The 65,660-nt window shown below is 42.6% G+C and overlaps 2 protein-coding genes across 6 annotated transcripts; both read right to left on the reverse strand.

Moving 5' to 3' along the window:
• Positions 1-812: 812 nt before the first annotated feature.
• LOC311137342 (dipeptidyl peptidase 9) lies at positions 813-30,240 on the reverse strand (the record flags this gene model as incomplete). Of its 3 annotated transcripts, none has more annotated exons than XM_084171789.1 (21): positions 30,095-30,240; positions 24,440-24,533; positions 23,994-24,232; positions 23,513-23,625; positions 22,886-23,059; positions 22,336-22,504; positions 14,338-14,448; positions 13,882-14,010; positions 13,587-13,648; positions 9,655-9,755; positions 7,856-8,033; positions 7,381-7,540; positions 6,997-7,076; positions 6,642-6,794; positions 6,303-6,438; positions 4,229-4,374; positions 3,931-4,077; positions 3,411-3,563; positions 2,496-2,638; positions 2,026-2,137; positions 813-1,695 (listed from the first exon to the last, which is right to left on the reverse strand). In XM_084171789.1, exons 2-21 carry the CDS (start codon positions 24,496-24,498, stop codon positions 1,603-1,605), a joined length of 2,658 nt encoding a protein of 885 aa, XP_084027915.1. In that variant the 5' UTR covers positions 24,499-24,533; positions 30,095-30,240. The 3 variants fall into 3 exon arrangements, with proteins under 3 accessions (XP_084027915.1, XP_084027914.1, XP_084027916.1); XM_084171788.1 differs by having other exon boundaries at positions 22,336-22,507; positions 30,095-30,221; XM_084171790.1 differs by lacking the exons at positions 813-1,695; positions 2,026-2,137; positions 2,496-2,638; ... (6 more) ...; positions 7,381-7,540; positions 7,856-8,033 and having other exon boundaries at positions 9,654-9,755; positions 30,095-30,221.
• Positions 30,241-40,871: 10,631 nt separating this feature from the next.
• On the reverse strand, positions 40,872-59,086 carry dazap1 (DAZ associated protein 1). 3 transcript variants are annotated; one of them, XM_084171795.1, is made up of 13 exons: positions 58,981-59,075; positions 57,653-57,693; positions 56,894-57,060; positions 56,277-56,342; positions 55,702-55,806; positions 55,342-55,390; positions 52,049-52,131; positions 47,276-47,423; positions 46,982-47,011; positions 46,259-46,411; positions 45,531-45,698; positions 43,219-43,311; positions 40,872-41,731 (listed from the first exon to the last, which is right to left on the reverse strand). In XM_084171795.1, exons 1-13 carry the CDS (start codon positions 59,010-59,012, stop codon positions 41,559-41,561), a joined length of 1,308 nt encoding a protein of 435 aa, XP_084027921.1. In that variant the 5' UTR covers positions 59,013-59,075; the 3' UTR covers positions 40,872-41,558. The 3 variants fall into 3 exon arrangements, with proteins under 3 accessions (XP_084027921.1, XP_084027920.1, XP_084027922.1); XM_084171794.1 differs by having other exon boundaries at positions 55,702-55,809; XM_084171796.1 differs by lacking the exon at positions 43,219-43,311 and having other exon boundaries at positions 55,702-55,809; positions 58,981-59,086.
• Positions 59,087-65,660: the final 6,574 nt, after the last annotated feature.

The following is a 65,660-nucleotide window of genomic DNA, read 5'->3' on the forward strand; positions in this document are numbered from 1 at the left end:
AAACCAAGGACCTTCTCCCCCGATTGCTCAGTTTGGCCGGGCAGCCAGCTCTAGGAAGAGTCTTGGTGGTTCCAAACTTCTTCCATGTAAGAATGATAGAGGCCACTGTGTTATTGGGGACCTTCAATACTGCAGAAATGTTTTGGTACCCTTCCCCAGATCTGTGCCTTGCCACAATCCAGTCTCGGAGCTCTACGGACAATTCCTTCGACCTCATGGCTTGGTTTTTGCTGACATGCACTGTCAACTGTGGGACCTTATATAGACAGGTGTGTGCCTTTCCAAATCATGTCCAATCAATTGAATTTACCACAAGTGGACTCCAATCAAGTTGTAGAAACATCTCAAGGATGGTCAATGGAAACAGGATGCACCTGAGCTCAATTTCGAGTCTCATAGCAAAGGGTCTGAATACTATTGTAAATAAGGTATTTTCAGTTTTTTTATTTTGAATACATTTGCAAACATTTCTAAAACCCTGTTTTCGCTTTGTCATGATGGGGTATTGTGTGTAGATTGATGAGGGAAAACATTTTTTAAATCCATTTTAGAATAAGGCTGTAATGTAACATAATGTGGAAAACGGGAAGGGGTCTGAATACTGAATGCATGTGACCCTATTAATAAATTTAACATTGCGATTGAGATGAAAGTCAGTGAAAGGTTTCAAAAGCTAAAAGAAGCCTGCGTCATCTAAGGCGACAAGCTCAGCAAAGACTATTGATCACTAGAGTGAAATGGCCGAGGAGGAGATAGTAGTCTTTTAAGAACTTGCTACATTTGACACTCGTTATAAAAGAAGAATTCCTAAAAACACTTTTTTCTTTTAATACACACTTAAAATACCAGTTGCAGGTAATAGTGTGTGGTTTCCGTCCGAACCGGCCACGCCATTTGGCTCACCACACAACACCGTGTAATCCACCATGACTAACAGCACAGTCCAAAGTATTAACAAACAAAACATTTACATTTATGTCATTTGCAGTCACTCTTATCCAGAGCGACTTACAGTATTGAGTCCATACATTTTCATACTCATACTGGTCCCCCTTGCTAACAGGGTGTGGCACAAAAATCCCAGATAAAAACAGAGAATCACTCCAAGATGCTAATGAGCTCTTTTTCTCAAAATGCTCAGTGTTCATTCTATATTTTTACTCTTTTCCTTCTTTGCAGTCATTGTCCAGTTAAAAACTGACAGGTGACAACCCTCTGCTCTCGGCGTGGGAAGGGGTTGGTAGCATGGGAGAGCTGCTCTAAAAAATCCCAGTTTTTAAGAGTGCTGTGAGGGATCGGACGCAAATGGCAGATGGTGGTGGGGCACATAAAGTGTGTTTGTCACAGGTGGTTGGTGGCACCTTAATTGGGGAGGACGGGCTAATAGTAATGGATGGAACGGAATAAATGGAATGGTTTCAAATACATCAGACATGTTTGATACCATTCCATTCACTCCATTCCAGCTATTATTATGACCAGTCCTCCCCTCACCAGCCTCCTGTGGTGTATGTGAAGGGGCATGGTGACATTGGGCAATGGGGGGGGGGGGGAGAGAGAGGAGGAAGAGTGGGTAGGGCTCTGTCTGTTCAACTGCAGCCCTCAGAGGTACTGCTGGAGGAAGTGCAGCAGCATAATCTCATAGTGCTCTCCAGACTCTGGGCAGCGGATGCTGTGTCTCTCGTTGGGGTAGATCTGAAGAGACGGAGACAAAGGATCAGATATGGAGGAAAGAGAAAGCCCCCGGCAAGGAAGCACCATTTATAAGATGTTGCTTTTTATGTGCTCTGAAAAGAGGCTTTGAAAAATAAATGAGTCCCACACTTTTCTTCTTTGTAGTGAGTGCGTGTTTGTTTGTTTTCACCAACATGTCAGCTAAAGCCTGGGAAAAGGTTCCACTGCACATATACAATTCTCTCATCGTCACTCTCCAATTTCTACAATGAAGTTGAATGAACACAGTGTGTGTTGTGCCCCATCTTACACGGACTTAAATGTACACAACTAAACCTACTGCCCTCCTACCTGTAGCTGATATGGCTTCCCCGCACGGATCAGTTGAGACACCAGGAAGTTGGTGTGGAAAAAGTGCACATTCTCGTCAAGGAATCCATGTAATATAAGTAACCGGTTAGGCCTGGGTAGGAAAACAAAATATAAAAGATTATCTCTAGGAAAGTTAAAAACTAATCTAATTTCCCCTCGCATCGAAACTTATCCTGGTCCCAGATCTGTTCGTGCTGTATAGCCAATTCCTATGGTAATTGTCATAAGAGTTGGCTATAGAGAACAAACAGATCTGGGACCAGGCTAATTGAGACATAAATTGCAAGCAAGTCTGTCCCATCAGGACAATACCAAAAACAAGTGATAAACAGTGCTGCAGGACAGTTCTGCACAGCTGCACTTTGGAGTCTCTTTACTGCTGCATTTACGTATTGCCTGTGAAGCACCCTGAGGTTGACAGTAAACGGTAATGAATGGTGATGACTCACTCGCTGGGCAGCTTGTCTACGTGCAAGGCGACGGAGCCGGCTTCGTATCCCTGCTGGTTGTTCTCAGGCAGGTCCATGTAGCGCTCCGTGTAGCCTGTGTCGTAGGCCATCCACACCGTCACAGGGGCGCCCGCTATGGCCACCTGGACCAAACAAGGACAGCTCAAATCAACCGGGCTTTTAAATGAATGCTAAAATGACTTGAGATTGTAATTCTACAATGTTAACTGATTAAGAGTGAAGAGTAACCATATGTACACCCAGTCAAGTGTTACATTCAGTTTTAGAGTCAATATTTTGAGCTTGTTGACTTAACCAGGGCTGGGCCACATTACTACCCCTTCATGGTTCAAGGCCATAGAGCTACACAGCATTCCATCACAAATATTTTTTTTACACAGAACGCATGTGATGTGAAGTTATGACCTAGTCCAAAGAATAATCCCCTAAAGTTTTTCAGTGGAGACTTTGAACTTTCCCCTCACCTTGAAGACATTGGGCCTGCGGACGAGTGAACTTTCCCCTCACCTTGAAGACATTGGGCCTGCGGACGAGTGAACTTTCCCCTCACCTTGAAGACATTGGGCCTGCGGACGAGTGAACTTTCACCTCACCTTGAAGACATTGGGCCTGCGGACGAGTGAACTTTCCCCTCACCTTGAAGACATTGGGCCTGCGGACGAGTGAACTTTCACCTCACCTTGAAGACATTGGGCCTGCGGACGAGTGAACTTTCCCCTCACCTTGAAGACATTGGGCCTGCGGACGAGTGAACTTTCCCCTCACCTTGAAGATGATGGGCCTGCGGACAAGTGAACTTTCCCCTCACCTTGAAGACGTTGGGCCTGCGGACGACTGAACTTTCCCCTCACCTTGAAGACGTTGGGCCTGCGGACGACTGAACTTTCCCCTCACCTTGAAGACGTTGGGCCTGTGGACGAGGCCCATGAGGGAGAGGAAGCCACCGTAAGACCAGCCGTGGATGGCCACGCGACTCAGGTCCACAAAAGTGAACTTTTCGGCCACGTACTGCAGGCCCTCTACCTGGTCCTCGATCTCCACCTGGCCCTGAGAACCACAGACGGGGAAAGGAATGTCACGACTGGCATGAAGGCACCAAACAGGAGAACACTTTTTTTTTTACGTAGTGAAACGGGGACGTACTATCTGGGCTGGTCCAATAAGAATGCCCTTTTTGATGTTGCTACATTGTCCCTTACTGAACACAACTCTGGTAATACAGAGTGATCAAACTGGCAATGCAGAAATCTAATTTTTTCAATACCTCAGTGTTTCCCCTATATTAATTTAGCAGTGGTGCACCGCACTGCAATTGTTTTTTACTGCTGCTAATAAAAAAAAACCTAGGGAAAAGACTGACACCTACAACACCAGTGTATGGTTAGTAGAGATGTGAAGTTGTGTTACTGTTTACCATTTTGTTTTTCAGAGCCCCCTCAAACTTGAGGCCTCTCTGACAGGAGCCTCTCCCATCGATGACCACGACGGCGTAGCCTAGTGACGCTAGCGTGTTCAGCCTCAGGTACTTCACTCCTTTGTATGTGTTATTTACTAACTGCACCTGGAGCACACAAACCCCCCCACCCCCTCAACATTAAAAACATACGAGATAAAACCTTTAACATATATCTATATTTTTATAACTAGCCTTGAAATCCCAACTGTCACAAACAGACTATATTACAGAAGAAAATTATTTTGATTGAACAAACCTGGGGGCCTCCATACACAAAGAGGATTGTGGGGTGCTTCCTGCCAGGTACAAAGTTGTGTGGTTTGTACAACATGCCGTAGAGGTGGAACCCTGACTTCCCTGGGAAATTAAAGATCTCTGGTGGAATGTAATCTCCTGGGCGCCCTGAGAAATAACATTAACACCAACATTAATATGAAGTCAAATGCATATCACTATCGAGGTCAACTGCAGATAACATTTTGTTACGTTACAGCCTTATTCTAAAATGGATTAAATTGTTTGTTTTTTCAATAAATCTACAGACACAATACCCCATAATGACAAAGCAAAAACAAGTTTAGAAATTTTTGCAGACGTATAATAAAATAAAAAAACAGAAATATGACATTTACATAAGTATTCAGACCCTTTACTCAGTACTTTGTTGAAGCACCTTTGGCAGCGATTACAGCCTCAAGTCTTCTTGGGTATGACGCTACAAGCTTGGCACACCTGTATTTGGGGAGTTGCTCCCATTCTTCTATGCAGATCCTCTCAAGCTCTGTCAGGTTGGATGGGGAGAGTCGCTGCACAGCTATTGTCAGGTCTCATGTTCGATCAGGTTCAAGTCCAGGCTCTGGCTGGGCCACTCAAGAACATTCAGACCTCCTGTGGTGTCTTGGCTGTGTGCTTAGGGTCGTTGACCTGTTGGTAGGTAAACCTTCGCCCCAGTCTGAGGTCCTGAGCGCTCTGGAGCAGGTTTTTATCAAGGATTTCTGTACTTTGCTCCGTTCATCTTTCCCTCAATCCTGACTAGTCTCCCAGTCCCTGCTGCTGACAAACATCCCCACAGCATGATGCTGCCACCACTATGCTTATTTGCTTGACAATCACCACTGACGAAATTTCGCCACAGCCCTAGCCACCACGCTTGACCGTAGGGGTGGTGCCAGGTTTCCTCCAGAAATGACACTTGGCATTCAGGCCAAAAAGAGTTCAATCTTGGTTTCATCAGACCAGAGAATCTTGTTTCTCATGGTCTGAGTACTTCAGGTGCCTTTTGGCAAACTCCAAGCGGGCTGTCATGTGCCTTTTACTGAGGAGTGGCTTCCGTCTGGCCACTCCACCATAAAGGCCTGATTGGTGGAGTGCTGCAGAGAAGGTTGTCCTTCACTAAGGTTCTCCCATCTCCACAGAGGAACTCTGGAGCTCTGTCAAGAGTGACCTTCAGGTTCTTGGTCACCACCCTGACCAAGGACCTTCTCCCCCGATTGCTCAGTTTGGCCCGGCGGCCAGCTCTAGGAAGAGTCTTGGTGGTTCCAAACTTCTTCTATTTAAGAATGATGGAGGCCACTGTGTTCTTAGGTACCTTCAATGCTGCAGACATTTTTTGTGCCTCGACACAATCCTTTCCAAATCATGTCCAATCAATTGAATTTACCACAGGTGGACTCCAATCAAGTTATAGAAACATCTCAAGGATGATCAATGGAAACAGGATGCATCTGAGCTCAATTTCGAGTCTCATAGCAAAGGGTCTGAATACTTATGTAAATAAGATATTTCTGTTTTTTATTTTTAATAAATGAGCAAAAACGTCTAAAAACCTGTTTTCACTTTGTCATTATGGGGTATTGTGTGTAGATTGATGAGGATTTTAAAAAATCAATTTTAGAATAAGGCTGTAACGCAACAAAATGTGGAAAAAGTCAATGGGTCTGAACACTTTCCGAATGCACATATGTATGTATGTATGTATTTTTTTTGCTAGGTAGTATTAGCTAGCGCTAGTTGGCTGTACCTGCGCCAAAACTCTGGTATTTTTCATCCTATAGCTTGTTTTCCATCATCTTTTTAAATAGTGAGCCAACATGTTTTCAGCACTTTTATTTCCATAACTGATCAAAACTAATTTTCTCATGCTCTCTCGTCTCTCTGCAGCAGACATATAGTGAGGAATATGTTTGGAACATCAAATCACAATAAAATTGCATATCGAATCGCAATACATATCGTATCGGCACCCAAGTATCGATATATCGTATCGTGAGGTCCCTGGCAATCCCCAGCCCTAACTGACCCCCCCCCCCCATAGTTCCCTTCTTACTCACCTGTGGCCTCCATCATGCTGGCCCAGAACTCTGGCTCTTTGTGCAGTGGGTCACTCTCTGGGCCTATCAGCTTGTAGATGTGGACGCAGGGAGGCGTGCTGACGTTGCTGTAATGGCTGACAAACATGTCAAAATTCTACAGAGAGAGAGAGCAGAAACATAACAGCAGGTGAGGTCAACTGAATCCTCAAAAAGCTAAAAAGCCCAAAACTCCATGCTTCATTTCAAGGAAAAAATAAGATGCCTGAGCTTGCCACTTAGGTAATGTGGTTTGTATGGTATGGGAAACATGGAGACTGAAGGATGTGTGAGAGCAGGTCTGGTCCAGACAGCACCTACCTGGCTTACGGAGCAGCTGTGGGAGAAGCCTTGCTTGGTCAGCCTGACCATGTCCCCCGGGGAGTCGTAGCTCACAGTGTATAGGTGATGCTCCAGGGGCGTGTCCCGCGTGCCCTGGAAGTACACCAGCTGGGTGGCCTCGTTCACCCAGATCTGAGGGGGGAGAGAGGGAAGACAACAACTCTTATGACTGGGATGTTTTGCTTATGCATATCATCACCTTTCTACTGTGATAGCTGATGAGCGGTGACAGAGGGCTGTGGCCCAAAATGGGGTGATTTCCGTGCTCCCCACCTTAAAATGGCAAAACCCTTCAGGCTTTCATTTAGATAAGAGGTGTGTGTCTAGGGCTTACCTTGGAGCCATGTCTGGCCAACACCTCCCACTCCCCACTGGTTAACGTCACCTCCTCCTTAATCGGGCACTTAAAGTCCTCTGAAGGGAACAACGAGTAGACTAAATGAGTTGACCACATGTGGCTGGTGGCACCTTAACTGTGGAGGACATGCTCATAATAATGGCTGGAACGGAATAAATGGAATGGTATCAAACATGTGGTTTCCATGTATTTGATACCCATTCCAGCCATTATTATCAGTCGTCCTCCCCTCAGCAGCCTCCTGTGGAGTTGACCTACCAAAACATTATCAGAAATAGATTTGGAAGGTACACCTCTATTCAAGTCTTTACCAGTAATACATAAATCTAACAGAGTATAAAGAAAAGTGTATTCTGCTACCCTCTGTCTGCGTGTAGCCTCTGGTCCACTGGTAGCAGCCTTGTTGTAACAGTGTGGTGACCTTGTACAAATGGCAGAAGCCAGTTTTGGACTCGTTCGCCCAGAGGAAGGTGATCTCATCATCGTTTGTTTGAACGAAAGGATAAAAGATGTCATGGACCTGAAACAAAGAAAAAGCCTTGACATAATATGAGCCCTAAAAGAAAGAGCATTTGCTGGTTTCAAAAGGTTAACACTAAATATTTTCATTTCAAATTGCATCATTGGAAGAGAATTGTAACTTAACATTCATGTGACTACTAACTAACCAATAAAAAATTGCAAGTACAAGTAACAGCCATATCCGACACAGGCATGTAACTTCAACTTTGTGCAAATCAGGGCACTGCAAGCAGTAAGGATGATTTCTATGACATATTGAGTTCCAAGTCAGAATCTAGGCCTTAGAGCCAAAGCCAGAGTTATTTTAACTCACGTTGATCCAGATGTCGGTGATCTCCTCATAGATGATGAAGGGGTGGACCCCCTCTGGCACAGCCTCCACGCTCTCCTCTCGTTGGGCCTGGTCCTGGGTTACAGGGATGAACAGGGCCGGGGGAAGCAGGACCAACTGGAGCCTCTGTTGACTCCTGTCCAGCAGCACTGCCCATGCACTGCACAGAGAAGCAGTGGGTTATGTTACAAGACAGGATCAAATAATTAGCTGGCTAACGTTCCTAAATAGCCTTATAAATTCCATATTTCGTAGTTCATGTAGAGAAAGATGGGCTTGAAATTGAAAGGGTATATGTACTATTTTAATTAAAATCCTCGTAAAACTGACTATCCTACCGATCCTTGACTTCGGCGATGTCATTTACAAAATAGCCTCCAACACTCTACTCAGCAAATTGGATGTTGTCTATCACAGTGCCATCCGTTTTGTCTCCAAAGCCCCATATAATACCCACCACTGTGACCTGTACGCTCTTGTTGGCTGGTCCTCACTACATATTCGTCGCCAAACCCACTGGCTCCAGGCCATCTATAAATCACTGCTAGGCAAATCCCCGCCTTATCTTAGCTCATTGGTCACCATAGCAACACCCACCCGTAGTCTGCGCTCCAGCGGGTATATCTCACTGGTCATCCCCAAAGCCAACACCTCCTTTGGCCGCAATTCCTTCCAGTTCTCTGCTGCCAATGACTGGAACAAATTGCAAAAATCTCTGAAGCTGGAGACACTTATCTCCCTCACTAACTTTAAGCATCAGTTGTCAGAGCACCTTACCGATCACTGCACCTGTACACAGCCCATCTGAAATTAGCCCGCCCAACTACCTCATCCCTATATTGTTATTTATTTTGCTCATTTGTACCCCAGTATCTCTATTTGCACATCATCTCTTGCACATCTATCATTCCAGTGTTAATACTAATTGTAATTATTTTGCACTATAGCCTATTTTATTGCCTTACCTCTCCATAACTTGCTAAATTTGCACACTGTATATTATATGTATTTCTGTTGTATTTTTGACTTTGTTTTGTTTATCCCATGTGTAACTCTGTGTTGTTGTTTTTATCGCACTGCTTTGCTTTATCTTGGCCAGGTCGCAGTTGTAAATGAGAACTTGTTCTCAACTGGTTTACCTGGTTAAATAAAGGTGAAATAAAATAAAAAATAAATAAAATGGAAAATAATTTGTTACAGTATATCTGAATTTCAAATCAAAGTTACAGTAGCTGGCTAACTTTTTGGTCATGCTCTGTGATATACCCCTCTGGAAAGAAGAGATGGGTGCGGTTCAACAGATAACCGACCCGCATTAAACCAGGAGCATGATGGAATATAATGTGTAGAGGAGATTGATTGGCTATTGGTTTCTGGTTGCGGTGACGTTTGCCTTGGTGGAGACCTCAAGACAACTGTCGCCCACCAGGAGTGGGTAACTTGCCATTTCAGCCCAGCCGGTAGCACAATGGTGTGAGGACTAGTCCAGATTGCTGGTGAGTGTGGAATGGAATAGAACTTCAGGTGGTGTTGACCTACGTAACATGATCGGGCTGTCATTGTAAATATACATTTATTCTTAACTGACTCACCTGGTAAAAAAAAAAAAATATATATATATATATCTATGAGATGAAACCACAAGGCTTGGTGCCGTTTTCATCTTTATAAGGACTTTACTCAATGATAAGAACAATTATACTTTTACATCACAGATATATTCCATTCCGTGGCATAGATAGCGTCGCTTAGTTGTGTCTGTTCCAGTCTTTTGAACTCACTATTTGCCGTCTTTTGTCCAGCCGGCGCGGGCGATGTACTCTACCCCAGGGAACAGAGTGGTAAAAGGCAGGACCAGCTCCTTGTCCTGGGTGCTCACAATCTAATGATGAATAACAAGGAATCAGAAGAATAGGCAGATAGGCATTGAGTGACATACAGAACACAGAGGACCACAACAAAGGAACAGAAAGCAACATACAGAACACAGAGGACCACAACACAGGAACAGAAAGCAACATACAGAACACAGAGGACCACAACACAGGAACAGAAAGCAACATACAGAACACAGAGGACCACAACACAGGAACAGAAAGCAACATACAGAACACAGAGGACCACAACACAGGAACAGAAAGCAACATACAGAACACACAGAGGACCACAACACAGGAACAGAAAGCAACATACAGAACACAGAGGACCACAACACAGGAACAGAAAGCAACATACAGAACACATAGAGGACCACCAAACAGGAACAGAAAGCAACATACAGAACACAGAGGACCACAACACAGGAACAGAAAGCAACATACAGAACACATAGAGGACCACCAAACAGGAACAGAAAGCAACATACAGAACACAGAGGACCACAACACAGGAACAGAAAGCAACATACAGAACACAGAGGACCACAACACAGGAACAGAAAGCAACATACAGAACACAGAGGACCACAACACAGGAACAGAAAGCAACATACAGAACACAGAGGACCACAACACAGGAACAGAAAGCAACATACAGAACACAGAGGACCACAACACAGGAACAGAAAGCAACATACAGAACACATAGAGGACCACCAAACAGGAACAGAAAGCAACATACAGAACACAGAGGACCACAACACAGGAACAGAAAGCAACATACAGAACACAGAGGACCACAACACAGGAACAGAAAGCAACATACAGAACACAGAGGACCACAACACAGGAACAGAAAGCAACATACAGAACACATAGAGGACCACAACACAGGAACAGAAAGCAACATACAGAACACAGAGGACCACAACACAGGAACAGAAAGCAACATACAGAACACAGAGGACCACAACACAGGAACAGAAAGCAACATACAGAACACAGAGGACCACAACACAGGAACAGAAAGCAACATACAGAACACATAGAGGACCACCAAACAGGAACAGAAAGCAACATACAGAACACAGAGGACCACAACACAGGAACAGAAAGCAACATACAGAACACATAGAGGACCACCAAACAGGAACAGAAAGCAACATACAGGTAGACATACAGAACACAGAGGACCACAACACAGGAACAGAAAGCAACATACAGAACACAGAGGACCACAACACAGGAACAGAAAGCAACATACAGAACACACAGAGGACCACAACACAGGAACAGAAGCAACATACAGAACACAGAGGACCACAACACAGGAACAGAAAGCAACATACAGAACACAGAGGACCACAACACAGGAACAGAAAGCAACATACAGAACACATAGAGGACCACCAAACAGGAACAGAAAGCAACATACAGAACACAGAGGACCACAACACAGGAACAGAAAGCAACATACAGAACACATAGAGGACCACCAAACAGGAACAGAAAGCAACATACAGGTAGACATACAGAACACATAGAGGACCACCAAACAGGAACAGAAAGCAACATACAGGTAGACATACAGAACACAGAGGACCACAACACAGGAACAGAAAGCAACATACAGAACACATAGAGGACCACCAAACAGGAACAGAAAGCAACATACAGGTAGACATACAGAACACAGAGGACCACAACACAGGAACAGAAAGCAACATACAGAACACAGAGGACCACAACACAGGAACAGAAAGCAACATACAGAACACATAGAGGACCACCAAACAGGAACAGAAAGCAACATACAGAACACAGAGGACCACAACACAGGAACAGAAAGCAACATACAGAACACATAGAGGACCACCAAACAGGAACAGAAAGCAACATACAGGTAGACATACAGAACACAGAGGACCACAACACAGGAACAGAAAGCAACATACAGAACACATAGAGGACCACCAAACAGGAACAGAAAGCAACATACAGGTAGACATACAGAACACATAGAGGACCACCAAACAGGAACAGAAAGCAACATACAGGTAGACATACAGAACACAGAGGACCACAACACAGGAACAGAAAGCAACATACAGAACACATAGAGGACCACCAAACAGGAACAGAAAGCAACATACAGGTAGACATACAGAACACAGAGGACCACAACACAGGAACAGAAAGCAACATACAGAACACAGAGGACCACAACACAGGAACAGAAAGCAACATACAGAACACACAGAGGACCACAACACAGGAACAGAAGCAACATACAGAACACAGAGGACCACAACACAGGAACAGAAAGCAACATACAGAACACAGAGGACCACAACACAGGAACAGAAAGCAACATACAGAACACATAGAGGACCACCAAACAGGAACAGAAAGCAACATACAGAACACAGAGGACCACAACACAGGAACAGAAAGCAACATACAGAACACATAGAGGACCACCAAACAGGAACAGAAAGCAACATACAGGTAGACATACAGAACACATAGAGGACCACCAAACAGGAACAGAAAGCAACATACAGGTAGACATACAGAACACAGAGGACCACAACACAGGAACAGAAAGCAACATACAGAACACATAGAGGACCACCAAACAGGAACAGAAAGCAACATACAGGTAGACATACAGAACACAGAGGACCACAACACAGGAACAGAAAGCAACATACAGAACACAGAGGACCACAACACAGGAACAGAAAGCAACATACAGAACACATAGAGGACCACCAAACAGGAACAGAAAGCAACATACAGAACACAGAGGACCACAACACAGGAACAGAAAGCAACATACAGAACACATAGAGGACCACCAAACAGGAACAGAAAGCAACATACAGGTAGACATACAGAACACAGAGGACCACAACACAGGAACAGAAAGCAACATACAGAACACATAGAGGACCACCAAACAGGAACAGAAAGCAACATACAGGTAGACATACAGAACACATAGAGGACCACCAAACAGGAACAGAAAGCAACATACAGGTAGACATACAGAACACAGAGGACCACAACACAGGAACAGAAAGCAACATACAGAACACATAGAGGACCACCAAACAGGAACAGAAAGCAACATACAGGTAGACATACAGAACACAGAGGACCACAACACAGGAACAGAAAGCAACATACAGAACACATAGAGGACCACCAAACAGGAACAGAAAGCAACATACAGGTAGACATACAGAACACATAGAGGACCACCAAACAGGAACAGAAAGCAACATACAGGTAGACATACAGAACACAGAGGACCACAACACAGGAACAGAAAGCAACATACAGAACACAGAGGACCACAACACAGGAACAGAAAGCAACATACAGAACACATAGAGGACCACCAAACAGGAACAGAAAGCAACATACAGGTAGACATACAGAACACATAGAGGACCACCAAACAGGAACAGAAAGCAACATACAGGTAGACATACAGAACACAGAGGACCACCAAACAGGAACATAAAGCAACATACAGGTAGACATACAGAACACATAGAGGACCACAAAACAGGAACAGAAAGCAACATACAGGTAGACATACAGAACACATAGAGGACCACAAAACAGGAACAGAAAGCAACATACAGGTAGACATACAGAACACATAGAGGACCACAAAACAGGAACAGAAAGCAACATACAGGTAGACATACAGAACACATAGAGGACCACAAAACAGGAACAGAAAGCAACATACAGGTAGACATACAGAATACGAAGACAGACCAACAGTTCAAAACCATGAGAACTTTTGAAGATGAGCTTACTCTGCCAAGGTGGTCGGTTCTGATTTCTGCCAGTTTGAAAGTAATTTGAGGATTCTTACTCCCTGAAAATAAACATTTTTAGAGGAGGGCGATATAAGGTACCCGTCTTCGATATCATGTCTTGTCTGGTACTCCTGTTCAATAGCTCAAGTTACTGAAATACATTCCAACTCTGCCTAGCCACAATAGTCCACATGAAAATGTAGATAGTAGCCAATACAGTTTGTTAAAAAGTTATGAATCAGTACTATTAATACTTTAAAAAAGGCAATTTGGGGTGGGGGTGAGAGCAGACCTGTGCGGGGGTATCTGTAAACATCAGCCTTGCGCTCCTCCAGGGCTGGGGAGGGAACGTGAATTAACTCCACCTCTGACTCATCCACCTCCTCATACAGTAACTGGAGGGTCTTCCCCCCATCTGGGTCTGAAAGAGAAAGAGAGAAACGTATTGAGTTAGCCGTTTTATTCAACAGCAAGTATGTGCCCAAAGGCAATGTGCTTTGTGTTAGTGGATTGAAGAGTCTAACCTAGTGGAATTTGTCTTCAATAATCCAGTAAGATTTTGAACTAACCTTATTTTTTTACTAAACTTTTTACTAATGCATTTTAAATAAGATAAAGATACATTAATTTCAAATTTTCGGAAGACCAGAAATATCAGGAGTTCCTGTTCAGTCAAAAGCTACATCTCTGGTAGAGGGAAAGGAAACATAAGGACAAGCATCACAAAAACCGTCCATAAAGACGTCACCTTCAGGAGCAGCTGGCGACCACCAGTAGCCCGTGAAGCGGTCAAACTCCTCCTGGATTACAAAGGTGGCAATGCCTGCAGACTTGGGGTCCTCCTTCACGTTATTCAGCCCTAAGAAATGTAGAAAAGGATGCACTGTCAGAAGACTGCCCTCTGCTTTCCACTTTACGTTAAAAGATGATGATGCCTTTTCATTTGGCCTTTCATGAACAAACTTAATTTAGCATACTTTTTTAAAGAAAACTCTTGCTAGTACATTCGCACAGCATTATATGATGAAAATGTAATGCAAATTAAATACAGGCCTGTGTGTATCTTTGGTATTAACCCAAAAGAGCACCCTTTCAGATACGTTGAAGAGCTTGCATTCAACAGAAATCTATTAAATTGAGAAATAACACAACTCTGAAAACTGATCAGCATCAGTTTCATAGTTTGCTGGGTTAGTAGTGTGCCAACCTTTATGGCTGTATGAGAGTCTCCTCTCCTCCTTATATGTTACTGTCCCCACTACAACAAAAATACTGTAGAATTCCATTCATTCCTATGGAGGACTTCTCCTTCTGGGGAGTGCCAAGATGGCCGACCAGTAGCATCAAAGCCTCTCTTTACATCAGTGGTCACCAACCAGTCGATTGCGATCAACTGGTCGCTCTCCAAGGCATTCCTAGTCGATCACCAAACCTTTCTGTAAAAAACCCAACGATAAAGCCTTGCGTTCCTATTTTCTTATTAGTTTCACGCTGTTGTAGGTGGTTGCACTTGATTCAGCAGCCCTAGCGCTGGGAAGGCAGTGTTCCCATTTTGAACCATTTCATGTCTGAAGGTAGAACTAACAAATCAAGCGCACCTACAGGCTTACTGCCGGCCAATCAGATAGCTCAGATCACTGTGTCTGCGCAGTGTCCTCGAGCCATAGACTGTAAAAATAAACCTCAAAAGCAAAGATCATACTGTGAGCAGGGCCGGCTTAATGCAGGGGCTTTCCGGGGCTGAAGCCCATGGGGGGCCAAAGAGGCAGCAAAAAAAAGAAGAAGTCAAAAGTAAAATAAATCTAATATACAGTGGGGAAAAAAGTATTTAGTCAGCCACCAATTGTGCAAGTTCTCCCACTTAAAAAGATGAGAGAGGCCTGTAATTTTCATCATAGGTACACGTCAACGATGACAGACAAATTGAGATTTTTTTCCCCAGAAAATCACAGTAGGATTTTAAATGAATTTATTTGCAAATTATTTTCCACCATAAGTATTTGGTCACCTACAAACAAGCAAGATTTCTGGCTCTCACAGACCTGTAACTTCTTCTTTAAGAGGCTCCTCTGTCCTCCACGCGTTACCTGTATTAATGGCACCTGTTTGAACTTGTTATCAGTATAAAAGACACCTGTCCACAACCTCAAACAGTCACACTCCAAACTCCACTATGGCCAAGACCAAAGAGCTGTCAAAGGACACCAGAAACAAAATTGTAGACCTGCACCAGGCTGGGAAGACTAAATCTGCAATAGGTAAGCAGCTTGGTTTGAAGAAATCAACTGTGGGAGCAATTATTAGGAAATGGAAGACATACAAGACCACTGATAATCTCCCTTGATCTGGGGCTCCACGCAAGATCTCACCCCGTGGGGTCAAAATGATCCAAAGAACGGTGAGAAAAATCCCAGAACCACACGGGAGGACCTAGTGAATGACCTGCAGAGCTGGGACCAAAGTAACAAAGCCTACCATCAGTAACACACTACGCCGCCAGGTACTCAAATTCTGCAGTGCCAGACGTGTCCCCCTGCTTAAGCCAGTACATGTCCAGGCCCGTCTGAAGTTTGCTAAAGTGCATTTGGATGATCCAGAAGAGGATTGGGAGAATGTCATATGGTCAGATGAAACCAAAATATAACTTTTTGGTAAAAACTCAACTCGTCGTGTTTGGAGGACAAAGAATGCTGAGTTGCATCCAAAGAACACCATACCTACTGTGAAGCATGGGGGTGGAAACATCATGCTTTGGGGCTGTTTTTCTGCAAAGGGACCAGGACGACTGATCCGTGTAAAGGAAAGAATGAATGGGGCCATGTATCGTGAGATTTTGAGTGAAAACCTCCTTCCATCAGCAAGGGCATTGAAGATGAAACGTGGCTGGGTCTTTCAGCATGACAATGATCCCAAACACACCGCCCGGGCAACGAAGGAGTGGCTTCGTAAGAAGCATTTCAAGGTCCTGGAGTGGCCTAGCCAGTCTCCAGATCTCAACCCCATAGAAAATCCTTGGAGGGAGTTGAAAGTCCGTGTTGCCCAGCGACAGCCCCAAAACATCACTGCTCTAGAGGAGATCTGCATGGAGGAATGGGCCAAAATACCAGCAACAGTGTGTGAAAACCTTGTGAAGACTTACAGAAAACGTTTGACCTGTGTCATTGCCAACAAAGGGTATATAACAAAGTATTGAGAAACTTTTGTTATTGACCAAATACTTATTTTCCACCATAATTTGCAAATAAATTCATAAAAAATCCTACAATGTGATTTTCTGGATTTTTTTTCTTCTCATTTTGTCTGTCATAGTTGACGTGTACCTATGATGAAAATTACAGGCCTCTCATCTTTTTAAGTGGGAGAACTTGCACAATTGGTGGCTGACTAAATACTTTTTTTCCCCACTGTATGTAGTATATACAGCTGTGGAAAAAATTAAGAGACCACTGCACATTTTTCTTAAAATCAGCATCTCTACATGTATGAAAGCCATTCCATTCCAGTGTCTGTTGAATTCCAACCCAGGCACACCTCATTCTACTGAATTAGGTGATCACCTGAACCAAATCTTATTTAACGAGGAAAAGTATAAAAACCACTGCTGTGGTCATCACTATCCTCTTGCAATAGGCCCAGCTGGATGGCAAAAACAGTGCTAATAGTACCTCAAAAGTAATATTAATCAAAAAATAACTACTGACCATGCCAAAAGAGTTGAAAAGGAAAGTTTTGAGTGAGGAAAAGAAGGGTTCAATTCTGGCTTTACTGGCAGAGGGGTACAGTGAGCGTCAGGTTGTTTGCATCCTTAAAATTTCAAAGACGGCGGTTCATAAGAACAAGGTCAAGCAGCAGACATTGGGGACAACAAAGCTACAGACCGGCAGAGGGCGAAAACGACTCTCTACTGACCGGGATGACCGCCAACTCATTCGAATGTCACTCAACAACCGTAGGATGACATCAAGTGACCTACAAAAAGAATGGCAAACGGCAGCTGGGGTGAAATGCAAGGCGAGGATGGTTCGAAACAGGTTCCATGGGGCAGCCCTTCATCAATGAGAAGCAAAGAAGAGCCAGGCTTAGGTTTGCAAAAGACCATAAGGATTGGACCGTAGAGGACTGGAGTAAGGTAATCTTCTCTGATGAGTCCAATTTTCAGCTTTGCCCAACACCTGGTCGTCTAATGGTTAGACGGAGACCTGGAGAGGCCTACAAGCCAGTGTCTCGCACCCACTGTGAAATTTGGTGGAGGATCGGTGATGATCTGGGGGTGCTTCAGCAAGGCTGGAATCGGGCAGATTTGTCTTTGTGAAGGACGCATGAATCAAGCCACGTACAAGGTTGTTCTGGAAGAAAACTTGCTTCCTTTTGCTCTGACATTGTTCCCCAACTCTGAGGATTGGTTTTTCCAGCAGGACAATGCGCCATGCCACACAGCCAGGTCAATCAAGGTGTGGATGGAGGACCACCAGATCAAGACCCTGTCATGGCCAGCCCAATCTCCAGACCTGAACCCCATTGAAAACTTCTGGAATGTGATCAAGAGGAAGATAGATGGTCACAAGCAATCAAACAAAGCCGAGCTGCTTGAATTTTTGCACCAGGAGTGGCATAAAGTCACCCAACATCAATGTGAAAGACTGGTGGAGAGCATGCCAAGATGCATAAAAGCTGTGATTGAAAATCAGGGTTATTCCACCAAATACTGATTTCTGAACTCTTCCTTAGTTAAAACATTAGTATTGTGTTGTTTAAAAATGAACATTAACTTATTTTCTTTGCATTATTCGAGGTCTGACAACACTGCATCTTTTTTGTTATTTTGACCAGTTGTCATTTTCTGTAAATAAAATCTCTAAATGACAATACTATTATTTGGAATTTGGGAGAAATGTTGTCAGTAGTTTATAGAATAAAACAAAAATGTTATTTTTACCCAAACCCATACCTATAAATAGTAAAACCAGAGAAACTGATAATTTTGCAGTGGTCTCTTAATTTTTCCCACAGCTGTATATATATCATTTTTTTACTGCAACCACCAACTACAGGAGGACTCAGCAGTCCGCTCTCAATTAGTGTAGACAGCCTGCTGTTGCCTGCTGCCGCTCCGCTAATCATCAGATGGGGGAGGAGAGGAGGTAGGGGGTCCACGTGGATAACTGGGGGGGCTCTGCCTTGATTGGGTAACTGATGAATAAAAAATTAAAATAAATCAACTGCATAATAAATAAATGCAACTGGTCAATTGTGTGAGTCATGTGTTACCATATATGGCATGAGTCATGTGTTACCATATATGGCATGACATGTATGCGATGTAACGTGGTTACAAAATCTTGCTAGCTAGCCTGCCTACTGAAAATGGTGGGAAAAAGTGAGTGGCCTGTGTGGGGCCCCGAAAAGAAGACTACAGATAAGAAAACAGCAGGACCAAGAACTTAAAACCAAAAATACCCAAACTGACTGGTTCTTTTTCTGTACAACACTAAGACACAAAAGGACTCCCGAGTGGCGCAGCGGTATAAGGCACTGCATCTCAGTGCTTGAGGCGTCACTACAGACCCCCTGGTTCGATTCCAGGCTGTATCACAACCGGCCGTGATTGGGAGTCCCATAGGGCGGCGCACAATTGGCCCAGCGTCGTCCGGGTTTGGCCGGTGTAGGCGTCATTGTAAATATGAATTTGTTCTTAACTGACTTGCCTAGTTAAATAAAGGTAATAAAAAAATTAACAAAGCCCTGCAATCAAGCATACGAGAGATCAACCAATTGGCAGAGTGGGTGCCTTGCGCTGCTCATACTCTGAATTTGGTTGGGGTAAATACTGTGAACTGCTGCCTTGAGACATTCGTTTTTCACGTTTGTGCAGTCAATATTTAACTTTTGCTCCAAATCCACTTGGTGGTGGCAGATTGTAATATCAGGTTTACAAAAAAATGAAAACAGTCGAATTGAAACCCTCTAATCTCTTTCCGGTACGAGGTGGTCTGCCCATGCACAATCGACAAAAGCATTATGCCTCAATTATGCCAATGTTAGTCAGTCTCTTCTAGAAGTATCTGAGGAAAATCAAACTCTGGCCATGCGTAACAAAGCTCTAACGCTCTATACCCAAATGGACAAACTTGAGATTGCTTTTCTCTGTAACTTGTGGAACACAATACTCCAACGTTTTCAGAATACAAGCACTGCACTTAAGGTAGTCCAACTGGACCTGTCTAACTCTATTCATTTGATGGCCTCCTTCAGAGATTGTGGCTGGGCTCCGAGATCAGTTCGATAGCATTGAGGCAAAAGGAAAGGACATGTCACCAAGTGTTTTAACGCTTTACTAACCTAACACGACTGAGAAGACGGCAAAAACACCTGATAATTCGTCAGAGGCAGAGCCTGACTGTCATTCATCAATGACAGGTCAGCAGAAATGTGCTGTTGGTGTGTTCACCGTTGTGATTGACACACTTATTGCCGAGTTGGATAGGAGGTATGAGTCATACAAAGAGCTAAACAACTGCTTTGGATTTTTCAACAATATACCTTCACTTTCCTCATAAGACCTACACTCATCTACACTCAACCGTCAAAGTAAATATCAATCTGACTTGCAACATGATTTTCCAGATGAAATCGTCCAGTTTAAAGAATGTATCAAAAGTGGGAGAATTGCTTCACATGTTGAGACAGAGGAATCTACAAGCAGTCTTTCCCAATGTTGATATTGCCTTGCGAATATTCTTGACTTTACTCGTTACCAATGCATCAGGGGAGCGGTCCTTTTCAAAGCTGGCTATTGTCAAAAACAGACAGATCAACGATGGGACAGGAAAGACAACCATTTGAATCTTACGGCTCTTGAGAATGATCTACTCAGGACACTTGATTTCAAGGACATAGTAGCAGATTTTGCTGCTTGGAAAATGAGGAAGAAATCATTAAGGTAAGCTATGATGATACTTTTTGTAATAAATTCATGCACGGCATAAGGCCTTATGCTCGTTCGCTGGAGACTGCTGGAGAGGCTGTCCAGCCAGCTGGTGGTGCTGAAATGGCGGAGGTCGCACAGGCCCGCGCTCTTGTTTTCTTTGCGAAGTAATTACAGCAACTGTAATAATATGCTGTGTGGACTTTACCGGATAGATGTTGCTCTCCGATTTTAACTGTGATAATTATGAAACACAAAACATATAAATGTTCTGCTTGACTGTGCTCCATTGTAGCCTAGGCCCAATTTCATTTGTTTATTTAGAGGAGAGACACACGTCTATAATCCCGTGCATAAGCAGCGCGTCCATCAGGCTAGGGGAAGCTAAGCTTTCTCTAAATAAATTGAATTGCCAAAATTATAATCGCTCAATTAGCCTACTCCTGTCTTTACAGAAATAAATAAAATCATTAAAAATAGACTACTAAAGCATGATTTGGCCACAGAGGATCATTAGCTTCTTTAAAAAAACAAAGTTGTGGATTGTTTTACATCGCATTGTCTACAGTCAGAAGGAAAGGCAGCACGCACAATATGGGCAGATGATTGTTGAGTTGCGACGGTCAGTGAAAAGTAGAGGCACAGCCAAGCATATCGCAATATTTCAAAATACAATCACGGGAATACATAGTTTTGCAAAGCAAATGGCTATTGCTGTAAAGAGAAGGCATTGAAAAGACTAATGTCTTTTAGTTATCAAAATTCTCAACTTAATTGAGGGAACAACAGTATAGCCTCATATTGGTACCAGTGGAGAGCATCGGCCATATCCCCGATGAGTATGCACTGCGCATATTCAGTCTATCATTGTTGGGTCAGTGCCACTAAAAGTTTGTTTTTGGACAATAATTTCCTACTCCAGTTTAGCTGGACCTTATATTCTATTTGTGTCTCCCCTTATGTAGGCCTATTTATATGGACGTAATTTTTATTGAAATGTTTGTCAGTGTCAGCAAAGTAGGCTACTCGTAATTTGTCGTATTAAAAAAGATTCTGCCAATGCCTCCAGTCATATAAAGTGTAGTAGAATTGCAGGAAATTTGTTTATAAAAAGCCCCCAAAAAATCTGTACAAAGAAAGGTAGGTAGGCTATCTGATATAGCTTAGGCCTACTCTACGCTATACGTGCTTAGCCATGCATTGAAAGGTATTTTTTGCAAACAGTGATTATTAGCCCAAAAAAACATTTGTTTTATTTTAGAGTGAAAAAACAACAACTTTTTTTGCAGGCAATCTAATAATTTGGCCAGCTAAAAATGTATTTTAACACGCATTTCACTTTCTGGCCCCCTGGCTCTAGGTCGATTTTTAAGCATTTTGAATGAAGAGTCGTTTGGGAGGCAAATGAGCCGGCTCACCAAAAAGACTCGGAATGCCCATCACTAGCCTCCCTCCCCTCAGACTGGCCATCAGATGTAGGCCATCAGTCCAGTAAAAAGTGTTTTAAAGATTATTATTATGCTCACAAGTAATACAACAAATTATCTATTATCAGTGTGATCATATACATAAAATGTTTTAATATCATTTCTAAATGGTCTGAGAAGAACAACATTGGCAGGCCAATTCAAGTGTAATGTGATAATGTATTGGGTCTATAGTCTACTGCACAATCCTCATTGCCACAGAACGGTTTTACGTTTTTTAAAGTCATGTTTAAAGAAAAATATGAGACGTAGATCTCGGCTTGAATTTTGACTCAGAAAGGGATCTTGATTCAGAAAAGGTTGGTGACCACTGCTATACATCATTTGTGCCAACCTTTATGGCAGTAGGTGAGTCTCCGCTCCTCCCCAGTCTCGATGCTGGCCACCCACAGGTCGTTGCTGTTGATGAAGGACATGAAGGTGGGGTCGCCTGGGGAGATCTTGGGGTCCATTCGAGTGCCTGAGCATTGGGTCTTAATCTCTACAGGCTTCATGGGGGACGCCTGCTAAACATCACACAGACTTTTAGGGATGAGAACTTAACATGCTACAGACAGGTTGGTTACCAGAGTGCCTACATGTCAAAGCATTTTCTATCACAAACACTTGTAGGTGACCACTTGGTACACTTCTTAACTTTAGAAGTGTATAGGGCACTTCGCATACTTCACCTTAGCAATGTACAGAGCACTTAGAACAATTCTTTCCTTTAAAAATCCACAGAGCACTTTGTACAGTTCTGACTACCCTACATATATTTGAAGGACTTTGCTAGCATGACCACCTAAATAACCAAGATGCCAACATAACTGTATTGGGCTAACAGCAGTATGATCCTAACCTTAACAGGAAGGCCTGGGCTGTGTCCTGTAAATAATACTCACAATGAAGCCATTATAGCCTCCGTCCCGGCAGTAGAACAGGCTGTTGCTGGCCTGGAAGAGGAAAAGGCCGCTCTCGGCGTGATAATCATACGATGTGATCCCAAAGACCCCCAGACGCTTCCTCTCCCTCAGCAGCTCCTCCTCCCGGGAGTACACCCCATGATGTGGGGTGGCCTGACAGTCAGGAAAGATGCGTAGCAGACAGTGAGACAGCGATAGCTTAGCATGCACACCAGCGTGTTTTGGCTTTAGCCAACATGCTGTTTTCTGGGCAACGATAGTGGTACCTTCGTTTTGCCACTCGTGTTTAAAGGGGACGTTAATTATCAAAATGTATTTTGGGGGGGCATAGTATTGATGGCTATGTCATCTACAGAGCATAGACAAACAGAGGCGCTCCCAAAGGGTGGAAGTACAGGAGTATTCCATTGGGTGCCAACTGAGCTGACCCATGTATGTTCTCCTCTACATATTACACATCAGTGCTGTGGATGAGGACATGCACGCAGAAATGCCTTGTGAATGTGTGAAGAATTTCCTGCGGTGAACAGCATTTATGTTTAGATTTCCCAGAAATTCAACAAGTGGCAAAAGGGAGCCCAGAGGAAGGGGCTGAGGGGCCTTTACCTGAAAGTGATCTAGCATCTGTTTCCACGACAACACCAGAAGGGCCTCTTTCCGAATTTTCTTGGGAATCTCTGAGTAAAGTAATGAGTTTTCCCTACTTCCATAGGGCATTCCTAAATGAACATGGAGCAGAAGAAACAGGTTGAGTTAAACAGACTTAGCAATGCAAATATATTATTTATCTGCGTAACCACAAAGTTCAAGGATATTGTCACAGATTGGTTGTTCTGAGGTTGTTCCTAAGGGGTTTCTTTCCAATGTAACGTTCCCTATAGCCTACCTTCTAATGTTAATGGTGCAGAGGGAATCAAACACAAGTGAAGAGATCAAATATACATCAGATTCCTCCATTTCCCACCCCTATTCACATGAGTTAATTATTATACACTGTACTGTCACCATTGCGGTGCTGTTTGTTGACAGAAATTGTGACGACTCCGCAAAATACATAATGGAATTTCCAGTGAGGGTGTGACCTCACCGAGGTAGTAGAGTCGATGGGAGTATGGTCCTGACTCGTCCTGCCTCGGGACAAACTGGAAGTCATGCGGGGCCTTGTTGATGACCATGCCCGAGTACTTGCGGCTGCTATGGATGATGTTCCGCAGGCCATCCCACGAGTGCTTCTCCACAAAGAACTGGGAGGGCACGTCCTCCATCTCCACCACCTCCGTACTGTCCGAGAGCTCATCTACCGCGGTCATTCTGACAGCTGTATAACTGACCCATAACAATAGAAAAGTCACCAACAATATTTGTTACAAAGCTGAATGTAAGTACATACATGTAACATTGAGCATTGAATACATGTAAACAATGAGAACAGACAGACCAGCTAGTTGTATAGGTTTAAAAAATTGTCAAACATGTCACATTAAGCCACATTTTACCAAATGAGCACAGTAGAATGCAAGATTAGTTACGCACCTTCTTTTCCAACTACCTTCTGTTTCGTCTTCAAGTTTCACCCTCTTAACTCTATGCATTAACCGGCCAACAAGTCTGAGCCAGATTTGGCAACCTAAAACAGAGACAAATAAATTTCTTGGATACAGTCACGATAATACAAGTCCATCATCTTAAAGCACATTACAGTGTGAAACAAAAGCAAAAACCCTACCATGACATATTGAAAAATAATCATATTAAAAAGGCACAAAATAGAATATGTAGGAGACTATGACACCAGACTGAAAATTCCCTGCATGAAAGAGGATGATCCGACAAGGACAAGCCAGAGAAACAGCACAGAATTTACCATAATAAACATCCTGGACAAGGACAAGCCAGAGAAACAGCACAGAATCTACCATAATAAACATCCTGGACAAGGACAAGCCAGGGAAACAGCACAGAATCTACCATAATAAACATCCTGGACAAGGACAAGCCAGGGAAACAGCACAGAATCTACCATAATAAACATCCTGGACAAGGACAAGCCAGAGAAACAGCACAGAATCTACCATAATAAACATCCTGGACAAGGACAAGCCAGGGAAACAGCACAGAATCTACCATAATAAACATCCTGGACAAGGACAAGCCAGGGAAACAGCACAGAATCTACCATAATAAACATCCTGGACAAGGACAAGCCAGGGAAACAGCACAGAATCTACCATAATAAACATCCTGGACAAGGACAAGCCAGGGAAACAGCACAGAATCTACCATAATAAACATCCTGGACAAGGACAAGCCAGGGAAACAGCACAGAATCTACCATAATAAACATCCTGGACAAGGACAAGCCAGAGAAACAGCACAGAATCTACCATAATAAACATCCTGGACAAGGACAAGCCAGGGAAACAGCACAGAATCTACCATAATAAACATCCTGGACAAGGACAAGCCAGAGAAACAGCACAGAATCTACCATAATAAACATCCTGGACAAGGACAAGCCAGGGAAACAGCACAGAATCTACCATAATAAACATCCTGGACAAGGACAAGCCAGAGAAACAGCACAGAATCTACCATAATAAACATCCTGGACAAGGACAAGCCAGAGAAACAGCACAGAATCTACCATAATAAACATCCTGGACAAGGACAAGCCAGAGAAACAGCACAGAATCTACCATAATAAACATCCTGGACAAGGACAAGCCAGAGAAACAGCACAGAATCTACCATAATAAACATCCCGGATGTACAAGACTTTGCAAAAATAAATCCCATAAAGTTGCTATACCGAAGAAATCTCCACGCCATTGTTCTTTGACCTGCTTCATTGAGGCACAGCTCAGCGACTCACTTGGGAAAAACCTTCTCCTGCGATGGTCCAACTATGTGTGCTAGAGCGTGCAACATGCCTCTAATGTCTCAACACGAATATATCACCAGATTGAGGAATGTTTGGCTATTACTCTACAATTCAGAGGTTAGTCAGGCTTGTTGATCTGACCTCATTGTTTAGGCCTAAATGAGGTCATTCACATAGCCTACAATACATTAACATATCCATCCACTTAATATTGAAAGGAAGAATACGTATGCTTTTATCCTCATTGAGCTACACAATCCCCTTTGAAAGCTGAACATGTAGGCATAGCCAACACTGAAAAGGCAGCAGGTTAGTAGGTTAACAGCTTAGTATGTAGCTCTGCCTAAACCCCTCATGGTGGTGTTTTCAAAGGTGACCGTGGCGTGAACTAAACTATTTTCATGAAAATTTGATTATCTGGACAAATGTGAATATCTCAATAGAGAGACTGAAACAGCCAGAAGGAAGTACCCCAACTCACAACAACACACACAGAAGAGCTTCAATGACCGTAAGTAAACAATGATGGGGTTGTGGTGGTACTAAAGGGGCTTTTATTTTATTTTTATTTACACACACTAGCGTTGCTTTCAGTTGTTTTGGGTTGCACAAAAAAAGTTTAAATTGCAATACAGTTAAACTTACTGAAGTTTGTTTTTTTGTTAGTTTTTTACCCCTTTATTCTCCCCAATTTCGATCTTGTCTCATCGCTGCAACTCCCCAACGGGCTCGGGAGGCAAATGTCGAGTCATGCGTCCTCCGAAACATGACCCGTTTAACCGCGCTTCTTAACACCCGCCCGCTTAACCCGGAAGCCAGCCGCACCAATGTGTCGGAGGAAACACTGTTCAACTGACAACCGAGGTCAGCCTGCAGGCGCCCGGTCCGCCACAAGGAGACGCTAGAGCGCGATGCGCCAAGTAAAGCCCCCCCGGCCAAACCCTCCCCTAACTCGGATGACGCTCGGACAGTTGTGCGCCGCCCTATGGGACTCCCGATCACAGCCGGTTGTGATACAGCCCGGGATCGAACCCGCGTCTGTAGTGATGCCTCTAGCAGTGACACCTGACCATTGTAGTGACGCCTGACCATTGCTACTCCCCCTTCCGGGACGGCTCCAAGACCCTCCCCCACCCTCCCTTCGACAAATCAGATCACGCCTTCATTCTGCTCCTCAGTCCTATTGGCAGAAACTTAAACAGGAAGTACCCGTGGTAAGGACTGTTGAACGTTGGTCTGACCAATCAGAATCTATGCTTCAAGATTGTTTTGATCATGCGGACTGGGATATATTCCAGGTTGCCTCAGAATAACATTGACATATACACTGACTCGTTGACTGAGTTCATCAGGATGTGCATAGAGGATGTTGTGCCCACCCACTAGAACTTATCCAAACCAAAAACGTGGATAGCTGGAAGCATTCGCGCAAAACTGAAAGCACGAACCACCGCATTTAACCACGGTAAGGTGACTGGGAACATGGACGAGTACAAACAGTCCAGCTATGCCTTCTGTAAGGCAATCAAACAGGCAAAACCGCAGTACAGAGAAAGTGGAGTCGCAATTCAACTGCTCAGACACGAGATGTATGTGGCATGGACTTCAGACAATCATGGATTATAGAGGGAAAACCAGCCACGTCGCAGACACCGACACCTTGCTCCAAGACAAGCTAAACACCTTCTTTGCCCGCTTCGAGGAAAACACAGTGCCACTGACGCGGGCCACCGCCTCTCACAAGGACTGTGAGCTCTAGTTATCCATGGTCGACGTGAGTAAGACATTTAAGCGTGTTAACCCTTGCAAGGCTGCCGGCCCAGATGGCATCCCTAGCCTGACAACTAAATGACTATCGCGTCGTAGCACTCACTTATGTCATCATGAAGTGCTTTGAGAGGCTAGTTAAGGATCATATCACCTCCACCTTACCCAACACCCTAGACCCACTACAATTTGCATTCCGCCCCAATAAATCCACGGATGATGCAATCGCCATTGCACTGCACACTGCCCTATCCCATCTGGACAAGAGGAATACCCATGTAAGAGTGCTGTTCATCAACTACAGCTCAGCCTTCAACACCATAGTGTCCTCCAAGCTCACCACTAAGCTCCGGGCCCTAGGTCTGAACCACGCCCTGTGCAACTGGGTCCTGGACTTCCTGACGGGCCAACCCCAGGTGGTGAAGGTAGGCAACCTCCGCTACCCTGATCCTCAACACTTGGGCCCCACAAGGGTGCGTGCTCAGCCCCCTCCTGAATTCCTGTTCTACCCATGACTGCTTGGCCACGCATGTCTCCAACTCAACCATCAAGTTTGCAGAAGACACAACATCGACAAGACAGCCTACAGGGAGGTGGTGAGGGCCCTTAAACAGACTTTCCAAATGTGGGTCTGATGTAGACCCACTTCTTCTCTGCTTACCTCATGTCAAAATAAAAGTCCTGCATGTGCGCCATATGTGGACAAAAAAGGAATAACTTGTTTTTGACACGAGGTAAGCAAAGAGGAAGTGGGTCTACAACAGACTCACATTTGGAAAGTCTGTTTAATAATAAAATCCTATTTTGTCTCAAATTCCCCCGTCATAATGACCAACCGTCCTGCCTACCTGCACAGTAAGTTGAAATGGAATTGTATTTAACTTCTGGCTTCCCACTGACTGTTTTTGTGCAACCCAATACAATAGAAAACAACGCTAGTGCGTTGCTAAAAAGCACCTATAGTGGTACATGGCTAGTTGTGGGTTATTGGTTTTTTAGGAGCATCTACCCACGTGGGTGATTGAAAGATGAACTGAGGTCTATGCTCCAGTCCAGTTGGTTGTGGTAATGCACTATAAAGTTGGTTGCCAACCGCCATATAAAGTCCAAAGAAGAAGCATGAAGGAGGAGACTACTAGAAAACAAACTTTTACTGTTTTATCTGTGGATTAATTGTCGGAGTAGAGGACCTTCTACATTTCAGGTAAAATAACAACCCAATGTTTATATCCCAGGACAAATTAGCAACAACCGCAAGCTAACTAGCTAAATTGCCATAAATGTTTAATGCTTTTCGACCTGTCCCGAAATTAATATAATTGGTTCAGAGTTTTGATATTTCAACCTGGGTGTCCTGATCGCGTCTGGTGTGGGGGGGACAAAATCAGCTTGCTCGCGCGAGTCATTGGACAAAAGCATCTACTGTAAGGGAGGGATTTGTTAAGAGCTGCAACGGCCTGAACATTAACAAGCATCGCTTGCAGTACGGTTTTGGAAGTATAAGGACCTTATCTTTCATATCAGCGATACACACCTTTATATGGTTAGTGTTCCCACAAGGCCATATCCATGTTACAGCGCGTGTTTACGGAAGAAAGACGGAAGACAAAGGGACCATCTGTGCTAATTAGCTATCTAGCATGCTCCGAACACCTGTGTTTAACCGAAGAAGGCCGCCAGAAACGTGTTGTCACTGAAAAATACTGTCGGCTGCAACTGTGATATAGCCGGTTAAAACGGTGTATATTTTTGCATTTGTGAAATTATTTTGATGTGATATAAAAGTAAAGGGCTTTATGTTTCTAGAACCGTATCACAATTGAGAATCGATTCACGTTTAGATTGAGTATTTGGCTGTTTCGGCTGCCAGAGCCAGTCTACCTCTGAAAATAACAAGGTTCTTGGACCTTAAAGAGTAACGATAGGCTCCTTAAGAGTACATATTGGGCCAGCTGTGGGTGTGCTTTAAGATAGGCCAGTGTTCCTCAGGCCTATTTGATCTTCTGCAGTAGTCCCCCTGATTCGACTGCTCAACCGATTCATCAAGCCCTTGATTTGTTGAACCAGGTTCGCTAGTAGTGAATAAATCAAATAAACTGGGGGTCCTCAATGAGAGGTTTTGCGATACAATCACTTTAAGAGATCTGTGTAACTATGAAATTAAGAGCATGTTGGGGGTACATATTAATCCTCGGCTACTGAAAATGAATGGAGCTAGGTAACTTACTCTATCTAGCTAGGCAACGTTAGCTAGCTAGCCATATAACTAGCTAACTAGTAACGTTATCTGGCAAGACATTAGCAATCCAACTAACTCCAAACCTAATGCAAATAAAATGTTTTAACAAGGACCCGTTTTCAGTAATTCATTTCAGGCCAAATGTAAGCCATTGTCGGTGCTTAGCTAGCTACCCTGCTGTGTTGACAGGGGTCTGTTCTGGCTAGCGAGGTAGCCTCAGCGGCTAGCAAGCTAACGGTTAGACGAATCTGAAACAGTCTGTTTACTGAAATAACAACATCAGTTTTGGTTTGGTACTTACAGGTTCAGCCCTAGATTTTCTCTCACACGTTTCTAATTTCTGCTTTAATAATGCGATTAACTGTTAACCGGTTATAACTGCGTCCATGGCCTGTAGCTTGATCAGACAAAACAATCACGGAAACGAATTTGGAAAGCCTTGACAGAGCCGATCCTTCAACCGGAAATCATACATATTTCAGCATCAACCAATGATAATATCAGAGACGGAAGAGGAAGCGAGACACCCCACTGGCTGTTTTTTTTCTTTTTCTGGTTCAATCAAAGTCAAATAACTAAGTAGACCAGACCCAGCTGCTATTGCATTGAAGTCTTGGATTGCTGACAACATGTAAACTATATTTCCTCTCCAATGTTTGTTGAAAACATAAATACATTTGCACAATGAGCACTTGTTGTCTCTCAAATATATAGTTACAGTTATTGGTTGGTTAGCTAGCTAGCACAATTTTTTTCCATATTAGCATAGATGTGGCATAAGTCAAAACACCTCAAAACGAGACATGCTATCAAGAACAAGATCAAAATTAAAGCTGCAATCCAAAATTAAAGCTGCAATCAGAGTGGCCAGGGTTCAAGCTGTGGGCCCACTTTGCCACCATCAGGAAAAATTGGTCACATCGCCCTAAGATGAGCTACTTCTGTACTCCTTACCACGCTTGACAAATATCAGCAGTCAGAATCAACCAGATCATGCAATATACAATTTTGGACTATTTTTAATGAAGTTGACTACTTTAAACGTCTTCTTCTCCAGAACCGCTTGACTGATCGGCACCAAAGTTGGTATATAGTATCTATGGATGAACACCTTCAAACACATTTTCCAAGAGTCTAGCTAAAACAATGTGGCCTCTATGAGCCAATGAATTTGCATGAATGGGTTTTCCTGTCCAACAGCGCCACAATGTGGCCAAACTCAACCACACTTTACAGGTTAGCTAGAGTCAGATCATTGAGCATGTGTACCAAATTTCATCACTCTTGAGTCAAACAGAAATATAAACATGTGCCCGTTATAGCGCATCCGTGTGGTCGATATAAAGGTGCTTGCATATGTTGAGTGTTGACAGTGTTTGCAACATGTGTACCAAACGTGACTATAGGCATTTATGTGCGAGACCACACCCACATTAATGTTAACTGGTCAATAACGGCCATGTTGTTTTTGGTATAAGTCTGGAAAATATTGCATTGAGAGACCTTGGTCCATAGATGCCACATATATAGTTTCGTGCAGATCAGTCATTCTGTGCCAGAGGTGTAGCATTTTAAGTGGCGGAAAATCTTTCATGGTGGACTTTATGGGTTCTTCAGGCAAATGTGTTCCTTGTGAGCAGTGGCGGCTCCTGAAAAAATTCTCAGGAGGGGCAATTTTTCTGATGATTTAGGTGACCTACACACATTTTAAAAAAGATATGTCCAGCAACAACATGAAGACAGGGGCAGCATATAAGTCAATACCAGAAGCATTTATTGACTGATCTGGGGAGATGGATTCCAGTTTCTGTGACAGATTATAAATAATCTCTGATGCCTTTGTTATATTAGCTTTTGGTTGAATGTACTGTCGTAGTAAATATATAATGTTATAGCTTGGTCTGACTAAAATCTTGTGCATGACCCATTTTGTGTTGGGCGTTTGTTTTCAATCAATGCTGTTCCTATCCTATAACAATGGACAAAAGAGTCCTATCTTGTCAGCCTTGTCAGCAGGTGGCCAAGGACAACACCCACGCCATAGGTCTCTCAGTTCTTCCAACTCACGAGTTCTTGCTCTGAGGACACACACACACACACACACACATCATCACTGATAACACACACACACACACACATCATCACTGTTAAACACACACACACACACACATAAAAATCCCCTCTCTTTAGGCTGAACATTTGAAGACAGAGAACCCGACTCAAATCAAATCAAATCAAATCAAATTTTATTGGTCACATGCGCCGAATACAACAGGTGCAGACATTACAGTGAAATGCTTACTTACAGCCCTTAACCAACAGTGCATTTATTTTAAACAAAAAAAGTAAGAATAAAACAACAACAAAAAAAGTGTTGAGAAAAAAAGAGCAGAAGTAAAAATAAAGTGACAGTAGGGAGGCTATATATACAATAGAATAAAGTGACAGTAGGGAGGCTATATATACAGGGGGGTACCGTTGCATAGTCAATGTGCGGGGGCACCGGCTAGTTGAGGTAGTTGAGGTAATATGTACATGTGGGTAGAGTTAAAGTGACTATGCATAAATACTTAACAGAGTAGCAGCAGCGTAAAAAGTATGGGGTGGGGGGGCAGTGCAAATAGTCCGGGTAGCCATGATTAGCTGTTCAGGAGTCTTATGGCTTGGGGGTAGAAGCTGTTGAGAAGTCTTTTGGACCTAGACTTGGCACTCCGGTACCGCTTGCCGTGCGGTAGCAGAGAGAACAGTCTATGACTAGGGTGACTGGAGTCTTTGACAATTTTGAGGGCCTTCCTCTGACACCGCCTGGTATAGAGGTCCTGGATGGCAGGGAGCTTTGCCCCTGTGATGTACTGGGCCGTACGCACTACCCTCTGTAGTGCCTTGCGGTCAGAGGCCAAGCAGTTGCCATACCAGGCGGTGATGCAACCAGTCAGGATGCTCTCGATGGTGCAGCTGTAGAATTTTTTGAGGATCTGAGGACCCATGCCAAATCTTTTTAGTCTCCTGAGGGGGAATAGGCTTTGTCGTGCCCTCTTCACGACTGTCTTGGTGTGTTTGGACCATGATAGTTCGTTGGTGATGTGGACACCAAAGAACTTGAAGCTCTCAACCTGTTCCACTACAGCCCCGTCGATGAGAATGGGGGCGTGCTCAGTCCTCTTTTTTTTCCTGTAGTCCACAATCATCTCCTTTGTCTTGGTCACGTTGAGGGAGAGGTTGTTGTCCTGGCACCACACGGCCAGATCTCTGACCTCCTCCCTATAGGCTGTCTCATCGTTGTCGGTGATCAGGCCTACCACTGTTGTGTCGTCGGCAAACTTAATGATGGTGTTGGAGTCGTGCCTGGCCATGCAGTCATGGGTGAACAGAGAGTACAGGAGGGGACTGAGCACGCACCCCTGAGGGGCCCCCGTGTTGAGGATCAGTGTGGCAGATGTGTTGTTACCTACCCTTACCACCTGGGGGCGGCCCGTCAGGAAGTCCAGGATCCAGTTGCAGAGGGAGGTGTTTAGTCCCAGGATCCTTAGCTTAGTGATGAGCTTTGAGGGCACTATGGTGTTGAATGCTGAGCTGTAGTCAATGAATAGCATTCTCACGTAGGTGTTCCTCTTGTCCAGGTGGGAAAGGGCAGTGTGGAGTGCGATAGAGATTGCATCATCTGTGGATCTGTTGGGGCGGTATGCAAATTGGAGTGGGTCTAGGGTTTCTGGGATTATGTTGTTGATGTGAGCCATGACCAGTCTTTCAAAGCACTTCATGGCTACAGACGTCAGTGCCACGGGTCGGTAGTCATTTAGGCAGGTTATCTTAGAGTTCTTGGGCACGGGGACTATGGTGGTCTGCTTGAAACATGTTGGTATTACAGACTCAGTCAGGGACATGTTGAAAATGTCAGTGAAGACACTTGCCAGTTGGTCAGCACATGCTCGGAGTACACGTCCTGGTAATCCGTCTGGCCCTGCGGCCTTGTGAATGTTGACCTGCTTAAAAGTCTTACTCACATCGGCTACGGAGAGCGTGATCACATAGTCGTCCGGAACAGCTGGTGCTCTCATGCATGCTTCAGTGTTGCTTGCCTCGAAGCGAGCATAGAAGTGGTTTAGCTCGTCTGGTAGGCTTGTGTCACTGGGCAGCTCGCGGCTGTGCTTCCCTTTGTAGTCTGTAATAGTTTTCAAGCCCTGCCACATCCGACGAGCGTCAGAGCCAGTGTAGTATGATTCAATCTTAGACCTGTATTGACTCTTTGCCTGTTTGATGGTTCGTCGGAGGTCATAGCGGGATTTCTTATAAGCGTCCGGGTTAGAGTCCCGTTCCTTGAAAGCGGCAGCTCTACCCTTTAGCTCAGTGCGGATGTTTCCTGTAATCCATGGCTTCTGGTTGGGGTATGTACGTACGGTCACTGTGGGGACGACATCATCGATGCACTTATTGATGAAGCCAGTGACTGATGTGGTGTACTCCTCAATGCTGTCTGAAGAATCCCGGAACATGTTCCAGTCTGTGCTAGCAAAACAGTCCTGTAGCTTAGCATCTGCGTCATCTGACCACTTTTTTATTAGCCGAATCACTGGTGCTTCCTGCTTCAGTTTTTGCTTATAAGCAGGAATCAGGAGGATAGAGTTATGGTCAGATTTGCCAAATGGAGGGCGAGGGAGAGCTTTGTATGCGTCTCTGTGTGTGGAGTAAAGGTGGTCTAGAGTTTTTTCCCCTCTGGTTGCACATTTAACATGCTGGTAGAAATTAGGTAGAACGGATTTAAGTTTCCCTGCATTAAAGTCCCCTGCTACTAGGAGCGCTGCATCTGGATGAGCGTTTTCCTGTTGATTAATGGCCTTGTACAACTCATTCAGTGCAATCTTAATGCCAGCATTGGTTTGTGGTGGTAAATAGACAGCTATGAAAAATATAGATGAAAACTCTCTTGGTAAATAGTGTGGTCTGCAGCTTATCATAAGATACTCTACCTCAGGCGAGCAAAACCTTGAGACTTCCTTAGTATTTGATTTGGTGCACCAGCTGTTGTTTACAAATATACAGAGACCGCCACCCCTCGTCTTACCCGAGTCTGCCGTTCTGTCCTGCCGATGTAGCGTATAGCCTGCTAGCTGAATGTTATCATTGTCGTCGTTCAGCCACGACTCCGTGAAACATAAGATATTACAGTTTTTAATGTCCTGTTGGTAGGATAACCGTAATCTTAAATCGTCCATTTTATTCTCCAAAGCTTGAACGTTGGCTAATAGGATTGATGGGAGAGGCAGTTTACTCGTTCGCCGTCGGATCCTTACAAGGCACCCCGACCTACGTCCACGATATCTCCGTCTCTTCCTCACGCGAATGACGGGGATCTGGGCCTTGTCGGGAGTCTGTAGAATATCCTTCGCGAACGCCTCGTTGAAGAAAAAGTGTTCGTCCAACGCGAGGTGAGTAATCGCTGTCCTGATATCCAGAAGCTCTCTTTGGTTATAAGAGACGATGGCAGAAACATTATGTACAAAATAAATTACAAATAACGCGGAAAAACACACATAATAGTACAATTGGTTAGAGGGCTGTAAAACGGCAGCCATCTTCTTCCGGCGCTGTTTCTTCTACAACTCAGAGCCAATGCAACAGTGGAGGGGACCTCGCCCAACTCATCAGGACCAATCAGAAGATCAGAACTACTAGATTCAACCTACATCATTTATTGTATAAAATGTCTGCACACAATGTTTTCGGGGCTCTCTTCAGATAGCTCCCTAAGAGTTTGACGAACGAGTCCGTGCACGCGATTCCAGATATCTTTACCTCTGAATAAACTGCCTTTATTATACCATATCCACCCTGTCCAAAGTCTCTACTTGGTCTCAGTTCTCCAGTAAACTTGTGATTATCAACAGTACACAACGGTAACAAACAATTGGGGGAACTCACGGGGCAGATAGTAAGGTCGCAGTGACACAGAAAGCAGTTCAATGTCGGGGGTACAGAGTCGCTCTCTTACCAGGATCGATTTTCCCTGTGACTGTCAGATCGCGGTCCGCTCTGACCAGGGTGAAGCCGGCCGGCTCCACTTCTCTGTCCGGGACTCTGTCATCCAGCCAAGTCTCCCAGCTGTATTGGATTCCGCTGCCAGCAGCGTTTTCATTATTTAGTCCGTTCGTAGCGGGTATGTACACGATCAACAAGATCAGTCCAAAACCCACCACTGGAAATCCATGGTTGGCAGAATGTTTGTAAACTAAGTGTACAAATTAAAAACATAAAATAACGCCACTAAGTGTACAAATTAAAAACATAAGATCACGCCACACTGCAGGTCGCAACAGAGACGCTGCTAGCCGCTATTTTCTTAGTTACGTTCATGGTTACGTCACGTATGACGAAAGCCCTCAGACACCCATAGAGATTGTATTGAAAGCTTTGAAATTTGAAAAAAATAGATTTTACATGAGAGTCTATGACAGACTTCTGGGCGATTTTCAACCTGACTGAAATCGCCCCAAAAACGGGCGGGGCCATTTGAAGCACGACTTTAGCCTGATTTGACATTTAGTGGCAGTCAGATCAGATTAGAACACTGATAACTACTGTTGCCGTGATATAATTGATTAGAAAAAAAATCCCTTCCTTTTCCCGTTTGGCAGTGCGTCGCCCATATCGCCCTATTGAACACACCGCCCCTGCTTGTGAGAATGACCTATGTACCAAATTTCATGATTCAAGCTCAAACAGGGTGATTGGTGTGAACTTTCAACATTTCCATTTTAAATTGTTTGTTATAGTGCCACCATGTGGCCAATTGGCATGACATTGCATGTGACGGTGTGGTCCATGGCCATTTACCATCATGCAAATGTGTATTACATTTACATTTTAGTCATTTAGCAGACGCTCTTATCCAGAGCGTATCCTCCTAGCGCCTTATTATCTCACGGGAATTTGAACCTAATAATAATTAAAGCTGACAAATTGAACATATTGCCCTAGGATGAGCTACTTCTGTACTGTTTACCACACTTGCCAAATATCAGAACTCAACATCCAAAAGATACATCAGAACTCAAAATCAAACTGACCCTGCAAAATAATATGCCTTTGATGTATTTTGGACCATTTTCAATGTTGACTACTTTAAACGTCTTCTCCAGAATCGCTTGACCGATCGGCACCAAATTTGGTATATAGCATCTATGGATGAACATCTTTAAACACACTATTGTCCAAGACTCTAGCTGAAACAATATGGCTGCTATGAACCAATGAGTTTGAATGAGTTTTTTCCTGTCCAACAGCGCCACAATGTGGCCAAACTCAACCATATTTTACAGGTTAGCTCACATCCTTGAGCATTTGTGACAAATTTCATCACTGAGTCAAACAGATCAAGAGATATAAAAATGTGCCCACCGTGTGGTCGATATGAATGTGCTTGCATATGTTGAGTCTTTAAGGTGTTTGGAACATGTGTACCAAATTTCGTTACAATACGAATATCCGTGACTGATTTACAGTATATGCGACAGACCGCGCCCACGTGAATGTTTATTGGTCATGTTGTTTGACATACTTTCCTGGATTACAGTGTGTTTACAGATTTTGGTCCATAGATGTCATATATCAAGTTTCGTGAAGATCGGTCATTCGGTGGCAAAGGAGTAGCGTTTCAACTGTTTTTCACAAAATTCTAAATGTTGGAAAATCCTTCATGGCGGATCTTATGGGTTCTTGAGGCAAATTTGTTCCTTGTGAGGAGATGGACCTACAGTATGTAACAAATTTAATGACTAGGTCACACAGGGTGAGGAGCATGACCTTTCAAAGTTTGCATTTTCAATCGCTTGTTATAGCGCCACCATGTGGCCAATTGTCATGGTATTGCATGGGAGGGTGTGGCTTTTGGCCCTTTATCATCATGCCAGGTTGCACCCTCCTGTGTCTTACCATCTGACGAAAATGTGCATGTGAATTTTGGCCTTACAGAGGAATAATACAAAGAATGAACCAGAACAAAAACAATAGGGTTTCACCAGCTTCGCTGCTTGAACCCCTAACTAGCTAAAACGATCCACCTACGATGCCGCACATGGTAGCTTCTTGTCATTAACCACGTTTCCATCCAGTTAAAAAAATAATAATAATGACAGCGGTGATTGAAACAGGAAGTTTCGGTAAAATGTTATAAATGCCGACAGATAATTTGTTCTTTCGACATGGTGGGTTCTTTTTGTGTCGGTAATTAATTATGTGAGAAATGGTGGTGGAAACGCCTTTATGCGCAAATATTGATATAATAACCATCATATTGAGGTAAACTTGGAGTCACGTGATGGTATGGTGTGTGGTCCTCCCACTGCGACTCTGGAAACCATGCAGTTTATTAGGCTGCAGATTATATAAATTGGGGTGGTGATGAGTTTGATGCTCATTTCCAATACATATCGAGGGTCTTATTATGGTGACATGATGATGGATGCTTGATTGCTTTTTGACAAATAAAAAATATTCTCGCTCTTATCCATAATAAGATGATCATGTAGACTAGCCTACCTGCACTTTATCTGCGAGCTGTTGGCTAGAGCGCACGTAAAACCAGAGTTGGCACATTTGCTATTTAACACAACCGGGTTTGTGACAAAACTATCGGTAGAGTTGAAAATGAGATGGAAACAAATTGAACATTTTGGGTACACTATGTCATCAAGCACTGATTTCTATCAGCAACAAATCAGTTTGGTGGAAACACATCACTGGTGGGAAAAATCGAATTTTTCTTTATGCAGATTTTAGAATATTCGCATGAAAATCTTTCGCCAATTGGATGGAAACCTAGCTCTTGTTACCAACTATCTGGCCATACATAATCACAACACAAAGACTTCTGACCCCTTGAAACTTGCGCATATTAATTTAACCACCATCTTTGATAATATTATATACACTGAACAAAAATATAAACACAACATGTAAAGTGTTGGTCCTATGTTTCATGAGCTGAAATAAAAGATCCCAGAAATTTTCCATATGAACAAAATGCATATTTCTCTCTCAAATATTGTGCACAAATTTGTTTACATCCCTGTAGTGAGCATTTCTCCTTTGCCAAGATAATCCATCCACCTGACAGGTGTGGCATATCAAGAAGTTGATTAAACAGCATGATCATTACACAGGTGCACCTTGTGCTGGGAACAATAAAAGACCACTGTAAAATGTGCAGTTTCGTCACATAATGCCACAGATGTCTCAAGTGTTGAGGGTGCGTGCAATTGCCATGCTGACTGCAGGAATGTCCACCAGAACTGTTGCCAGAGAATTTAATGTTAATTTCTCTACCATAAGCTGCCTCCAACGTCGTCTTAGAGAATTTGTCAGCACGTCCAACCGGCCTCACAACTGCAGACGTGTATGGCGTCATATGGGCGAGTGGTTTGCGTTGTGAACAGTGCCTCATAGTGGCGGTGGGGTTATGGTATGGGCAGGCATAAGCTACGGACAATGAACAATGGCAATTTGAATGCACAGAGATACCGTGACAAGATCCTGAGGCCTACTGTTGTGCCATTCATCCGCCGCCATCACCTCATGTTTCAGCATGATAATGCACGGCCCCATGTCGCAAGGATCTGTACACAATTCCTGGAAGCTGAAAATGTCCCAGTTCTTCCACGGCCTGCATACTCAACAGACATGTCACCCATTGAGCATGTTTGGGATGCTCTGGATCGACGTGTACAACAGCATGTTCCAGTTCCCGCCAATATCCAGCAACTTCGCACACACATTGAATAAGAGTGGGACAACATTCCACAGGCTTTTTAAGGTAGCTGTGACCAACAGATGCATATCTGTATTCCCAGTCATGTGAAATCCATATATTAGGGCCTAATTCATTTATTTCAATTGACTGATTTCCTTACATGAACTGTAATTCCGTAAAATCTTTGAAATTGTTGCATGTTGCATTTATATTTTTCAGTATAGATTTTACAACCAAACCAAAAATTCCAAAGCTGGAACTGAAGCACCCTTGGAAAAACTGCCCTTTGAATATCTTAGAGAAAAAAAGTCACCCAAAAGTTGTGCCATGATAATGTAGGTAGGCTAATGATAATGTGCTAAATAATCTTTCACAATGTCTATTCCATGGTGTAAGCATGTGAGACCAACTGGGTTTGAAAATGTGTTGTCTGCACAATGCAGAATTGTTAGCCCGCTGAGCTAAAGCCTATTGGCATTGCCTTGGGAAAGAAAACCATTGACATGTTCAGTGTTTATATGTACGCAAATGTATTTCTTCATAATCTAGGGGGTCCGACCTGTTTGGGTTTGACAAAATATTCAGGTTTTTGTTGATATAGTAAGGGAATCCTGGTCCATGATTATAATTCCACTGTATTTAACCCTTGAAAATTACCATGGATGTTTTTGCCCAGAGACTGTGGCCCTGTCCAGAAACAACACAACCCCCCCCACCACCACCTTGATGATTCATGTAAATACAAAATAATTGGATAGGTGTAAGCAACATGGTATTCAATCCAAGCTTATACCAAACAACATACAGTAAATGCTGATACTAGATCATTTTTAGCACTAGTACACCATCTACTGATGATTGTCTGTCCAAATCATTCACTTCCACAGAGGACTAAGCAGTTTAAATGCATCACATTGTAAGGTTTTAGGATAAAATGAGAGTTATCTAAGTAATTTGTACAACTTTAACAATAAGCAGTCTTTATCTAAAAAAAAAAATACAATTTTAGTAATTCAGTGTAGTACAGGTACGGTAGTGCATGAGTAAGTAGCCTTGCATGAGTCTTAAGCCAAGGCTACTTACTCATGCCCTTCTGTACCTGTACTACACTCATAGGGCAGGAGACTAAGTGCCAAGCAGAGATGCATCAGGTCCCATTTTTACAGTCTTTGGTATGACTCAGCCGGGGATCAAACTCACAACCTTCCAATGTCAGGGCGGAGACACTAACCACAAGGCCACTGAGTTGGTGCAAGAATACAGTAGTCTTAAACAATATCTAGTAGTTATACTCAAACTTATTTAGTGACACTTAAGTTGAAGCATTGATGGCCAAGATGCAGGATATCTTTTATTTGAAATAAGTTTTCCTTTCTTTTTGCATAAGTGCAAAATGCACCCAAACAGCCACCTGAGGGAAGTCTACATCTTTAAATAAAAAACAAGCAAAGTGTACATTTTTAGTACAAAATTGTCTTAAAAAATTGCACAGTTTGTGTATAATATATATTCATATTTTCCATTTTAAACAAACTTTAAAATAAAGGCTCAGAAAGTAAACAAAATCCTCCAAATGAAAAATAAAAACATTTTCCCTAGAATTTAAAGCTGAGGAAACTTGAGACCCTGTTTTCATTTCTGTATCCAGCATAAATATACATATCCCTAATATATTTTATTTTATTTATTATTAATGTTCCATTCTCTGTGCTATTGTTTGACCAGAAAATCAAAACCTATTGCAAAGTAGTTAAGTCCTACTATAAAACATGGGGGGGAGAAACAAAGGTTCTTTCATTTCAACATTTGAAAAGGAAGGTTATGCAAAAGTCTTACATCAACTTTTACATGAAGTGACATTGTAACAGAAGTAATTGGAATCCCTGGTTTTATGAGTTCACTTTTTCTCAAATAGTGTGTATCTGTGTTCCAAAAAACATCAATCTAGAATCCAGTTTTGCTTATCACCAGAACACATTTCCCTGACTTTAGAACTGAGCGCTGTGGCGGTTGGAGATGCTCAGCGCCGGTATGGATGGAAGCCCGTTACGTTGTGATTCTGTACTCGAGCAAAAGCGGCTGCTGTAGGCTGGGGTCCCGCTGCCGGTTGTGCTGTTGGTGCCCCGTAAGAGGCAGTCTGCTGGCTGGGGTCTGCGAAAGTATGGCCAAACCCACTCAGGTCCTGACCATAACCTGTGAGGGTGGGTAGGTGGAGAACAGGGAAGCGAAGTTCATTATCTGGATTGTAGATGGTGCTTTTTAACAAACCGATTCCAACCAGCTAAGTGAAAGTCCCTTATTTTACCTAAAATAAATACATTGATCATAGTTTCAGGGCTTTTTAATGTTCATGTTAAATATTGTATTCCTTATTGTGAGCCTACATTAACTTCCATTCAGAGTTTGATTAGCCAATTAGGAATGAGCACTTCCAGTGTAAATCAATTGATTTATAATTTAGAGGATTCAAAGATGTAATCTGAACTCTTGTTAAAGGCATCAACAAAAGGAAAACAGTATAACAAATACTTAAATCAGTTATCAGTTGTTTTTTTTCATAGACACTGGATGGCACCATCTCCCTGCAATCCACTGTAGTCGGAGAAGCAGGGAACTGCATAGACATTCAGTGAAGACAAGTCTGAACAGTTCCAACTCATGTCGGACAGTACAGAGTAACAAAAAAAGAAATGAAACAATAGAAATGGTAGAAGAATACAAGCAAACTTTCCCACGAGGTGCTCAAAGTGCTCCAAGGCTAGAATAAATAATTAAGAAGAGCAATGAGCAGAGGGCTAACATGACCACAGAAATCTAATAGAAATTGGGTATACGTTCACCAGATAGAAGTGATTTTTTCTTCATGCAAACGTCCCTTAGATTATCATTATTTTAGCTGTCATAAGGAGATGGCATATGGAAAAACAACAAGTGAATTGACTGCCATCACATTGAATAACAGAGCAAAAAAACAAAACAAAACTAAAACTAGTTGAACACAGTATACCATGAACACATTTAGCCAATTATATCATCCCCCTTTAACCAGCAAAGCAATGCAGAGAGAGTGGACCAACTGAGGACGCAGGTGTTGTTGGTATAATAAACTACAGCTACTACAGGAAATGAGACGTGTAACCCTGTTAAGACTATTCATACCTTGAGATATGGACATTCAAAAAGATCCCATAACCTCAAGTCATTGAATAATGTAGCTGTATTTTAGTATATTCTAGAACAGTGGTATTCGAAGTCGGGGTAGATGGGTAACAAAAAATGAATGAGTACAGATTATTGTATGGGACAATATACAAACGTTTTTGAGAAAGAATTAGAAGAATAACATTTCACTGAGTAAATGTATTTATTGGTTTATTTTCATAAGATATTAAAATGCAATGAATTTAAGGTTATTTGTTGATGTAAAAATAGGAATTTACCAATTTTAAGGCTGTGTCATTAGATTTGGGGGTGGGTTCGTGAGAAATTCTTGGGGAAAGAATGGGGTCCCCACTGAAAAAGTGTGAATACCACTGGTCTAGGCGTATGTACTTTGTATGCACAAACATACCAAAGTACATACAGGGGAAAATAATGCAAGGGAACAACGAAGTTGCAGTTATATGACCATGTACTGAACTGTACTTTTGGTGGTTGGAAAAGACGATGCTCACACCTACCTGCACTATTTCCTCCCTGCACATCCTGACCATTACTGTGAGAAGGACGCGTTGGTCCGTAGGAAGAGGGGTCCTGAGGGTAGTTACCCAAGCCTATCAGGGAGACGAGGAGACTAGGTTGACTGAACCCAGATAGTCTACTTTACTTTAACATTGTCCCCTTCTTAGACCTGCCACTGGGGCTTGGCTTAAGTTAACACCTATTACGCTACTGACTGCTCTGAGACTCCTGCTAAATCAGTGCACAGCCATCTGGAATTAGAAACACAAAGGTTTCTACTTGCTAATGCACTTTGCTGCCTGTGGCTATGGTTATCGTACTAAATGATTCTAAAATCAGGCGGCTGACGCTAATGGTTAAGAGCAGGATGGGTAGGCAAAGCACAAGCATGAAACACTGAACAAGATGGGAATCTCACACCTGACAGTTACAGGGAAATATACAATTTATATAGTCAAATAGAAATTATGGTAGAATATAGATATACACAGTGACCAATTTATTAGGTACATCACCCCATTCACAAAAATGGTTAGCTCCTACAGACAGTGAGTCACGTGGCTGTGGCTTGCTATATAAAGCAGACAGGAATCGAGGCATTCAGTTACTGTTCGATTGAACGTTAGACTGGGCAAAACGAGTGACCTAAGCGACTTTGAGCGTGGTATGATCATCGGTGTCAGGTGAGCCGGTGGCAGTATCTCAGAAGCGGCCGCCCCCCCCTGGGCTTTTCACGCACGACAGTGTCTAGGGTTTACTGAGAATGGTGCGACAAACAAAAAAACATCCAGTCAGCAGCAGTCCTGTGGGCGAAAACAACTCCTTGATGAGAGGTCGAAGGAGAATGGCAAGAATCATGCAAGCTAACAGGTGGGTCACAAACAGGCAAATAACTGTGCAGTACAACAGTGGTGTGCAGAACGGCATCTCGGAACACACAACTCGTCGGTCTTTGTCACGGATGGGCTATTGCGGCAGACGACCACACCGGGATCCACTCCTATCAGCTAAAAACAAGAAGAAGCGGCTCCAGTGTGCACACAATCACCAAAACCGGACAATTGAGGAGTAGAAAAACATATCCTGGTCCGACGGATCCCGGTTCCTGATGCGCCATGCTGATGGCAGTCAGGATTTGGCGTAAGCAGCATGAGTCCATGGCCCCATCCTGCCTGGTGTCAATGGTACAGACTGGTGGCGGTGGTGTAATGGTGTGGGGAATGTTTTCCTGGCACACGTTAGGTCCCTTGATACCAATTGAGCAACGTTTGAACGCCACACCTTGTAGAATCCATGCCCAAAAGAATATGGGCTGTTCTGGAGGCAAAGATGGGTCTGACCCATGTACCTAATAAACTGGCCACTGAGTGTATACTGTCTTGAAGAGCTAAACACTTCTAAGACCTATTAACAAAACATTGTATCTAAGTCTGTGTCTCCCCATTGTATTTAGTTTACTAAGGATAAATGCCAGTGGGAAATGAGGGGGCAGACAGAATGAACTAACTAGGCTACATAAATTAACCTTCCAAAAAGAAAGGATTTACCAATGCATTTGGTTTAAAGAGTGAGAGACCTTATGCAAAAGCCCCGCAATTGATGACAATGCTGGATTTATTTGTAGTCAACTTGGTACAATAAGTATAATTGGAGAGTAATTGGAAAACTCCTGATACATTGCATACTGATGCATTGCATTGAGTCTTCTCAGAACAGCTGTAATTTGTTTGTAGGAAAATATTGGTTTCAGTCCAATTACGCTCAGGAGAAAAATAACATGCAAGATCCATTGACACCATAGAGGTCATGCCAGGAGAGAAAAGCCAACCAAGTCAGTAACAAAAAGGGAACAGTTGGCCAAACTGCCTGTCACCTTTGCCAGTAAAATATCTACCTTGGTTTATCTGCAGTTTGGTGTGCATTCAAACTCCTCTCGAAAACAACATTGAGAGGCAGGATTATCTAATTCAAACCTACCATGGGTTACCCATCCATATCATTCCGCAGCCCTACCTGGAAAAATGCTGAAAAAGTTGACACTGAAGAGTCCTGGGTATGGTGGGACTTCTATAGCACCTCCAAGGCCAAGCCTGGAGGGTATGTATGCAAGCGTGTGTATGCATGTGATGCCATTAAAGCTAAATGGTACCAAAAGGGAAGGTCCTGCTTGTTTGAGGGTTGTAATGAGCTTTGGCTAGGGAGGGGTTGTTTGACCCAATAAAGCATCCAACAAAATGGATCCATCCAGTATAGGCCATAATAACAGTAGGGTAGAGGGTGGGGCTGAGGACTACATGGAGGCTCTACTTACCATACTGGCTGTAAGGGAAGTCCGGCTGTCCCGTGGGTGCTTTGCTCATGTCCTGAGTAGGTGTGCTGGCTGGAGCAAACCCTAGCGGCCCTGTTCCCGGAGTCGTGGGCGGGGGCGGCACTCCTTGTGGTGCATACTGGTCACCATGAGGCGTGCCAAAACTGTACCCTAAACCAGTGCCAGATGAAAGAGTCCTTATGTTGCACATTCTGAACTGTGAACGATAAATGTTAATGTCTCATATAGGTTATTATAATCAAAAGAATCATAAAACATTTGATTATTGTAGTAGAAGCTGCAACACTAGGCAGTAGGGTTGGGCGATATTAGGATATGATCATATATTGGCGATATAAAATAATATATTGTGAAGACTATTAACGTTCTTGTGAAGACGACATTAAAATATATTTCAGAACCATGTGTTACTGTTGGTGTTACAGCACCTGCTATTCATTTCTTCAAGACAAAGCTGATTTCCCTGATTTTCTGTTTTAGCCGACTTTTATCAATGCCTGCATTTGAAACTTGGGCTGACATTTCAGAGTTTCTTAAGGAAGAGGCATTTGTAAATGTGTTTAGACATTCTTAATAATGCAAAACACTGCAGTCATATTTTGGGCCATAATAATATTGTTAATCACAATATTGACGATATGAAAACAAAATAATTGACATGAATGGAAACACGTTTTTTAAAATGACAACAATACAGCGTAGCTACTGACCAAACTGAGGTGGTGTGCTGTATCCCTGCTGAGCATAGGCCTGAGGTGCCCCAAAACCCCCTGCCGGGGTTGCTGTGACGAGGAATGCGTTGAACGGTGAGGGGGGCTGGGCGGGAGCTCCACGACCCGCAGATAAAGGGGGTCCGTACCCACCTGAGACAGACAGAACACAACAGATACGTATATACTTTAATACATAATGACAGGTGTATTGCTACATGTTCAGTCTCGGATATACCTTAGTTGAAACCCACTGTCAGTAGACACTGCATATTAGACAATATTTTCAACATGGGGAGAACCGTGTCAAATATAACAAAAATGCAACTTGTATATGAATGTGGTGCATTCTAGAACTCTAGCATTAAAGCTACAATAGCACTTGCTTGAGCTATGAAACTGGAACACCGCTGGGATTGTTTGGGGGTTGGTTGTATGATACATGACCAGCGAGGGTGAAGGGAGGTAAGAATCATTAAGCCCATTATCTGTCTTGAGAGGGAAATGATCAGAGTGACCTCAGCCATTACAGCTGACACCATGTTAACACTGGTGCTTAACAGACAATACCTAATTGGTCAATATGGATAATACAAAGTGCAAGGCAATGTCTATGTCACAATACTTTCTTGATAAGTTAACTGTCACAAGACAATTTACTATTTAAAAAAGCAAGTTAGTGAGATGTCTGAAACATTCAAGTGATTCAAGGATAAAACATACCCAAGGGCTGGCCTGTAGACACCCAAACTCCTTCAAAGACAAAATAGTTGACAGTTTATTTATGCTGCCACAAAACCAATCCTGCAATATGTAATTGGTAACTACAGTACTGTTGTCAGTACGTTGACCGTTCCTCAAAGTAACATTTCAGTGCTGACCAAGATATACAATGTTAATGTTATAACAGAAGGCATCAGACATTTTAACAGTTTCCAATGCTTTCTCCTAGGTATAATATAATGTAATGTTCCTGGTCTGAGAGATCGAGCTGTGCCTGGCTGGTCTCCCACTCACCCGGAGGCCCATAACTCTGCTGCCAGCCCTGGGCAGGCTGTGCCGACCAACCATTGGCTGCACTCAGGATGCCTCTGGGTCCCCATTGGTTAGGTCCAAGCTGGCCAGGAGCGTTGCTGTCCCGAGGTTCGGCCTTTTTCACTTCCACCTGAACAAAGGACAAGGAGGGCACACATTGCAAGACCAGTAATTTATCTCCAAAATCCCTTCCTTATCTAAACTCACCCATTACTAATATTTATCTTTAACATATCAGCTTGAGAGGGTTTCAGTTTTACATCTTATCTGAGCCAATACACTGCTGCCTAATACAGATAAATAGTTGCTTAACAAATATGTTTCTCAAGTATTTCAGTCACAATAAGGTATTACTTCATTTTTGGATTAATAATTTTGAATAGAGCATAAAATAGCAATTGATTTAAATAGTGCTAAAAATGTCATTAAAACTGCAGTACAACCGGTCTACCTGAGAAACATAGAATACCTATTTCCTGTTTTTATGCCCTTTCATTTTTATAAAAACATCTAATGGAAGGTCAAGACTTACCTTTCCCGGGCTAACGCTTAAAGAATCTGTTATGTTTTACTTGTAGTAGAATTTCAGAGGGAAATGGATGTAGAAAGAAATGTGTATCATATCTATCAGAATAAGAGGTAAAACATGCAGACAATAGAAATGGACAGTCATAAGTCAATTTAGAAATGAATCTTCATACTGTGTCAGATAATGGAGAAAATTGCAATGGTGCTTAATTGACTAATACCCATCTGATTTGCTCATCTCACACAGAATAGAAGCACTTGGTATTGGACTGGTCTAACATTCAATAAGGTTGAAAAGCCTGTTCTTTTTAACATACCAGATGGCTTGTGAGGCTACCAGCCATTATCTGCCCTAAAAAAATATTAGCGTCACTTGCTGTAGCTAGCCAGCCACAGAGATACCAGCAGTTTACCAGAGCGAAAAATGGGTTTAAAACTAGGGGGGGACTAGATAGAAATAGACTAGGCTCTATCGAGGTTGAGTTATTGGGGTCACCTTGCATGAGGAAAACGAATCACAATTCTTCCCCTGCTTTAAGGTGGTGCTACTTTCTTTGGCTCCCCTCTTCCTTCTCTGTCGACCTAATTACAAGCATGTTTGTGGCCCCCCGCCTATAGCGCAGCTACCTGGGTCCTCTCCCGCGGGCATCGCAGCTGGAGTGATGGATACCATGACCTCTGTACACTCCCCAACAGCGGAACTGGGATTTGTCCCACAGTTTGATGTGCTCCACTTTCTAATTTTGTAACTTCTATTCCCCTAAGTCCCAGCCCAAGGTAATGTCAACTCAAGAACAATATCTCAAGTCGAGCCCTGATTCCTGCTGGAAATTAGGACAAAGTCAAGGAGAGTCGGTAAGAGTATAGCAGAATGTAGGTAGGGTCTCATACATCAATTATGAACAGACATGGATTTAGTTCGTACATTTAACGAGGTCAGAAAGGGTTAAACTATGAAAAATGGGTAAATAAGTCAAATGTCCATGTGGACAATTAATGTTCTCTTTCAATAAAAGACTAAAACGTTACATGTCCTCGTTTAGGGGGGGATCGGACTATTGAATGCACATTTTCCCAAATGTTTTATTATGTATTTTGTCAAGATAATTATTGCTATAAGAGAGGATGTCTCAGAAGTAGCTAAGCTAAAGTATTTTGTTAAAACTATAAATCATTAATGACTGGGCATTAAAAAAAACTCTGCTGGTATCACAGAACTGTGGCTTCAGGCACCAAATGAGCTAAGAAATCTCCATTGGGAGAAAATGGTGAACGAATACGGGCAAACAGCTTCAACTATCCTTCAAAGAGGGTGTAGATAGATAGGTCCCAACTAGCCCTTGAAAAAGACCCACCAATTTTGGTTCTCAGACTTGATCGACACAGTATGGAGATTCTTAAACTGAGGTCACTTAATTGAGGTTGTTTAACTTTTTAACAAGTTGAATAGGAAATATATCAAATAGTTCAAAAGGTAAGTGACCTGCCAACAAAATAATCAAAAAAGAAAAAAAGAACTGAACAAGACCAATCCTTTAGGTGATTTCTTTGTGGTAAAATACAGCGTTTCAAGCTAAACGCTTATCTCCAGGGGTGAAAGAAAGCCGGTACGGTCCGGTACGACGTCCCGGCAAAAGAAAGTGGACTTACACCGTACCGGTAAAACATGAGCCTATCACAATAATTAAAACAAAATGTCAAGAAAACTGTAGGCTTTTACAACATTATCATGACCGCATGTCAGCCGGATGACAAATTAGGGATTGGACTTGAAAATGGGTAGTATACAGGTCTACGATCCAAAATGTGGTGGTTCGACGAGAACACTGACATTTTTCCAAGGCAGAGATGACTGGCCGAGACTGACACGCGTGGACAGCAGTACACACATCAATTCAGGCTACAAGTCCCCAGAAGCTCAGTTGGTAGAGCATGGCGCTTGCAACGCCAGGGTTGTGGGTTCGTTTCCCACGGGGGGCCAGTATGAAAATGTATGCACTCACTAACTGTAAGTCGCTCTGGATAAGAGCGTCTGCTAAATGACTAAAATGTCAAATGTAAAGTGTAGGCATAATGACAATCGCCAAATGTCATTACACTTTCTGGTGTTTTAAAGGGATAGTTTGGAATTTTGGCAATGTGGCCCTTTGTCATCTTCTTCACCGGAGTCTGATGAACTCGTGGATATTATTTTTATGTACAGTGGGGTCTGAAATGATTGACACCCTTGATACAGATGAGCACAAATGATTATAAAAATAATTCAAATACTGAGGAAATTATATTATTTTATACTAATACAATTGCTCAGAGAAATAGATTTGGTTTAACAAGTAATAATTTTTTTCTCACAAAAAGGTAGCGGTCAAAATATTTGACACCCATGTTTTCAATACCTCACCTGCCGAGGATAACAGCACAGAGCCTTTTTCTAAAATGTTTTATGAGTTGGAGAACACATTGGGCGGGATCTTAGACCATTCCTCCATACAGAATCCTTCCAGATCCTTGATATCCTTCGTCTGCCCTCTTTAATTCAAACCACATGTTTTCAATGGGTTTCAAGACTGAGATGGCCATTGCAAAATGTTGATTTTGTGGCCAATTAACAATTTCTTCGTGAATTTTGATGTGTGCTTGGGGTTATTGTCTTGCCGGAAGATCCACTTGCGGACAAGTTTCAGCCTCCTGCCAGAGGCATTCAGGTTTTGGGATAAAATGTCCTGGTACTGGGTAAAGTTCATGATGCCTTTGACCTTAACAAGGGCCCCAGGACCAGTGGAAGTAAAATAGCCCCATAACATCAAAGATCCTCCACCAAGTGCCAATGCCGTTAGCAAACTAATTTGTTGGATGACATGAAAATGGAGCTCTTTGGCCAGGCACACCAGTGGTGGGTTTGGCGTGAGCAGAAATGAATCCCATACCTACTTTAAATATGGTGGTGGATCTTTGATGTCATGGGGATATTTTGTTTAAATAAGTCCTGGAGCCCTTGTTAAGGTCAACGGCATCATGAACTTTACCGAGGACCAGGACATTTTAGCCAAATACCTGGCCGCAAGTGGATCTCCAGCAAGACAATAACTCAAAGCACACATCAAAATCCACACAATTTTGCAATAGCCATCTCAGTCTCCGGACTTGAAACATAATGAAAACCTGTGGTTTGAATTGAAGAGGGCAGTCCATAAGCGCAGACGAAGAACATCAAGGATCTGGAAGGATTCTGTATGTTGGAGAGCCCTGCCAATGTGTTCTCCAACTCATAAAACATTTTAGAAAAAGGCTCAGTGGCGTTATCCTCGGAAGGTGAAGTATTGAATGGTATTGAAAACAGGGGTGTCAATTTTTACACCTACCTTTTTGAGAAAAAAATATTGTTAAACAAAATCTTTCTCTGAGCAACGATTAGTATAAAACAATTGTTACAATATATTTTGGATCCCACTGTATCTGCGTCCGGTATGAAGGTAGAGGTAGTTTTGCGAGCCAACGCTAACTAGCGTTAGCACAATGACTGGAAGTCTACAGGAACAGCTAGCATGCATTTGACAATCAGATGGAAAACATCATGACTGGTTGTTTATGCCACATGAAAAGGTAATACATGACAAATCTTTACTACTGGGCCCACAAAGCTCCAATTAAATTAATAGGGATTCTATATGTAATTCTATGATCAGGCCCACGTAATCGCGTGCAAACATATGAGATCCCATACCGGGAAGAAATAAAATCTACTTTCACCCCTGCTTATCTAGCATTATATGCTCCAAAACTGGGCACTTGAATCGCCAACGCCAGAGTAAGTGTTGTATTTGAAGTACGATATGGAATACCTTTTACAACCTAAAGGAGAGGTCAAAATAAACAAAGCCTTGGGCGACTACAGGAGTTGTACCTAATATTTCAGAGGGGAGACCAAGTATTTTTTGCAACATGTACAAGGCCAACCAGGCCATTGAAATGTTGCGGTTCAGAAAAAGAATTGTGCCCTGATCTTTTAGGAAAATCTTTGGAGTACCACATTTCAGTAATCTTCAGCCATGTTATTAAAATATTAAATTTACAGGAGCTTTAGGCCTTCATGAAAGAGCAACCAACCTCATTGGTGGCCCCTGGAAATAAGAGCTGTAACTCCAAAGGTAACAGCGCCAAACAATGCTTCCCGTCGCCCAAGCCTCTGTTTAATCTTGAGGGTAAAATAAAACTACAACTACACACTTTTTTGCCCATGATGTCGTGAAAATGCATGTTGACAGCCTGGTCCACTGATTGTTCGGCCTCGAAAGTAATAAATCCAAAACCTAGCCAACGACCAAGAGTGAATCAAGGTAGCAGGGTGTTGTGACAACACAAGATGAAGAACAGTATTGGGGTCAGCAAGACAGGGATCCATCAAGATTGAGCTGGAGGCTCCTGGGGTTCGGATGATATCGCTGACTTGCAGCAATACACAAGTTGAAGATTGGGGGCTGAGGCACTTTTATCATCCAAGATAAACTTTGCACCAATCCTCTCCATGCTAACTCTAGGCAGTGTTTAAAAAAAATAGTTAAATACTTCTAACATATCAAAGTCAATTTAAGTAAAATTTGCTTGTACTGCATTAATGTATTATATAGGGGATTGAAAATGTAATTTATATACAATTGTAATATATTTATATCCAGTGCAGTCAGTGGAACTACTGAGGAATATAAAAACTATAGATTTCAAGATACAATTGAGTGGTCTCGAAGCATTCATTTCTATATTGGATTCCAATTTGACCAGTTGTATTGATGTGACTTCATGCCGTTTCATCCAAACCCCACCTTGATCTGCCCCGTGGTATATTTCTGTGCAGCACAATCTGGCAGCATCCAATGTTAATGCATAACAAAACATGGAGAAACAGAAACTGTACAATGTCTAAAGATTTCTCCAAGCATTCCCAAATTTAGTTTTATGTTTTGAGTCAGCCAGGATAAGCCTAAATGGAAAATTACAATATTACTTACAACAGCAACACAAAGATATAGGCCATTTTGTCTTCCGAATGTGTAAGTAACAACTAATGATGCTGTCAAGAGTTTACATGGGGGATAAACAAAGTTCCATCAAAACACTGAGAAAAACCCCACTGTGTAAGGATTCAACACTTTCTGTATAAAACAAAAACACTGAAATGAAGTAGTAAATTAACAAAACGATTGATAAACGATTGACGGTGAATCCTCTGGTAGGTTATTCTCACACTCTTTAAGCCCAATGACTACAGTCCCTGCATGATATAAAAAGAACTCTATGGATATACAGCACTAATTTAGCATAGCCATACCATCTTTGATTCAACTGTACATTTAGAAGCCAAACATTGGCAAATGTCCTGGTTCTGATAAGGTCTATGGTGATTTCACATCCAAGGCTCTAAAAAACTTTTCAGAGTATGCAGTAGCAATAGCACACTGCACTGAACCAGTTTATTGTTCATACATTTCTACCAGTGGCAGAATTGGGTTGTGAGAACATATCCACTGAGGGGCCTAACCTGATTCCAATTCAATGTCCTTTGAGACAAAATAGATTTTGAAACCTCTAATATCATGTCAAGCATTCCCAAGCCGCCTGATCTACAACTATAAATACCATCCATCGATGACCTGTCCTTAATCTAGATTCAAAACTTAGTTTAAGCATTTTCAAGCATTTAGAGACATATTGGTAACATTCAAGTTGAACATTTGCTGCAAACTGAAAGCCGCAAACATTCCTAGACAATTTTTCGCCAAAAAAAGTGTAAAAAATACAAGGTCCTGCTCAGCGCAGCAAAACTCAGTTCATAACCATGATGATTCTAAACTTTGTATACACCCCAAATTGACAGCCTGCACATTCCATTTGGGGATTTTACATCTGGCCTGTACCTCTGTGATACCACTCAGTACACAATAACCTAAAGGAGAAAAGACAAATCTTAAGAGACACCATTAATCACATTAAAACCATTCACAAGAAGGAGGAGAGAAAAAGAAAAATAGAAAGGGCTTACTTACAAAAATACTTAACTTTCTACATACGGGAAAACACTTCATCATTTTTTATATATATCAGACATGTCTAAATTAAACTGAAAAAAAACTTAGTTCAATGCCGGATTTTTTTAAAGTATTTTAGTATAAGAATAGTCTGGATATTATCCTTGATTATTGCTGTGTATCATCGTGTAAATTCAGATGACAAACTATTCTGTTTGTTCTCCCCAAAGAGATCAATGGATACTGAAGGAGAAGAGGGGGAATAAATCATGGGAGTCATTCATGACCACTGCATCATGGCTATGTAGGACAAGTGCAAAAGAAACAGCTCTGAGCAAACAGACCAAACTAATGTATATTTAAACCGTTCTGAGAAAACTGACCAGCCTAATCTACATCAACCCATGCTTGTCTTGTCATTCTAACTGTCAACTAATTTAACAGATGGAACTGAGTAAGGACTTCCACTTAAAGCACGTGTCAAACTCATTCCACGGAGGGCCGAGTGTCTGTGGGTTTTCGCTCCACCCTTGTACTTGATTGATATTGAAATTAAGGTCACTAATTAATAAAGAACTCCCCTCACCTGGTTGTCTCTCTTAATTGAAAGGAAAAACTAAAAACCTGCAGACACTCTGCCCTCCATGGAATGAGTTTAACACCCCTGACTAAAAGTACTTTGGGATTTTGGCAATGAGACCCTAAATCTACTTCCCAGAGTCAGATGAACTCGTGGATAAAAATGTTATGTCTCTGTGTCCAGTATGAAGGAAGTTACAGAGGTAGTTTCGCGGAACCCCATCTGGTAACTGTCCTAATTTTCTATCACTACACTGGTGAAGCTCTGCTATTTCAAAATTTAAGTCAAACTAAACGAGGAATGTTAGCACTTTTGTCAAAGAATGGTGAAAGTTTGAAATTAGACCCAAAATCTATTCATGCATCCTGAATAATACAACTAAAAACAATAACCTTCTTCTCAATAAGCTTATTTCAAACTACATGTATTACTATAGCATGTTAACATGTTCCTAATTGAACTAAAACGTCTAAGGGCTGCGTCTACAAAGGCAGCCCAATTCTTATATTCTTTCCACCTTTGGTCTTTTGACCAATCAGATCGGCTCTTTTGCCAATAATTGGGCAAAAGATCAGAATTAGGCTACCTGTGTAAATGCAGCCTTTATGCATCAGAAGCTGATTCTGTCACACAAAGTCAAGGGAAGATGTCTGAAATTAATGCAGATGTCATTCAACTTTCTCACCATGTAAACAGGTCTGCATGGGGAAAGTTCAGTGATTAAGAGTGGTATCCATTAAAAAGCTTGTGAATGAATGATGAAAAAGATGTTCCACCACAAGACAGGGGCTCTAGTTAGAATTGAGGGTGGGTGGGGGGAGGGGGGAATGAATGTCTTATCCTATTTGGGTCAGAATAGTTTGTCATGAGATTTAGAGATGGGAGGTATGGAAGAGAAAAACGGGATCAGCTTTTACCTCGGGGCCTCTGTTTCTCCGCGTCATAGATCATTACCACCTCTGTGACCTTGGATTAAACAAAGGAGAACATGGGCTGCATTAGGATTCAGATAAGAACCACTAGTATTGCCATAGCATGCATCTCTCAGTTGGAAACATAGAATTAGGAATTAGAATACTAATTTAATAGGATCTCTATGGTTGGGACACTGACACATTCTGTATCCCCATATTAATGGCATTTTAACAGAAAAATCTATTTTTCATGTGGTCTTCCAATAAGCAGTTCCTATATTGGATCCTGGTAAATGTTTTAGGTATAAAAAATATATATAAAAAGCTATACAATACAGTATACACCATCTTAACAGGACTCACCACTCCAAATCTATTGAAATAGTCCCGGAGTTCAGGTTCACCACAGTTATGGGGGATTCCACCGACAAATATCTTCTTTGATTTATTGCTGTCAGCTTTGCTGCCCTTCTGAAACAAAGAATGGGATCTCAAAGCCAGATTGAGAATCACACTGAAGACGTGGCAATTCGCCATCATCTAGCCAGTCGAGAAGAAATTAGCTTCTCTCTCCTTCTGCCCTGGGGTACAAATGTCACGTCGATGCAAACACTAGTCCACACAGATCAGGGTGCACTAGTGCCTTCGTTTCAGCGTTACTGAGACAAGCTATTTCAGGATCGCAGAGTAATTCATTTTTACAGAATCACTTAGCCTAACAATTACTTGGAAAAATTACATTTTAAGCTCCTTAGCAGAAGTCATGTTAACAGCAATAAGCCTCAGTGTGACAGATGCGATTTCTAGAGGCAGATAGGACCCAAGCTTATCAAAGGACAAAAAGGATACAATTCATTCCATTCTACCCAGGCTTGGTGCCCTATTTCTGTAGAGGACATACAGTATGTAGCCTCTACGAAATGAAATACGCTCCTTACCCAGCCGTCCTTAGTTCGTACTTTTTCTGGTTGCATTCCTCTGGGAGTACATGGCTTGGGGTCAATCTGAAGGCAAAGGATGAAATTGTACATCTCAGCCTTCAATGAAAAAGCACCTTCAAATGTTCCCTCCAATTTATCTGGTGAATTAGCCTACTCAATAAGGCCACATACAAATGGAATAAATTAATTATGTGCAATACAATTCACTTTACAATAAATCACAGTTTAACTGCAAGAAAATAACCTTCATTATCGCAAAATGGTCATGTTCATATTGCTGCATAGAAAACACACTCTCTGCAGTTAATTATCTGTTACATGTTAGTTCAACTATTAAGCATCTGAACAGGCAACACTTGTTTGGCAAACAATCAGTCTGCTTTACATATAGCTCATCAGAACAGTCCAGGGATGTCCTTCAGAGAGCCAGTCTTTTGTTTTCTGAAGATCCCAGTGTGTGCTATGGGTTCACTATTACTTGCTCTTGCACAGACTATCATTATCGCTGTGTAATACTTTACTGAAAAAAAGTCCACATTCCCATGCAGTGCTTATTCCTCATCTCACACTTTACAAAAGGCATCATTGGAAAGACACATATTTCACATACTCACATTTCTGCCATCGAGATTATGGGGTTTGGTCTCCAGTACAGTCCGGACACAGTTGGGGTCTTTGAATTTGACAAAACCAAAGCCCCGCGACTGATTTGTGGTTTTGTCCTTCATGATGACACAATCAACTACTTCCCCATACTGCGAGAAATAGTTTCTCAAAGTTTCTGATAGAAAAGAGGACATTGACATTAGTCGGACGATCCCGTTACAGAATCCTTCAGGGATATATACATAGCCTAGTGTCCTGACATTATGGGTAATGTGTTTAAAAGTTCACTGGATGCAAAGCATGAATAATACATTTACATTACATGCATGCATCTTCAGAGGCAGGGCATAGAGGTTTCAACAATTAAGAGTCATATCAATCACATTGAATTGTAGAATTGCTTTTCATTGAAAGCCCCAAGGTAATCCCAAAGACGAATGCACAGAAATACATAGTACTGTGGCTACTGCTCATAACTTCAGAAAACACTGTCAGAGTGAAGAGCGTGGAGCAAAGACACACACTGTCTAATCAAGCATGATACAGAGATGGGCTCTGAATGCCTGTGGCTACAGACAAAGCTACTAGGTCTGAGCAATTATGAGAAAAGCTTGCATGTGTGCTTTAACTAAAATACACGATAACATGCAACCCTTTTGTACTCCAGAACAACATGTCCATGCAGACACCTTCAAGTTCAAGCACAACACTATGTGCATTGCAATACACCTAATATTGACAGGTTGGTAAGTAGACAGCTGACTCACCCTGTGTTGTACTCCAGTCCAAGCCACCCACAAACAGTTTTCTATAAAACGAAAAAATAAAAAGTAGTCCTTTGAGGACACTTGATAGTCCATCATTCTTTGGACACAATAAACCATTCTCAAATGGTTTTGAGGCGTTAGAATGTGACTGTTAGTTAAGTGACTGTGCCACATAGCTATAATTTTAATGTTACCTTACAATAGCTTGAGTTGTATTTGAGCGGGTGTGTTTCTGTAAGCAGCTGATGATGCGTATCAACACAAAACGTCCTAATGTTAGTCCTAAACGTGGCTCATTATGCATAGCTATGAACCCTAGATACTTTCTATTAAAAGGCTGGAATATTGAGGGTGACTTGTTTAGCCCCGACAACACTTCAGGTCAAAAAAATGTATTCCTCCTGCGACTTATCCAGGGCAGGCTAAGATAAGCCATGCAAGAGAGGCGTTAGCTAGCTAGCTAAAATACATGATCCCTGGAGCTTGAAATAGCGTTAACTAACTACACAGCTATCTAGGCTAACTAACGTTAACTAGCTACATATTTGACATGAATTACTCTTATCAGCTGTATGCCGACAGTCAAAACTAGGCAAGATACCATAGTCTCAACTATAATTTCGTATGGATAATTTAGATAGATCAAACCAACATTATCCAAATCCTCTCAATCTAATGCCCGCTAAATGTCCTGAAAGAGTCCTCTATTTCAGTTCATCAAGAGTGAGAAACAGCGCAATAAAACTCGCGCCAGCAACCAGCTACAATTGAAGACGTTAGCTAGCTAGCTAGCTAGTTGGGTTTAATGTTTTTTGGGGAAGTCTGTTATGTCAACTTCAATCAAACTTGTACCATCACACTCAAAATAAATTACATTGGCTACAACTAACGTGAACATGAAGATAGCAAAGCTTCGACCCCTGATTTTTTCCACACAATAGCTAACGTTAGCTAAATACAGTAGCTTGATAGTTAGCCGCTAACTTTGTAGCCGCTGACTCGTTTCAGTTTCTAGTTAGCTAAATAGTTGAGTATTTCAATTAATTATTAAATGACACAATTTAAACATTACTTTTGCAATAGTTACCTAAACCAATGTCATGCGTTTCCAAATTATTAGCTAGTAGTAGCTAGGCTAAAGTCAAATAACGTTCGCTTACTATCTAGCTAACGTTAGCTAGCTACCAGTACTTAACAAAACTCTAACTACTGTAGCTAGCTGAGTAAAAGTGGTGATGCGGGTGAGATCTACCACAGTTATAATTAAAGTTAAAATGTATATAGCTATTTAACTAATTGTCATTAATTAGATGGAGATCACATCTTACCCAACTTCATCTCCGGCTAAGTTGCTGTTCATTTCTAAGCTAGTGCAGGGAACTGGTGTGCTGTCACCGGTTCGGTTTATTGCTTCAGTAGCTACTACCGCCCCTCTACTGTAGCTACTGTACTGATACCAGAGGAAGGTCACTCCGCTTTTCGTTCAAACTGAATCTGCGCAATGACGACATGTTTTCCACCCCGCCACCTGCAACGGGTAAAAAAAAAAAACAGTTCTGGGATATGTAGTTGAAATTCAAGATGTAGTCTCTTCACTTACAAATTAGATCAGAAAATAAAAGAATACTGCCCCGCACAGGCACATAGCCTGAGTGCATGCCCTTGACCATGGACCAAGGAGATAGGATGGGTGACTTTGTAAGCCTACTAGCCTGCACAAAATAAGCAGCCTGGTATATTTTGTTCAAGTAGGTCAAATCAAATCAAATTATATTTTTCATATTATTATTTGCCACATGCGCCGAATACAACAGGTGTAGACCCAGTGGTGGAAAAAGTACCCAATTGTCATACTTAAAGATACCTTAATAGAAAATGACTCAAGTAAAAGTGAAAGTCACCCAGTAAAACACTACTTGAGTAAAAGTCTAAAAGTATTTGGTTTTAAATGTACTTTAGTATAAAAAATTAATGTAATTGCTAAAATATACTTAAGTATCAAAAGTGAAAGTATAAATATTTTCAAATTCCTTACATTAAGAAAACCAGACTGCACCAGTTTCTTGTTTTTTAGCAAGGGGCCCACTCCAACACTCAGACATAATTTACAAACAAACCATGTGTGTTTAATGAGTCCGTCAGATCAGAGGCATAAGGGATGACCAGGGGTGTTCTCTTGATAAGTGCGAGAATAGCTAATCATTCAAAATGTAACGAGTACTTTTGGTTGTCAGGGAAAATGTATGGAGTAAAAAGTACATTATTTTCTTTAGGAATGTAGTGAAATAAAAGTAAAACTTGTCAAAAATATAAATAGTAAAGTAAAGTACAGATACCCCAAAAAACTACTTAAGTAGTACTTTAAATAATTTTTACTTAAGTACTTTACACCACTGTGTAGACCTTACAGTGAAATGCTTACTTACAAGCCCTTAACCAACAATGCAGCTTTAAGTAAAAATTAAGTAAAAAATACAAAGAGCAGCAGTAAAATAAAATAACAGTAGGGAGGCTATGTGGGTACCGGTAAAGAGTCAATGTGCGGGGCACAGGTTAGTCGAGGTAATTGAGGTAATATGCACATGTGGGTAGAGTTCTAGTGACTATGCAAATAGTCAGAGTAGCCATGATTAGCTGTTCAGGAGTCTTATGGCTTGGAGGTAGAAGCTGTTAAGAAGCCTTTTGGACCTAGACTTGGCGCTCCGGTACCGCTTGCCGTGCGGTAGCAGAGAGAACAGTCTATGACTAGAGTGGCTGGAGTCTTTGACAATTTTTAGGGCCTTCCTCTGACACCGCCTGGTACAGAGGTCCTGGATGGCAGGAAGCTTGGTCCCAGTGATGTACTGGGCCATACGCACTACCCTCTGTAGTGCCTTGCGGTCGGAGGCCGAGCAGTTGCCATACCAGGCGGTGATGCAACCAGTCAGGGTGCTCTCGATGGTGCAGCTGTATAACTTTATGAGGATCTGAGGACCCATGCCAAATCTTTTCAGTCTCCAGAGGGGGAATAGGCTTTGTCGTACCCTCTTCACGACTGTCTTGGTGTGTTTGGACCATGATAGTTTGTTGGTGATGTGGACACCAAGGAACTTGAAGCTCTCAACCTGTTCCACTACAGCCCTGTCGATGAGAATGGGGGTGTGCTCAGTCCTCTTTTCTTTCCTGTAGTCCACAATTATCTCCTTGTCTTCATCACGTTGAGGGAGAGGTTGTTGTCCTGGCACCACACGGCCAGGTCTCTGACCTCCTCCCTATAGGCTGTCTCATTGTTGTCGGTGATCAGGCCTACCACTGTTGTGTCGTCGGCAAACTTTTAATGATGGTGTTGGAGTCGTGCCTGGCCATGCAGTCATGGGTGAACAGGGAGTACAGGAGGGGACTGAGCACGCACCCCTGAGGGGCCCCCGTGTTGAGGATCAGCGTGGCAGATGTGTTGTTACCTACCCTTACCACCTGAGGGTGGCCAGTCAGGAAGTCCAGGATCCAGTTGCAGAGGGAGGTGTTTAGTCCCAGGGTCCTTAGCTTAGTGATGAGCTTTGACGGCACTATGGTGTTGAACGCTGAGCTGTAGTCAATGAATAGCATTCTCACGTAGGTGTTCCTTTTGTCCAGGTGGGAAAGGGCAGTGTGGAGTGCAATAGAGATTTCATCATCTGTGGATCTGTTGGGGCGGGATGCAAAGTGGAGTTGGTCTAGGGTTTCTGGGATAATGGTGTTGATGTGAGCCATGACCAGCCTTTCAAAGCACTTCATGGCTACAGATGTGAGTGCTATGGGCTGGTAGTCATTTAGGCAGGTTACCTTAATGTTCTTGGGCACAGGGACTATGGTGGTCTGCTTGAAACATGTTGGTATTACAGACTCAGTCAGGGACAGGTTGAAAATGTCAGTGAAGACACTTGCCAGTTGGTAAGCGCATGCTCAGAGTATACGTCCTGGAAATCCGTCTGGTCCTGCGGCCTTGTGAATATTGACCTGTTTAAAGGTCTTACTCACATCAGCTACGGAGAGCGTGATCACACAGTCGTCCGGAACAGCTGATGCTCTAATGCATGCTTCAGTGTTGCTTGCCTCGAATCGAGCATAGAAGTAATTTAGCTAGTCTGGTAGGCGCATGTCACTGGGCAGCTCGCGGCTGTGCTTCCCTTTGTAGTCCGTAATAGTTTGCAAGCCCTGCCACATCCGACGAGCGTTGGAGCCGGTGTAGTAGGATTCAGTCTTAGTCCTGTATTGACGCTTTGCCAGTTTGATGGTTCGTCGGAAGGCATAGCGGGATTTCTTGTAAGCATAAGGGTTAGAATCCCGCTCCTTGAAAGCGGCAGCTCTACCCTTTAGCTCATTGCGGATGTTGCCTGTAATCCATGGCTTCTGGTTGGAGTATGTACGTACGGTCACTGTGGGGACGACGTCATCAATGCTTTTATTGATGAAGCCAGTGACTGATGTGGTGTACTCCTCAATGCCATCGGAAGAATCCTGGAAGATATTCCAGTCTGTGCTAGCAAAACAGTCCTGTAGCTTAACATCTGAGTCATCTGACCACTTCCTTATTAACCGAGTCACTGGTGCTTCCTGCTTTAGTTTTTGCTTATAAGCAGGAATCAGGAGGATAGAATTATGGTCAGATTTGCCAAATGGAGGGCAAGGGAGAGCTTTGTACACGTCTCTGTGTGTGGAGTAAAGGTGGTCTAGAGTTTTTTTTCCTCTGGTTGCAAATCTTACATGCTGGTAAAAATTAGGAAGAACAGATTTTAGTTTCCCTGCATTAAAGTCCCCGGCCACTAGGAGCGCTGCCTCTGGATGAGCGTTTTCCTGTTTGCTTATGGCCTTATACAGTTCATTGAGTGCAATCTTAGTGCCAGCATCGGTTTGTGGTGGTAAATAGACAGCTACGAAAAATATAGATATCTTGGTAAATAGTGTGGTCTACAGCTTATCATGAGATACTCTACCTCAGGCGAGCAAAATCTCTGGGCCTAAACACCTCCCTCTGCAACTAGATGCTGGTCTTCCTGACGGGCCGCCCCCAGGTGGTAAGGGTAGGCAACAACACGTCTGCCACGCTGATCCTCAACACTGGTGCCCCTCAGGGGTGCGTTCTTAGTCCCCTCCTGTACTCCCTGTTCACCCTTGACTACGTGGCCAAACACGACTTCAACACCATCATTAAGTTCGCTGACGACACAACAGTGGTAGGCCTGATCACCGGCAACAATGAGACAGCCTATAGGGAGGAGGTCAGAGACCTGGCAGTGTGGTGCCAGGACAACAACCTCTCCCTCAATGTGAGCAATACAAAGGAGCTGATCGTGGACTACAGGAAAAGGCAGGCCGAACAGGCCCCCATTAACATTGACGGGGCTGTAGTGGAGCGGGTCGAGAATTTTAAGTTCCTTGGTGTCCATATCACCAACAAACTATCACGGTCCAAACACACCAAGACAGTCGTGAAGAGGGCACGACAACACCTTTTCCCCCTCAGGAGACTGAAAATATTTGGCATGGGTCCCCAGATCCTCAAAAAGTTATACTGCTGCACCATCGAGAGCATCCTGACCGATTGCATCACTGCCTGGTATGGCAACTGCTCGGCATCTGACCGTAAGGTGCTACAGAGGGTAGTGCGTACAGCCCAGTACATCACTGGGGCCAAGCTTCCTGCCAGGACCTCTATACCAGGCGGTGTCAGAGGAAGGCCCTCCAAATTGTCAAAGACTCCAGCCACCCTAGTCATAGACTGTTTGCTCTGCTACCGCACGGCAAGCGGTACCGGAGTGCCAAGTCTAGGTCCAAAATACTTCTCAACAGCTTCTACCCCCAGGCCATAAGACTTCTGAACAGCTAATCATGGCTACCCAGACTATTTGCACTGCCCCCACCCCCACCACATCTTTTTACGCTGCTGCTACTCTGTTCATTATTTATGCATAGCCACTTTAACTCTACCCACATGTACATATTACTTCAACTACCTCAACTAGCCGGTGCCCCTGCACATTGACTCCCCTGTATATATAGCCTCCCTACTGTTATTTTATTTTACTTCTGCTCTTTTTTTCTCAACACTTGTTTGTTGTTTTATTTTACTTTTTTATCAAAAAAATAGATGCACTGTTGGTTAAGGGCTGTAAGTAAGTGATTTCACTGTAATGTCTGCACCTGTTGTATTCGGCGCATGTGGCCAATAAAATTTGATTTGATTTGAGAGGCTTTGAAGCCACCGGTCGGCCATATTGGTACTTCCCAGTAGGAGCAGTCCTCCATAGGAATGAATGGAATTCTACAGTATTTCAATTAAACGTTTCAAGGTCAAAATGACATGTATTTAAGTCATTTTGTAACATTAGTAATCAAAAAATATATATATTTTAAGGAAAATGTTTTAATATATTTTTTCATTTTTTATTTGTATGTTTAGCTCACATAATATAATGTAAAAGTATGTATTAAGGTGTCTGTAATATAATACATGCGGCTTAATGTAGACATGAATAAATGCATTTCTATAGCTTCCAAAAAATGTTTTACCAGGTGAGGGAGGAGGCACGGTGGCTTCGACACAGCGGCCCTTATAAATTATCTAGTGTATATACAGTTGAAGTCGGAAGTTTACATACACTTAGGTTGGAGTCATTACAACTCGTTTTTCAACCACTCCACAAATGTATTGTTAACAAACTATAGTTTTGGCAAGTCGGTTAGGACATCTACTTTGTGCATGACACAAGTTATTTTTCCAACAATTGTTTACAGACAGATTATTTCACTTATAATTCACTGTATCACAATTCCAGTGGGTCAGAAGTTTACATACACTTAGTTGACTGTGCCTTTAAACAGCTTGGAAAATTCCAGAAAATGATGTCATGGCCTTATAAGCTTCTGATAGGCTAATTTACATCATTTGAGTCAATTGGAGGTGTACCTGTGGATGTATTTCAAGGCCTACCTTCAAACTCAGTGCCTCTTTGCTTGACATCTTGGGACAATCAAAAGTAATCAGCCAAGACCTCATAAGAAAAATTTAAGACCTCCACAAGTCTGCTTCATCCTTGGGAGCAATTTCCAAACGCCTGAAGGTACCATGTTCATCTGTACAAACAATACTATGCAAGTATAAACACCATGGGACCACGCAGCCGTCATACTGCTCAGGAAGGAGACGTGTTCTGTCTCCTAGAGATTAACGTACTTTGGTGCGAAAAGTGCAAATCAATCCCAGAACAACAGCAAAGGACCTTGTGAAGATGCTGGAGGAAACAGGTACAAAAGTATCTATATCCACAGTAAAACGAGACCTATATCGACATAACCTGAAAGGCCGCTCAGCAAGGAAGAAGCCACTGCTCCAAAACCGCCATAAAAAAGCCAGACTACGGTTTGCAACTGCACATGGGGACAAAGATCGTACTTTTTGGAGAAATGTCCTCTGGTCTGATGAAACAAAAATAGAACTGTTTGGCCATAATGACCATCGTTATGTTCGGAGGAAAAAGGGGGTTGCTTACAAGCCGAAGAACACCATCCCAACCGTGAAGCACGGGGGTGGCAGCATCATGCTGTGGGGGTGTTTTGCTGTAGGAGGGATTGGTGCACTTCACAAAATAGATGGCATCATGAGGAAGGAAAATTATGTGGATATATTGAAGCAACATCTCATTTTTTATTTTATTTATTTTTTATTTCACCTTTATTTAACCAGGTAAACCAGTTGAGAACAAGTTCTCATTTACAACTGCGACCTGGCCAAGATAAAGCAAAGCAGTGCGATAAAAACAACAACACGGAGTTACATATGGGGTAAAACAAAACAAAGTCAAAAATACAACAGAAATACATATAATATACAGTGTGCAAATTTAGCAAGTTATGGAGGTAAGGCAATAAAATAGGCTATAGTGCAAAATAATTACAATTAGTATTAACACTGGAATGATAGATGTGCAAGAGATGATGTGCAAATAGAGATACTGGGGTACAAATGAGCAAAATAAATAACAATATAGGG

Source organism: Coregonus lavaretus (genome assembly GCF_964263955.1).
Source record: "Coregonus lavaretus genome assembly, chromosome: 11".
Classification (NCBI taxonomy): Eukaryota; Metazoa; Chordata; class Actinopteri; order Salmoniformes; family Salmonidae; genus Coregonus; species Coregonus lavaretus.

Coding starts and splice junctions, on each gene's coding strand:
- dazap1 (XM_084171794.1), bottom strand. CDS start 59,012: ATGAACAGCAACTTAGCCGGAGATGAAGTTGG. Junction 57,061..57,652: donor GGACTGGAGTACAACACAGG/GTGAGTCAGCTG, acceptor CTTTTCTATCAG/AAACTTTGAGAAACTATTTC. Junction 46,412..46,981: donor GTCTACAGGCCAGCCCTTGG/GTATGTTTTATC, acceptor TGTCTGTCTCAG/GTGGGTACGGACCCCCTTTA.